This window comes from Colossoma macropomum, unplaced genomic scaffold (assembly GCF_904425465.1).
Source record: "Colossoma macropomum unplaced genomic scaffold, Colossoma_macropomum, whole genome shotgun sequence".
In the NCBI taxonomy this organism is placed as follows: domain Eukaryota; kingdom Metazoa; phylum Chordata; class Actinopteri; order Characiformes; family Serrasalmidae; genus Colossoma; species Colossoma macropomum.
Window position 1 is genome coordinate 75,908 of NW_023495335.1, and position 72,089 is coordinate 147,996.

At 38.2% G+C, this 72,089-nt stretch overlaps 2 protein-coding genes across 2 annotated transcripts; both read right to left on the reverse strand.

Annotated features, from left to right (window-relative positions):
• Positions 1-243: 243 nt before the first annotated feature.
• LOC118801816 (E3 ubiquitin-protein ligase rnf213-alpha-like) lies at positions 244-24,744 on the reverse strand. Its single transcript, XM_036562190.1, has 15 exons — positions 24,552-24,744; positions 23,993-24,097; positions 23,715-23,868; positions 22,672-22,854; positions 22,455-22,577; positions 21,832-22,370; positions 20,530-20,695; positions 14,044-14,261; positions 12,741-12,881; positions 8,270-8,413; positions 6,688-8,176; positions 6,308-6,501; positions 5,925-6,080; positions 706-4,209; positions 244-451 (listed from the first exon to the last, which is right to left on the reverse strand). The coding sequence occupies exons 2-15, from the start codon at positions 24,095-24,097 to the stop codon at positions 311-313; spliced, it is 7,257 nt and encodes a 2,418-aa protein (XP_036418083.1). The 5' UTR covers positions 24,552-24,744; the 3' UTR covers positions 244-310.
• A 1,157-nt stretch (positions 24,745-25,901) lies between these two features.
• LOC118801814 lies at positions 25,902-44,373 on the reverse strand. Its single transcript, XM_036562187.1, has 7 exons — positions 43,702-44,373; positions 41,090-41,307; positions 38,617-38,796; positions 37,101-37,287; positions 36,947-37,017; positions 36,423-36,597; positions 25,902-26,195 (listed from the first exon to the last, which is right to left on the reverse strand). The coding sequence occupies exons 1-7, from the start codon at positions 43,909-43,911 to the stop codon at positions 26,076-26,078; spliced, it is 1,161 nt and encodes a 386-aa protein (XP_036418080.1). The 5' UTR covers positions 43,912-44,373; the 3' UTR covers positions 25,902-26,075.
• Between the last annotated feature and the right edge of the window lie 27,716 nt (positions 44,374-72,089).

Below are 72,089 nucleotides of genomic sequence, written 5' to 3' on the forward strand. Positions count from 1 at the left end.
ACTGCTTTCTGGAGGCCTGTCTGCATAGTTGGTCTACTGAAGCCCCACTGTAGGCACACACTTTCTGAATGCATACAGAAGCAGTGTGGGTCTGCACAGCATGTCTGCTCCTTACACAGAAACCTCACTCTCACCAAACTAATGTGATGCTTCGCTGCATGCATGAGTCACGTTTGTTTGGCTAGAGAGAGTTAAACTATATGACTGAGTGCATCTCATTGCGTACTCATTGTGTCATCCACATTTCAAGCAATCCAGTAAACACCTTCACAAATTATGGATTTCACAAAGGGTAAAATAAAATAAAGCTTTACCTCACTGCTTCACAAAATGCCTGCTCTGTTAGGAATTCTCGAATCTGAAGAAGGTGGGATTGCTCTTTGGAGATGTTTAATTCTTCATTTATGAATTTTAAATTTCTCTGATTCAGAAGCAGAGAATATGTAGACACCTGCAACACATAAAAACAGAAAAGAATCTGATGATTCTGCACTTTGTAATACCATGGTATGCTGTTGATCTAATAGCTCTCAAAATGACTTAGTAGTTAACTTTAAAACGGCTTTAAAAATAGCTTACTATTACTTTACTCTCCACTTTTTTCTGAAAACAATTTTTTTTACCATGCTTTATGTTCCTATACTGTATAACCTAGTTATAGATTTGAACACATGTTGACTGAATTAACTGGCAATATTTAAATACCTCAAGGCACATCCTTTTGTCATTGTTACTCCTGTACTTCTTTATTACATCCATCAGATTGGTGTGAGTCTGTTGGTTGAAATAAATGTTCTGAATCTCTGTATTCCTTCTCACTCGTATTACCGAGTCTAGTGTTGCACATTGCACCAACTTCTCTCTGCACTGGTTGAGAACGTCATCATTCCGGTTTGCATCCCAGTCCTCCAAAAGAATTTCAGGGCAACACTGCAACAACACTGACGCACATGAATCCTGTGTGAATCCAATGAGGGCGTCACACTTCTCTTGTGTGTTGCCTGAAAAAATCTCTTCAGTCTGCTTTTCTAATTCAGTCCGCAGCTGCTCTGCATGTTCTGGAAGAATTGTGTTAAATTCCAAGCAGTGCTTCTCAAGTCTGCTGAGGAGAGGTGCTGGAAACTGCGCATACACAACATTTTTCTCCTCAATGACAATAAGTCGAAAACCCTCATTGACTTTGCACTTCACGCGATGGGCACCAAGCCCCAGGTCCACATAAACACTCCCACCTAATTTGACGTAACACTGATTCAAGGCATCATAGAGGCTCTCATAGAGACTCTGTATGTTTAGCAACACGACTGACCTTCCAGTCTCCATGCAAGTCTTTACTCTGTTCACTGTGCGACAGACCTGAGAATACTCTTGGTCAAGAGGGAATCCTGAGCCAAAGATGACCTCTGTGCTATCATCAGCGATGATTCCCAACCTCAGCAGAATGGAAAGTGCAGCGTTGTTACTCGACAGAAGCAGAAGATAACGTGATTCAAGACCAGTGCTCTTCTCTGTTTCCAAATTCTCCCTCACCAGGTCAATTGTTCTGGCTGGTTTGACCTTAACCTTGAACTCTTTAGAAAATATTTCAAGGCTGTTGACTGAATCCAAGACGCCGAAGTTTCTTTGGACAGCTCTTGCCAGATCATCAGTGGAGGGTTCAGAACGTTGAGCATAGGTAGCAATCACTTTGAATAAATTGTAGTAGTCCCTGAGTCCGTAAAACTCACTGCCCTGGTTCTGTTTGTGAAGTACTTCTGAGTATACCTGGGTGAGTTTGTGAATGTTTTCTTCGATTTTTGTATTGAATGTCTCAGCAACAGAACATATTTCTTTAGCAGTTTTTTCAAGTTCTTTTTCTGCTGGTGAAGCACGAAGCAGAAGAATGCCACGGTTCATTTTAGCAGGATCCAGTGACCAGTTGGACAGTCCAATAAAACCAACTTTCTTAAACTCCTCAGGCTCTTCATCATCAATACAGCCACATTCAAGAAGAGGATGCAGTGTTTTCAGGGGCATCTTGGGTGAGTCTTCTGCTAGCCCTATTTCATCCAGTACTACCACTGAGACATATTCATCCAAATTTTTGTTCAACTGAAGCTGCGCACATTGCTTGAAAGTGGAAATTATACCTTCAGATGTTGAATGAGCACTACACTGAAATGACAGAAGCTGTGCTTGTTTGTAGCTTTTAAAGAGCTCACTACGTGAAGACTTCCCTTGTAGAGCATCTGCAGCCACAGTTTTGGACAATGACTTAGAACTTCCAGGTTTTCCCACAAGAAAGAGAGGCAGTCGTAAATTCATGCAGACAATCATCATGAATACATTCTCCTTTAGGGCATCATTTCTTGCTGTTGCAGGTGGAATGTCCACATTGTCAACAAAGACTTCTTGACAAAAGTCTATTTCATCACATATTTCAACGGCAGACAGGGAAAGAGCTTTAGCAACCTTTTCTATGTATTTCATGCGTTGTTCAAGGGAAGCACTGTAGCAAACTCCAATGGCAAGGATCAGTGATCGAATTAAGTCATCAATGCTTCTTCTCTGAATTGAACCATTAGTCATTTTCTTCTGATCAACAAGAGGAAACAGTGTCTCTTTCTGATGATAAAACCACATGACTGTTTTCAGACATCGTTCAATGTCTCTGAGGCTTACCATTCTGCACTCATTACTCTCAGCTGCCATGTATGTCTGAGATGTACTGATCACGTCTGTAAACAACAACTGGTGTTGTTCATTAAGATTTTGTGTTTTGAAGAATGTTTCAACCATCTTGGTGATGTAAAGGTTTTGAGCACCTTCATTTAGCTTTCCAAAGTCCCATACAAGAGCTGAAAGGCTTGGTGGTAATGGCTGTACTCTGTAGACAAGCTGCCGCATTGGAATCCGTCCAAATTTTTCAGATGCATCTTCAGCACGAACGCTGTATCCTAACCCCGCTTTCTCAAGCTGCTTTATTGCACTCTTTGTGTGCTTCTTGTAGGGATTACAGGCAGCAACAAATTTAAGGTCTGGAGCATCAATTTGTCCTCCATTGACTGCCCTGTCGCACATCACCTCTTTGATAGCATACAAAGCCTCTGTTGTATTTGCCTCATCAAAGAAGAGAACGGTATACATGCCAAGATCACTGTTTATTTTGGATATGTCAATTGCTTGCTTGACCTTCTGGTAGATCATGTGAGATGTTGTGCCCCCATGAACTCTAACCACCATCAGATTTGTTTTGTCATCATCTCTCTTCAGTAGATCACACATAAACTTCACAAGTCGTGTCTTTCCACATCCAGTTTCACCCATTATCACCACAGGTATGTTACACTGAAATCTTAGGTGAATGGCAAGGATTTTCAGCACATTGTCTAAAGTCAGCTCATATGTGCTGTCCGGGTCTTTCTGCTCGACTCCCAGCACTCTGCACAAAATTTCAAGTTGTTCGCAACGATTAAGTGTTTTGAAGTCGACATTCATTGGCACCCTTTGTTCTATTAACTGGCGAAAGAGCAATGAGGTTATAACATCACGCTCAATTATTTTGCCAGTTCTGACATCAATGGCATTCCGATATTTAATGTGGAACCCCAAGAAAGTCATGGACACATTATCAGAATTGAACATGATATAAGGGTGTGCCTCTTGTTCCCAGTGTTTTCTCATCTGAAATTCGCTCAAAACATCATTTGCTTCTTCTTCTCTCTCAATATCATTTTTTCTCTCACAGCTTTCATCAGAAGTCACCAGTGACGGCATGGTAAAGTCTCTGGACATGGTAATCATAAATTTCACAACAAAGTGTCTGAAGCCAGTTAAGTCATTGCGCAAAATATTACTGCAGAACACCGATTCTTCACATCGTTTCAGCTGCATGTTAAGAAAATGTGTGTAGTTGCAAAGTTCTGCCCATGATGGGTTACGGATTTTACAGTAACGGAAAATGCATTCCAACCATTCCTCTGGAGAATCAATGCTTTTTTGTCTGTCAAATGTGAGCTCCTCAAGATTGTTTTCTTGAAAATGTTTGAGGTATTGGTAGGTCCTCTGAAATTCCTCACTTGTGAACTTTGAGTCATCCATTAACTGAAATTCACAAGGTTTATCACTGTTGTTGAGGTCCACTTGTAAATGTTTCAGAGTTTCCTCAGGGGAAAAGCATCTGACAGTTGTGAACATTTGTAACAGACTGTCTTCTAGGTCTGTGGAAATCTAGGAAGAGAAAAAAAATGAAATCAAGATGCTACATGTGGTTTATGTATTTCAGTTTGTCATGTAAAGACTGCTTATGCCTGACTCTTAAGCTTGGTCTTCTGATCTTGTACATCAGCAGTACAAAGATGTAACTGAGGTACAAGGTGATCTACCAATTCACACAATATAAACTAATTAAAATTTTACACCTGGATAAAAAACGACTATACTAATGAAGCAGAGGCACAGTCTAGTTTATGTAAAAGATTTTGCAGAATTCATGGTCATTAACAGTAAACCTTACAAGATTATCCATGCTCAAGAGATTAGGAAAATATTAGACTGCTGAATATATGTATTACAACAACTATAAATTTCTCTTTTTCTTAGAACCAAATCATTGCTTCTTTATATCCATCTATAATTGTTATGCATCTTTTCCTTTCATTTGTTCCTTTGTGTTCTGATTTGACTTGATGTTACCCTAAGTTTATTCAATTAATCATTTAACTATTTATTTATGTTTATTTTCAGTTTATTCTCTCTGTGTGTCTCTCTCTCTTTCTCTCTCTCTCTCTCTCTCTCTCTCTCTCTCTCTTGTTTGTTCTCTCTTGCATCTCAGTTTTCACTGATTACTGAAAAAGCCTACACTACTCATATGTTATAAAAGTCTGTCTCTACCAGCTAAAGGGGAGGTAGGCAGCTGATACAGTTCATATGCCACAAAATACAGCCAAATGTATGTTGATTTCTTTATTACGTTATGGTGATACTATGCCATCAATATGCTAGTTAACAGTACGCTTTCTTGTGCTCCTTGTAGCATGTTATGAGTTGGTAACACAAAACTTTAATTTCTCATCTAATCGATAAAGTAGCCAACTATGGAGCATGCAGTCTAAACTGAGGTGCCCTTGGAACTACACTAAAGCTGAGTAGACTACCACATTGTTGGATCAACGCTACTTCTACATTAAACCTCATAAATGGATAGAGAAAACTACCAAGGTCCAGACCTCATTGTCCTCCTAGATAGTTACGACCATAGGCACATCCAGGGCCTGGCATCGGTCCCAAAGTTTTATTACATACTTCTGCACCCTAAGAATAGCTCAGTATGCATTGAATTCCTTATAGTAACTGAATAAAATGTCTTAGTATGTAATAAATCTGGGATTTTAAGGGTTAATTCAGAATCAATTGCTGGCTTTGGTTTTGTGAAGTCATAAATGGGGATTTTGACTAATTGGTATGTGTGAGATTTTATTTGACTAGGCAGTTTTTCAAGTAAAGCTAATTTCTCTAGATTATATATTTCTCAGTTATTATTACAATTTCTCTTTAGTCAACATCTGGTACATTTTAGTTGCACTGTTCTGTACTTAAAGGCACTGTTACTACCCATATATGTGATTCTGTACTGGGGATTAAACTTTTTGGTTTGCCATCATTTCAGTGTGAATTTAGCATTATGTTTCTGGTGATTGACCAATAGCTTTACAAGTTTAAGTCAAAGTCCATCTTGCATGCGCAGCATGTTTAAAATCAACCCACACATTTTCAATTATGTTCAGAGTCAGAAAACTGTGAGGGTCTTTCCAAAAGCTTCAGCTAATAACAAGCTACAACACCTGCACACTATTATATAACAACACCAGCTACCCCTAATGCACTCTACTACTGCAAAGGCACCTTAACTACCATAGTTGAGAGACTCTTTTCATCTTCCATACCTCAGAATTTTCTCTGTCACACTGTCTGAGTTTTCTCTCTGTGTACTCGACCAAGTAAATATGGGTGTCTTTGCATTTCCAAATGAAACCGTCCAAGCTTTGGAAACATCTTAGCACAAAGAGCTGAACTAGGAATGTGTACAGCCCTTTGCATACCTGCAATAAAAAGGAAAAACATTTGAGATGCTATTTTTTTAAAGTACCACCATTTAATCAAGTCTAAAAGTATGTGGGGTTTTTCATGAATAAACCCAACTGGTTATGAAATGTTGGGTGATGGTTCTGATTATTGCAGGTGTTACATATATATGAGAATCAAATTTAAACAATTTTAGCACATAAAACAAAAAGGCATTCTGAATAAAAGTGAAAGTGACGCTAACCACAGGTGGTACATCAAAATGGAAAATCCTGGGGATGTTGTCATTTGGCTTGTCTTCGTACTCCTTCAGTTTGTCATAAATGAATCCTGGCTTTATCTCACTATCAGTAATGCTGATGGTTTTGTGGGTAAATCCTTGGCTGGTAAGCTTCTCCTTTGATCTTGTGATTAGATTTTTCACAAAAAGTGTTTTTCCTGTTAGTCAGATAAGAATGTTAGTGCCATCGGCCATTTTGATCAAAAGTACAGTTCTGTTAAGACCAGATGATCGGCTAAGAGTTTGTGAGCAAAAATATATTCAAATCAAAATTTAAATATCACATACTGTACACTGTACTGTAATAATTTCAACAAATACATTATGTGAGAATTGTCACTTACCCATGCCTGCTCTAGCAGAAGTGATCATCTTTATACTCTGACGGAATTCTTCTTGGATGATGGTGGCTGGGAATGCAGCTTGAATGGAGAGCTTGTGCTTCATTTTCAAGAGCTGATGAATTTCCTTGTAATCTTTGGCCAGCAGAGTTTTTCTGTATTCATCAAAAGCAGTTAGAACATAGCTGTGATGTGCCTTGGCATTGCAGAATATTACAAAATTGTATTCTTTCGCCTCTGTTACATTCTGACTCTGTGATAGGCGGCAAAAATTGGATTCTAGAACTCTAGTTACTTCAGGCTTCAGGTTTTCAGCATTTAGGAGAGAATATATCTTCTCATGTGTGCTTCCAGGCTGTACAGCTCTTCTAATGACCAGCTCCACCTCTTCTGCTGTTGTTTCAGGAGTGCAAATCAAAATCTCATCATAAGTTGGAAGAGGCTGTTCTTTATTAAGGTACAAAGAGAGACACTGAGGCAGCATTTCAGTGGCATTACAAGAGACAAGGTTGGGTTTCCCTCTCTCCAGGAAGCGTGGCAGTTTCCTCTGTACTGGGACTTCGTTTTTTGCCAACTGATTCAGAGTTTCCCCCAAAAGATCCAGACCCACATATTTGTCTGAAACTAGTCCTGATAATTTCCCACAGTAGGTCTCCCATAGTATTATCATCTTCTCTTGGCAGGAAGTGAGGTTTTCAAACATCTTCTTCATTTCTTCTGCTGACATTGCAAAGGCAGGTTTCATCTGTTCTGGTACATGACCACCGGTAAATTTCATCTGACTCTGAAGAACACTTTCTCGTTCCTCGTCATATTTCACACTCCATTCCTCAACCCATGCATCATCATTGCTGTTTTCATAAACACAGTCCATCACTGCATCTTCGTCTACATCTGAATTTTCTGATCCAGCGCCAGAACTTTTGCAGAACATCACTGCTGCTTTAGCAGATGCCTCTGAGTACCCAGCGTCCACAGCATATTCAATAAGTTCTGGAAAATGAACTAGGTAATCCTTAACCTGAGGTGACTGCAGATCCAAGCTGTCTCTATTCTGAACTGGGCTTTGGAGTGCTGCTTTAAAGGCATTCAGCAAATCAGTCGTGGTTACGTTGTCTTTTATGAAAGACAACATATTGAGTATACTAGAAGAGACCTGTTCACTCTTCTGCATGTCAGCCATACAACAACACAGTCTTGAAAGCTGTTTGGCAGTGAAATAATTCAGATAGTAATATTCATCTCTGTGTTGTGTGGTGTAGTTTACCCACTTCTCCAAACAGTCCTGCATACTTTTACAAATGCCCTTTAACTCTACCAGTAGGCTTTGATTTCCACTGATCATCAATCCAGCGATACCAAAGTCAACATGCACAGACACTCGGCGACTCCCTTCACAAAAGCCAGTAAGAGACCAATTTGCAAACAGAATGTGGCCTGCTTCTCTGAGCTTAATCAGCAACTGTCCAGCATGGAGTACCTGCTCCAAAACCTGAGGTGAGAGGAAATGCATAACAATATTTTTTGTAAATAAGCATGTTCGTTGAACATTGACATGAGCTTAAATGTAAAACTAAGCTCTTACTTCCACAAATTGAGAAACTGTTTTGTTGCGTCCTTTTCGATCAGTTGCAGAGATCAGCATGAGTTTGTTTTGAAGATCTTGAAGTTGAGAGAGTCTGAATGTCTTCTCTTTTATTTCTAGATATATGCAGTCTTCCATTTTCATCTGGAATGCAAGTTTGAAAGTGAAATTAAAAACATGTATATTTAAATCACTCCTTGAATTAACTTTGATAATCCTGAAAAGTACAGTGTCTGTAATCTGTTTTTAGGTGCTATTTTATGTCATAATTAGCACAGGTATTGCTCCCAGACTTTAATGAGCTGTATTGTCAGTAGAATTGGGTGTGTGGTATTTTACCACAAAAAAACATGATTCTGTAAGGTTGAATCAATATTTTTTCCTACCCTCCCTTCACATTGAAAAAAATATCCTGTCCACTGACTTGAAAATGCTTACGAGCATGCCTGCACATAGGGAACCTAAAATATGTTATAAAATATGATGTCAAATGTCTCAAGAAGTGCAAGTGTTGAAGTGTTGTGCAAAATATTCAATAAAGAGCATGAAGAGGGTATGATGACTTGTTGCAAATGCAACAATTATGTCTAAAAGTGTTATTTAAACAAGGAATAAATAGGGAGGACAGCAGAATATCTTCAACCCAGATGTGCATGCAGATGTGGGCTACTCCTGGCAAAGATATGGCACTGCTGGCTCATGGTCGGCACCAGCAAACTGCATGTGAGCCAGAAGTAGCCCACATTAATAAAGCTTATCTGGCCTACATGTGCCAAAACAGATCTGGGCCATTTCGGGCAGAAATATGGCAGTGCTGCCTACTGTTGACACAGGCAAACTGCAGGTGAACCAAATTTGGCCCACATATTTAAAAAAAAGAAGGCTTATAAATAGGAGCACCAGAGTGGTCCAAAACGTTAAGCCTTTTCCCCGTCATCAGGAAATTATGAGACCAAATCTGCTCAACACCATAGCCATCTGCAGCTGGCAGTCAAAGAGGGGGAAGCACATGTTATCTTCCACTCCCTAAGCCTAGTGTCACCGTACAACAATGGAAGTCCCACTTAACAGGGAAGTTGTTGTAATGGCCTGTTTTTCAACTAGTGATTTAGAGAGGGCATATAAAATTTACCTTCAGCAAATTATCTTAAAAACATAAGAAAAGTATGACAAAGTGGTATTTTTTAAGACTAAATGGAAGATCCTCAGTCTTCTGGTTTTTTTTTCTCCCATTATCTGTGTTTGTCTTGTCTTCCAACATTGCATCTCTTCTTGTCATCTTTTCGGTACTCATCCCTGTCACTATTTTTTGTTTCTGTCTCAATTTATACTTTATGTCACAGTTCCAGTTTCTGTCCTGGTCCCAAGCCCTGTCCCTTTGCTTGTCCAGTTCCCTGTCTTGTCTCTGCCCCCTCTCATCTCCTAGCCATGTCTTGTTAATGTTTTTATTGTTATTGTTCCTTTCCAGGTGTTTCTAGTGTAGTTTTGTGAACGAGTAACTCCTGTTTTAGTGTTCTTTGGTCTTTGATTTTGATTTTGATTTTTTTTGCATGGGGGTCCATGCATCCTACCTTCAACAGCTCTTATGCATTTTACATAATATTATACACATACAACTGTCTTCAATTTTTCAAATCTACAAGGAGTCGTTTGCTGGACTTGTAAATTCTAAATTCTCCATAAATTTCCAGTGAGAAGCCTGTCTTTTTGTTCTGTTGAAATGTACATTTTCTCACCTTTCTTGGCTAAAGAAATTAAATTCTCCTTTAATATCTCAGTACATCATTCTAATCATGTTTGATACATCACTCAAATCATGTTTCCCTTAATGATGTGTAATGCCCAATATGCACACCAGTGATGACAAAAGAACACAAAAGAACACAGACAAATATCTAAGGAACTGCAGGCATCGCTCACCTCAGATAAGGTCAGTGCTCATGTTTTCGCCATTAGAAAGAGATGGCAAAAATGTGAGTGTTGCAAGTCAAAAGTCATTGCCAACCAAAAGAAATATAAAGGTTCACTTAAAATCTCCAAGCCCTTGGGAATAATATGTATGTCAAAGAACTGAAACTAAATATGTAATGTATAACCTCTTTGGATTCCAGGTATATTTCATACTAAGGTTATTTTTCAGTAACTACAGGTACTACAGTGCAAAATATGGAGCTATTCTTAGGTTATAGAATTGCATAATAAAACTTTGGGCCTGCTAGCAAGCCCAAGTTAAATCATTACTTTATTCCTTGTGCTGACTCACTGTAAATTAGAATTATGTTCAGGTTTTATTATATTAATTCTAATGGGCATCAGAAATCATTTGGGTCTGAGACAGTTACTTGGGTGGTTGTTCATGCTGAGACAGACTTTAAGTTTAAACCTTTCCTGAGAGACATAATATCAAACTGAGACATAGAAAATATTTACTTGAACTTCTGTTACAAGCTTCAACAGTCCATATTTAAAGACCTGATTTTGCAAAATTACTTAATCATTTAACCGTTTAGATGTAAACAAAATTATTCAGAGTGGTTTGGTGAGAAATGTGCCTTTCTAGAGAAATTGAGTCAAAATAGTTCACAATTATAGTCCTAGGAACCAGACGTCCATATGTCTACACTACAAATATCACTATTTTATCTGCTACCTAAAATGACCAGTGAACCTACGTTTGTCTTAAACGTTTTATATGTCACACTGATAATGGTAAAATAGTGCTAAATTCAAAAAGATACATTTTGGGTACTATTTTTTCCTTACAAGGAAAAATCTGCTGCAGATGTTGTATCTGATTCAGTTCCCCCTCAAATTTACTTTCCCTTTGACAAATCAGGTCCTCAGGCACGTGCATTCACTTTACAGGTAACAACGCCAAGCAACACTGGAACTACGGAAAGCGAAAAGGTTCAAAATAGGTTTGTACAGCAGCTGTATTCACCCAATCTGTGACGAACAGTACAAAAAGTATTTATCAGTATGAGTATTTACTGTTAAATCAAACTGAAAATAATATTTATCACAGGATCTTAATTATGCCATGTTATCTTGGGTGAATTTATATTGAGTGAAAACATGCAGCTGTTCAATCTGTTCAGTGAATGTGCTGCGCCAGAGGACCTAAATTGTCAAAGGTAACGTGAATTTGAAGGGGAACTGATTCAGATACAACACCGGCATTAGCTGTGTTGAACAGCTGTGGCTACAGGTTAGTAACTACAAAAGCACTTTATATTAATAACTTAATGGTATGTAGCTTTTAGAGCCATTAAATGTGTCGGATGTCTGGTTCCTAGTACTATACTGGTGGACAATTCTGACTGTAAATTTCTCTGGAAAGGCACATTTTACACCAAATCACTCTGAATGATTTTGTTTGCATCTAAACCATTCAATGATTAAGTAATTTTGCAAAATTAGTGGAGTTCCCCTTTTAGCTAGTGCATGGTTTAAAAATACCACTGTCACGCCTCCCGTCAGCTCAGCAGAGACTAACGCCCCTCATTCTGTCCAGAACTCCAACTCCCATAATCCTCTGGGGAATTACATGACCACAGAATCTCAGCCATCTACCTATCCACGCTCCAGTTCACCTGATTATTGACTCTTGTCTCCTGTTCATGAGCCCATATCACCTGTTTGTTTTCATAGCCTCCTTGTGAAGTATTGTATCAGTCCCCTGTGCATTACCGAGCCTTTTGTTCCAGTGTTTGACTTCCTGGTTTGTTTTCTTGTTCATTTTTTCCTTTGCGATTTTAGCCTGACTCCTTTTTGACTCTGTTTTTCTCTTTCATGTTGTGACCTTTTGCTTGTGAGTTAACATACATTATTTTATCATCCCTGGGACTACAAGAGAGAATTGTCTGCATTAGTGCCTTGCAAGGTACCTTGGAGAGAGTGTTGGACAAGAAGATGCTTTTTTTAACTTACTAACTTAAGTAGCTACTGTTGCCAAGACAGCTAGCTAACCTGTTAAATGTTAGAGCTAGTTAGATAACTTTGTTAGTTTTAATTTGGTCAGATTATGAGATTTCTGAGACCCCCCAGTGCACCATCACTTCAAAGCCTGTATTTATATTTAAATCATGTTAAATAAAGAGTTTACATCCAACAAAATATCAATACATCTGTGTACCAAACTAGAATGAGAGTAAAAACAGGAAAAAGAGTTTGTGCCTAGCCAAATGAGTGAAGTATCACCAGAATTACACCACTAAACTGCACATGTACTGGCGTAACAATAGCCCCCATGGAGTTTTGAGTTCATAAATTGTGTGTGTGTGTGTGTGTGTGTGTGTGTGTATGAGAGAGAACTCAAATACCAGGTTATGTCATGAAATTTGTCAATATCATTTTGAAAGAACTGAGAACCTGAGGCAGTGAGGAAACTGGCCAAAATACCCTGTTAATTTGGTTCAAGGCAAATAATAAACAATATGTACATGACCTACATAAAAATGTCAGTACTCACAAGGCTTTGTGAGGATGGTTGCCTGATATAATAGACTCCACACTTGTTGATTTCATCAGCCTGTAGGAAAGATGATTTTGCAACTGATCCATGAGCAGTATAAGCTGTCTCCAGCCATTCCTTGTGCGTGCACGAATCTTTCTAGTATTACAAAAGGAAGGACAATGTGTTAAATGGACAAAGCTGACAGATGTGCAAAGTACAACCCCATTTCCAAAAAAGTTGGGACGCTGTGCAAAATGTAAATAAAAACAAAATGCAATGACGTGCTAATCATTAAAACCCTATATTTCATTGAAAATAGTACAAAGACAACAAAGGAAATGTTGAAACTGAGAAATTTTATTGTTTTATGAAAAATACTTGCTTATTTTTTAATTTGGTACTAACAACACGTTCCAAAAAAATTGGGACGGGGGGCAATTTGGGACAAAAGGCTGGTAAAGTTGTGTAATGCTAAAAAAATACCTGGTGGTTAATCGGCAAATGGTCAGTAATATGATTGGGTATACAAAGAGCATCTCAGAAGTAAAGATGAGGAGGGGTTCACCACTCTGTGAAAGACTGCACCATCAAATAGTGAAACAATTCAATAATAATGTTTCTCAATGTAAAATAGCAAAGGACTTTTTTCATCATCTACGGTACATAATAACATTAAAAGATTCAGAGAATCTGGAGAAATCTCTGTATGTAAGGGACATTAAAATCAGACATGATCCTGTAGTCACTGCATGGGCTCAGAAACACTTCTGAAAACCACTGTCTGTGAACACAGTTCATCACTGCATCCACAAATGCAAGTTAAAATTCTAAAATGCAAAGAAGAAACTGTACATAAACAGGATCCAGAAATGCTGCCACCTTCTCTGGGCCCGAGCTCATTTAAAATGGACTAAGGGGAAGGGGAAAAGTGTTCTGTGGTCCGACAAATCAACATTTAAAATTCTTTTTGGAAATCATGGACACTGGGGAAGGCCTTGTTTATTTCAGCAAGACGACATTCTGCATGTGTTACAACAGCATTGCTTTGTATTAAAAGAATCCGGGTGCTAAACTGGCTTGCCAGTTAGGTATTGCCAGTTAGGTATTGCCAGTTAGGTATTGAACAACTTATTTATGATGACATTCATCTGATCAAATACTGTATATTCCTATACATTCAATTTCATAACAAAAGCATTTTCCTCTTTTCAATTCAAAATGCAACGGTACCATTTTATGAACAGTGTTACTTAATGAGGTGAGTAGCTTAAAGCCAAAAAAAGCTTTAATTGCTGCAAAAAGGGGTTAAACAATTTACCAGTTTTTGTTGAAGATCACAGTCATTCTGGACTGGTTCCTTGAGCTTTTGGATTTTATCCATTAGGTTGTCAAAATCAGCTCCTTCTTCAAGCTCAAAAATTAAAGGAGTGCATGCAAAAACAGCATCCCTGAAGTATCTTACTTTGTCAAGGTCCATTGGATTTTCACCAGCAAATGCTGAGGCAAGTTCTACAAAGACATTGAGCTCTCTTTGGTCTAAAGAAGGAATAAGAAATTACTTTAGACAGTGGAATAATGTGCATTAGCTATTTTCAGTTTTTCATACACTGATACATTTTCTCTAATACAACACAAATTACATTGCAGCTACAATGATGCTAATATGATGCCAGTACTGTACAACTTCACATAAAATAAATCACCTGTAGATGATACTAAAATGAATAATCAAGAATGTTGTTATAATAAAATTAATATTCAGAATGAAATTATGATCAAATAAATTGCCAACTTGACAATGCCATAATTCAAAATAAACAATTAATTTTTTTTCAACAGTAATTAGAGCAGGTGTTATTTATTTTAAATTAATTTTATTTATCTTAAATATTTACTTTTTTTATCTGATAAATGTTAAATAAACAATGTTGAATATCCTTTGATGTCTATTTTTTTACATTTAACATCTAAATCTACATTGCATAAGTTATAAGTGAATAAAAGAATTTTAAAAATATTAACACAAATGCTGGCAAACGTTTAAATGGTATTTGCATATAATGATACCAAACCTAACTATGATGCCCATCTATTACGAGAACCATAATCAGCTTAGTCACCTGAAGATAAATGCTCTGATACCTGTAGTTAGAGCTCTTTGATCATTTTAAAAGTTTAATTTTAAAGTTACTGAGGCTGAATTGAAGCCATTACTGTATACGCAGAGAAAAGTTACACATGTTTAAAGACAGTTGGTTCTTTTGGTTCTGTTGGAGTAAAATCAGCTGTAAGGACAAAGTTATGGGAAGCAGCTGCAGGGCTGTTTTTATGAAGAAAGGTTAGTTTCTTCAAATTAGACATTCTCACTTGATAAAAGTGCCATATGATATAAATTAAATTCAGTTTAATTCGCATTTGTGCTGTCCTTTTTTCCCTGTGCACACGCCTGAGTTCACAGACCCATGTGCGACAACTGAGATTAAAAGCAAATAAAAGTAAACCAAAACAAAATGTTACCATTGCCTTAATTACTTAATTTGGCTTGAAAACACTGAACCTGGCAACCCAACCACACTGGACATCGATTATGCATCAGTTAAGCTTTTGTGGATACTCTGGTCTTTGGTTGTGCAAGTTTATTTGATGCAGATGTAAAATTTTGTAGTTAATGATCCTGTACTAAAATCATATTTATAAGACTGCTCTTATTATGTAATGCTGGTGAACCAATTAAAACAGAGTGCACTTTAGGGTTAGTGTAAGTAGCAGCCAGCTAATTTGAGCAAATTCACTGGTTGTTATTACTTTTAACAGGCTAGTGTGGCAGTTGGAGGTGGAGCTGCTGCTTGAGCCCCAGGCCATGTGCACAAGGCTCCTCCCCTGATTACAGACAAGTGGGACTGATTGGTAACACTTTCTTTGAAGGGTGTCTACATAACGCATTCATATCACCTTACATAAACACTTCATAACATGTTCATGAATGCTTAAATCAACATTCGTAAACTATACATGTTTTACATGATATTAATATGGACTACTATGTCATTTTACTGAAAGATGTTTTTCAAAATAAAAGTCCTCATTTTTTATTTTGAATAACTTTATTATTTTCAGTGAAACTCCTCATTTCTGGACTGCCAGCATAAAAATGACCTGGCTTTATCCCTTTGGACAGAAAGTGTTTTGATACTTTTTGCCTAGACTTTCAACTTTTTTTAATTTTTTTTTCTCAAGCATTTGTATTTTGCAATATGCTATTCTTTCTGCTTTTTACTCTATTCATATATAAAATGTACTGTTCATTCAACACTCTATACATAGTTGTGGAAAATGTTATTTAAACTAAGTTTAACTCTCTTGGGGTAAATGCTAACACTGTTATCCCAATTACTTTGGAGGTTTTATTTTTAGTGATGTTCTTCCTCACTTACGGTTTTGGAGAAGGCACAAGTATAACTGTGCATTAGTTATCCTGTGTAACTGAGGTTAAATGTGACAAGCACTGTTATCACAAGGAATGATTCCTTTTTTGGCATTACTTCAAAGTACAATTGAGTGGTGACTCTTTGACTTTCCTCACTCAGGGTGCTGATAATTTTGTAACAAATGTCCTTTATAAATTTGCCCTGCTTTGTCTTCACCATAAAAGTGATGGAAGCCACGTTATCCTCACTAAAGTACATGTTACATGAATGGATGGATCTTGAATGGAATGGATAAGTATTATGGGCCTGTTCCACCACCACACAAAGTTTGAGACTTTAAGATGATTGACTGTTCATAGCATATTTATGAGTAACTCACTGTCCATATAATAAAGTGACACGCAAGACAACATTCATAAGTGATTCATAGCATTTTTAAGAGATGTTTACAGACCATGTGTATAAATAGTGATAGTGATTTACAATTAAATATTTACAGTTATGTTCCCTACCTTTGCAGCAAGACCCAATGACAGTGAAAAGGAGTCAATAAACACCACAAGTAGGAAAGTCCTTTTTTTATTGGCAAGACTACTGTTCAGAACAGGCACTTAAACATGCTGCTCAAACTAAAATCAGGAAACTACAAACTCTTGTACTTGTGTCTTGGAACTGCAAAATAGGCAAAAATAAAATAATCCTCCTTTACGGTAAAATAAAGCTCTGCTGATCGTTCAACACAGTTTCAACAATAAACGGTCTTAAACACTGGAGTTACTATAGCCTATATCTGCTAATTTACCCTTTAACCCTGCAGGCGTGCAGACTGGTCACAGCAGGACAGTCAACAGTCTTGCCCAGCTAGCTAGTAAGTTAGCTAACAAAAAAGTGAAGGGAAAGATCTAAGATGAACATCGATCATTTGGATACGAATGGACTTATTTGAATTCATTATCACTCCAGTTGGTTTCCCGATATATTTAATCTGTAATGAGAAACTATCAAATACTGAAAAGTCGCGAGGCTGAAATCAGCTTCTCGTTCGCCAGCTTGTTTTTCGAATTTACCTGTTCCACCTTAAATGCTGCAGCAGTTACATTCTGGCAGCTCAGGCACCATTTAAGGTGGAACGGGTAAAAAACAAGAAGCTGGCGAACGGGAAGCGACTTCAGCCTCGTAAAGAACTGAGAGACATTTTACAAGAATTATTTTACTTTTTTACAAGATTATTTCACTTTTGGGGAAAGTTTTGTGGTGGAGATGCGAGAAATGCGGCTATAGCTGAGCTAAAGGTTAAAGCAGAGCAAAGTAAGTCTTTCCGTTTATATACTTTTAGCCTATATTAGCACATTAGCGCATACTGAGACACATTACAGCCAGGATAGTAAAATGATTTTTGTTGAGCATAGACCATGTCACTAGCCAAACATTAGCGAGTGTTTTAAGTGGACCTTGCGTTTGGGACTAGCTTGTTTCATGTATCACTCCACATCGCACTGCTGTGCGTCATAAGAAATGCTCATAGAGGCCTACTAACTACTTCAACTTGACTGGCACAGTTACAAAACAGTAAGCTAAGTTAAATCAGTATCAGTTATTTTAAGTTCGACAAAAAAAGAATGTTGTTAACAAGAGCCGCATAAGGTCTATTAATCTTTGGGGCTTAACTGAATGATGAAACTTAGCTAACTAGGTGACGTTAACATTAGCTTGATGCATTTTAATAGCTAATGTAAGGTAGCCTTAGCCTGCTAGCTAGTAAGCAAAGTTTCTTGGCTACAGTTACTGATAATAAGCAAAGTAGCTAATTTAACTGCTGTACGATCATACCTCTGCTTTGACAATCTAGCCCACTAACATAACGTTCATGCACTTTCAGTATAAATAGGCTTATCCTGTACGTGTAGAGTTCCACACATTTAACATTTAAAACAATTTCAGTCTAAGAAGAAAAGGAAAAAAGTGAAGGCAATACCCTTTAAGTAATGGCCACATGAGGTGGTGTTTTTATTTTCGTTTTAGAAAAGAACTTAAGATTTTATTGAACACATCTGTATTTTGCAGTTCCATGTAAAAAAAAGGACCTTCCTACTTGTGGTGTTTATTGACTCCTTTTCACAGTCATTGGGTCTTGCTGCAAATGTAGGGAAAATAATTGTAGATATTTAATTGTAAATCACTATCACTATTTATACACATGGTCTGTAAACATCTCTTAAAAATGCTATGAATCACTTATGAATGTTGTCTTGCGTGTCACTTTATTATATGGACAGTGAGTTACTCATAAATATGCTATGAACAGTCAATCATCTTAAAGTCTCAAACTTTGTGTGGTGGTGGAACAGGCCCATAATACTTATCCATTCCATTCAAGATCCATCCATTCATGTAACATGTACTTTAGTGAGGATAACATGGCTTCCATCACTTTTATGGTGAAGGCAAAGCAGGGCAAATTTATAAAGGACATTTCTTACAAAATTACCAGCACCCTGAGTGAGGAAAGTCAAAGAGCCACCACTCGATTGTACTTTGAAGTAATGCAAAAAAAGGAATCATTCCTTGTGATAACAGTGCTTGTCACATTTAACCTCAGTTACACAGGATAACTAAAGCACAGTTATACTTGTGCCTTCTCCAAAACCGTAAGTGAGGAAGAACATCACTAAAAATAAAACCTCCAAAGTAATTGGGATAACAGTGTTAGCATTTACCCCAAGAGAGTTAAACTTAGTTTAAGTAACATTTTCTACAACTATGTGTAGAGTGTTGATTTAACAGTACATTTTTAAAGAGGAATTAGAGTAAAAAGGAGAAAGAATAGCATATTGCAAAATACAAATGCTTGAGAAAATTTTTTTTTAAAAATTGGTAAATTGATATTGTAGTCCATATTAATATCATGTAAAACATGTATAATTTATGAATGTTGATTTAAGCATACATGAACATGTTATGAAGTGTTTATGTAACGTGATATGAATGCGTTATGTAGACACCCTTCAAATAAAGTTTTACTGACTGATTTAGGGAGGAACCAGGACACTTTAAAAACTGAGGCTGTCCAAGCCAGAAGGAGAGGACTTTGGAGAGAGAATGCTGGGAGGTGAGTACTCTGAGTAAACTCAAGTTGTAGTCTTAGCGGGCTGGATTTTCAGTTTAGGTTTTAGTTTTGTTCCTCATGTTTAAATAAAATCTAAGCTTTGCACCCACATTTGGCCTCTGAGTGTGTTCCTAGGATGTTCCTGTGTTCCCCAAGCTGACACCACAACTGGTGGAGAATGCAGGCACATCTGCTTGTGAGCAGGTCCACTGGCTGGGAGCTGAGGGAGTCCTGGGAGCACACTGGAGTAGCCAGTGTGGGTGCATTGTCTTCCAGTAGACTCCTTGTTTTTTTTTTTTTCATTGAAAAGTCACAAAGAAATGTCTAGAAGGACAAAACAACTGCAGCCCAGCTGGAATTCAAGGGTCTGTGAAAGTTGCAAAATTTAGAAAATATACTATAAAATTAAAAACTGCTGATCGAGCACATCTTACTAATAAAAAAAAGTTACAAACATATTAGAAAAAAAAACAACATAATGGAGCTAATATATTTCTAACTCTCCAGCAAGTTCTTATCCTCTATGCTGCTGTATGCTTAGGCCACAGACTGAAGCTGTTCTTTGCTGTGCATCAGTTTTGTATGATTCAAGAAGCCAGGGCATATCTTTTGGCCAAATCTGAAACTGTAAGTTCATTAATTATGGAAAATGCTGATCACCAATTTTTTAAAAATTAAAAATTTTTGCACAATTAAATCATTAAGATGTAAAGAAAATCATTTAGAGTGGTTTTGATGTGAAATGCCCTATTCTAGAGAAACCAGATGTCTGAACAGTTTAAAGCCTCTAAAAGCTCCCTCACGGAAAGTTACACAAAATGGTTACAAATACGCTGCCTGATACATTTTTTACAAAGTTTTGAGAAAATTTGGCCTGAAAGAAATTTTTAGAATCCATGGTGAAGAGGTACATTTTTCTCAGATTGTTTTGTTCAGATTTGCCACTATTTTAACAATATCATGTATATAAAAAATAAACATGTAGGTTCACTGGTGGTTTTGGAAAGTAAATAAAATGGCTACATTTGTGTTGTAGATTTCATGACTCCTGGTTCCTATCAGTGCCACTGTAAAGAAATCAGAATCAGTAGGTTTCTCAACAATGAACCATTTAACATCAAACCACTCTGAATGACTTTGTTTACATCTCAGAGATTGAATTATGCTGATAATTTGAAAAATTGGTAGAAATTCTCTTTAAGAGCTTGACAGCTTTAAAGTCTATAGTATTAAGGCACTATTGTAAAATATTAGAATAATATTATGTCACCTTTTAAAATAGATTTGATCCACTTGATGAAATTTTTTCTTGCACAATCTTTAAATTCTTCTATCAGGCAAAGAACACGGTCATCGATGTCTCTCAGTGTTTGGCCAATTAGCCCCATCTCTTCAGTGAAATCCTTCAGACATTTGGTTTTCAGAACATCTTTCTGCTGTAAAGGGTGGAACATATTGTGTCATTCACATTATAAGTAATAAATACATGAATATACAAATGTAAAGACAGTGGTAAGAGCATCGAGAGGTGTACAGGATATAGCATCATTCCTTGCTCCGCCCACATTTTCAAATTAAGGTGACACACTATACTGCAGTTCTATGCAAAATTTGGGTACAAATTAAATATTTTATTATATTTGAGGGAAAAGAAATTAATACAACCTCTGCAGCAAACTGTTTTAAAAATTTGTCTACACTGTTATTTCATATTTGATTAACTTATAAAATAGGGGAGAAATAGTAATTGTGGGGGCTCCCGGGTGGCGCAACCATCTAAGCGTTGGCCCTATCATCAGGAGATCGCGAGTTCGATCCCTGGTGATGCTACAGCCATCCGTATCCGGGAGTCCGAGAGCAATGGTAACAGGAGCGACAGGATGCAGGTGGCGGCCAGGGATGGAGCTGGGGTCAGGGCGACAGCCAGGGATGCAGCCAGGGTCAGTCGCAGAGGCCAGGGATGCAGCCTCGGTCAGTTGCAGAGGCCAGGATCACTGGCCCAGCAGTACATGCTAGCTGAGTGGGGCACTGGGAAGCCAGTTTATTAGAGTGTAGCGAACATGTAAAGCAACCTCCTGAGAGAAATGAGGCAACAGTGAGTTCGCTGAGTTTATTATCAGCCACCAGTGATGGCATTAGCCTTTAACAGTAGCATTAGCCACTAGCGTTAGCATCTGCAGCTAACAGTAACTTCAGCTGCTACAGTGAAGGTTTTCAGTAGCATTATCTGCCACAATAGCCTGTATCTGATGAGTTAAAGTACCAGGTTGTATATTCTCCCTGTGTCTGCAAGGGTTTCCTCCCACAGTCAAAATACATGCAGTCAGGCTGTTTGGACATGCTAAATTACCTCTAGGTGTGAGTGTGAGTGTATTTGTCTGTGTGTTTGCTCTGCAATGGACTGGCGACCTGTTCATAATGTTTCCTGCCGCCCGCCTGTTGACCACTAGGATAGGCTCCAGCACCCACCTCGACCCAGAAGGAAAAGCGTCATGGATAGTGTGTGTGTGTGTGTGTGTGTGTGTGTGTTCATCATATTGAGTGATCTTTTAAAATCTTGAAAAACACTTACTTGGATATCACAAAGAACATGAAAATCTCCTTTAAGGCTGAGTTCTTCTTTTAAAGAGTATATTCCCTGTGCCTGTTTTACCACACTACACAGCTCCCTGTAACGTTTAATACAGTCACAGACATCCTTAATCCATTTACTTTCGGTCTTGTCACTCAGATATTCTTGCATCACTCTCAGCTCTTCTTCAATCTGGTTCTCATGGCAGTCGGCAAGAACAGTTTCAAACTCATCCACATGCATAGACAGATCTTTAATCTCCTCACAGGACTTGATGAAATCTGCTAATGCAGGCTTGAATACTCTTTCATGTAGATCACATAAAGACATGGCCACAACATTATGAGACTGCCTGTCTTTTTCACTTGCTGACTTCCAGTGTTTTTTGAAAAATCTACTCTTGGAAGCAGTTTTGATGTTTTCGTACATCATGATATCAATACCCTTCCAGAGTTGGTCAAGTTGATTCAGTGAACGACTCTCATTAGACAAAAAAATTATGTGTGATATGTTCTCTCTTATTTGCTGTGTGATGACTGCTGAAAAGAAAGGAAAAAAGCATATCATGAGAGCAGAAAAAAGCAAGAAGAAGAGCAAAAAAGTCATTATTCAGCACATCTTACCAGATGTCTCTTGAGTAAGTTCAAGCAGTTGGAGCAGTGCTTTACTTTGTTCCTGTATATGTTCAAATTTCTCGACGTCATTTCTTAATTTTTCCAAGAGAGGTCTTAAGACAGTTTTGTCCTCTAATTTGAGAAAACAAGAACAGCAATCATAATGACATCTTACACTGAATTATTTGTTGTAAAATTTGAAATAATAATAGTAATTTGCCTCTACCTAAATGTAATTGGAGGATGTCAGTTAAATGCTCATTTTTCAAAAGATCCAGTGTCAATTTGGATGGTAGTTCATATAGATTCTGATGTAATTTTGACAACAGATTTTGTATATTTGTTAACAACATCTTGGCTTGTGCTGTGAGTTCATCCCTGTAGCTGGGCTTTTCCCTTTGAAGTGTACCTGCAAGATACAGAAGGAACAGTCATAGGTCATATATAACAAAGGTTCCATAATCAAATCTTGTTGGCATTCCACGCAAAATGCACAGGATTGTTTTTCTAAAAAACATGGCCAAAACATCATATTTAAAATACTGAGTAAGCATAGCGCACAAATCACTTTCAGGATTTTCTTACTATTTATTTAAATGAAAGGTTATAATTGCATTATTGCAAATATTGTGCTGACGGGTGTTAGTATCATGACTGATATGTTGAATGTTGCTGGTAATTGCTAAGAAGAGTTTTTTTTGGAGGAAATAAGATCTTCAACAAGGGGACGAGTCACATTATCAAATAGTCTTGATCATCAGCCTTATAAATAAACATTCAGAAAAACTAGACAGCCGAGCATTTTGCCAAAAACCACAAAATAGCTTAGACTAACAGTGTTGCTAGCTGACAACAGCAGAGCTAACAAAGATGGTTTGATTCAAAATCTCAATTTTAAAACATTTTGTGTGAATCTTCATAAGACAGTTCATTCATCTTATGAATATATGACAATTGCAATAAAATGAACAAATCATTATTGTGATGTTCACTCATATAGCAAAAGAGGTTATTGTTTGTTATTTAGACCACACTTTGTTCTATGTAAAGATATACAGGCTAATCGCAAAATAACATGATATCTAACCTTTCTGATGCATAAAAGTAAATATCATTGAATGCACTGACAAAAACTGAGCTAGGCACTACAAATTTTAGCATTAATATTCTGTAAAGCTTGGCCAACTTTATAATGGTAGTCATGTATTCGTCTACACAAAGAATGTATTTGCACCCAGAACTTGGATAGGTCAGATATTTCTAAATTACCAAGAACCCTGAGAAGTTCTAAAGAATGTGGGTTTGTGATAAGGTATTCCAAGTCTTTGGCTTCATCTTTTAAGTCTTTCCAGATGTCCCTGATGAGAGTGGATATGAACTGTGGATACTTCTTGCTTTTCATGATCATGTCAAGATGTCCAACCTTTAAAACAAAAAAGCACAGCATGAGTTCTTTCCGGTAAATGTTATTTATTCAGTAGTTACAGTGTACGCTAGAAAAATGTGTAATTTATTTATGCAAACAGAAAACAAAACAAACAACTCACTTTGTTCTTGACAGTCTCTAGAGCACATTTCATTAGGCATTCTTCAACTGTAAAGTTGGTCTCAGTGTACCTACAGAAGTATTCCATCTTTTGTTTTGGCTCCATCTGTTCAAATCGAAAAATTCATGGCAATGTGCGTGTTGAGCATATGGATAGTAAGAAGTAGAATATTTATAATCTGCTATTCAAAACAAAAAATTATAACCCACAAACTACATTCCAAATGTCATTTTCAGTTTATGTGTTGTCCCACAAAGTTCTTGCATGTTTCTCTTTCCCAACAACCTTTACCTCTAAATATTACATATAAACAATTATTTGCAGGAACTACAAGAATATACAAAGAATATTCAATAGAATGTCTAAAAAATAAGAATCTAATAAAACAATCTAAAAGGGATGTACACAATTTTAATTACAACTATGGACTCCAGAGCCTGAAATTCAAAGACCCTTTCCCTTAAACGTCAGAAACTTAAATGAATCAGATAAACCTCTATGATTGAAAAAAAAGAGCTAAGATAAATACATTTTTTTTTACTTTTCCTTGATTACTTGCCTTCTGTACACACTTAGTGAACAAGTCCTTCAAGGTTTCTTTCCACCTTTCTTGCCAAAGTGATGGTAACTCAATCTGGAAGACTTCAATAAAAAACTGAGGAAAAGATTGAATTGCAACAGTTTCAGCTTAAGCACAATAAGCATAGATATGAAATGACAAATATAAAAATTACACCTTTAATATCTACACTGTACACACAACCATAATACTACACACAAAAACCAATGGATTCACTGATTTCACCACTTAAACTACACTCTACAGATAATTCTAACACTACAAACAACACCAACCTATTGATTCACTAAATCCACCTCTTATAACAACAATCTATAGACATTGTACAGATAATTCCAATAAAATATATTTTAAAATAATCATAATTGTTTTAAATCAACCAATAAGTGTTTGAAAATAGCTCATATCCCATATTAAAGAAATTCATTAGACTTTTCAGTTAGGTATAGTTTTCTAAAAGTAAAAGCACATTAAACACCTCATGAAGGTTAATGGTATCCATTGTAATTACCATTAGCAAGCTACATAACACATAAGAACTCTAAAAAGCTTTTTAACAGTACAGTCTGCAGGACCCCGTAAAAACGTTAAACATCTGTCAAACCAGCACATCTACAAAATTACACATATAAAAGTTAAGCCAATTCTTACCCAGTGTATCATTCCAACACAATTACTGAATACTAGCATAATTAGAAACTCCCAGTCACCTGAGATTGAGCACTTTTTTTATCTGTTGCTGGCAGGAAAACTATAGGCTCATTCTCCAAGCATGTTTAGATTCTTACAATATAGCCAAACATTAGCCTTAAGTGCAGTATTTAAATAGCCCCGTTCTCAAGATTTTAATGACCGGTGGTCTATGATGAACATGAAGGAACATTGAGCACTCAGAATAGCACCTAGGTGGCAGAGATTCAATGAGAAAAAGGGCAACATGAATGTAAAATTAAACTTAAGTTCATTTACAAAATTTTGCAAACAGTTCTGATCAAGAGAGAAAGCATAAACCTGTTTTAGAGGAAAACAAATGTGGTGTTGAGAGTTTTCCCAAGGCAACCAAGACATGAGCTTTATTGCCCAAGCAGAGTTTTAATTATCAGTATTCAAAGTTGTAATGTTACCCACTATGCCTTCTCAACTCTCAGAGACTCAGAGTTGCAACTCTGCCTGGTTTAGCAACTTATTATTTGTATATGTTGCCTCTCACTGCCGTTTGTTTGGTTCTTCAAAAAAACACATTGTGCAGTGTGATGCTGGATTAGTACTTCGTTGGTGTGATTCCAAGCACTGATGTGATACGTTCATCCATGATAGGCTGGAGTTACTATGATGACCTCTCCATAGGTGCTGGTACTACACTAGAGGAGGCGCCCAATAGCAATGAAGCTTATGGAACTGAAGCCGAAAGGGTAGTCTGAGGGTAAAAGAATGGGTGCTCAGCCCCCCTGCGGTCTGTATATGCCTGTTTTACTTAATTATGATCTGCCCACTGTATCCTATTCATGTCACAGAACTTACCTGCAGTTTGTCTTCAGTGATTTTTTCTGAACTGACCATGATGCAGGATTTAAGATGTTTCTCCACTTCTGGGTATGTGCTCATGTTTATGTCCATTATTTCCTAAAATATTGGAAAAATCTGTTCAATATATCATCCCTTACTGATTACTGATTCACTGACTCCACCACTTAAACTACACTCTACAGATAATTCTAACACTACAAAAAACACCAACCTATTGATTCACTAAATCCACCTCTTATAACAACAATCTATAGACATTGTACAGATAATTCTAACACTATGCACAGAACCAGTACATTAAGTCCATTAAAAATATATTTAAAAATAATCATAATTGTTTTAAATCAACCAATAAGTGTTTGAATATAGCTCAAATCCCATATTAAAGAAATTCATTAGACTTTTCTGTTAGGTATAGGCGTTTTCTAAAAGTAAAAGCACATAAAACACCTCATGAAGGTTAATGGTATTCATTGCAACTACCATTAGCAAGCTACATAACACATAAGAACTCTAAAAAGCTTTTTAACAGTACAGTCTGCAGGACCCCGTAAAAATGTTAAATGTCTGTCAAACCAGCACATCTACAAAACGATACATATAAAAGTTAAGCCAATTCTTACCCAGTGTATCATTCCAACACAATTACTGAATACTAGCATAATTAGAAACTCCCAGTCACCTGAGATTGAGCACTTTTTTATCTTTTTGAACTTTTTTATTGGTGGCACTGCCAGCTCTATGTATTATGTATAAGCACCTGCTTAATGCCCCATGGCCACCAGGGGGCCCCCTAACAACTTCTAGGTTATTACTGTACCATGCTACCATGCATGAGTAAGAAGAAAAGAACCAAATGATCAATTCTGCCTTCAACAAAAATAATATATGCATCTGGAATGCATAAATGGAAAAGAAAAAGAGGCACAAATGATCAGGAAGCGGTATAGCCTCTTCTTACTGTCGTTTTCAAATGCTCTCTTTATTAACGTTGATAAGCTCACTGAGTTATACTTTCTCTTTGTGTTTGCACATCTCACTTTTGTGAAATGTTCTTCTCTGGGAAGTTAACTGCCATATTACGTCAGTGTTTTATGGAGAGATGTTGCATCACAGCTTAAGAGAAAAGGCTAAACATAGAACCAAAACAAGAAAATCCACAACACTTAATCAAATCTGGACGCTCGGTATGCGGAGCAAGGTGTGTAAAACTGATTTTATGTACAAGTGTTAAAAGAAAAGTACCAAGTTATGTTTTCTGAGTATGTGTCTTGTTATGGTTAGTTTTACTCATCCCTGCGATGCTCAGTACACCCAGTGTATGTAAACTAAAATTGTTATATGTGCTGATCTAACAGTAGTGCTGTAGTACTTGAGTACAGACTTTAGATGTTTTTATCATCTCTGACTTGTCTTTGATTTGTCTTTGTCTAGTTTGAGTCCAACTAATGTTTAAACAAATTATTTTCTTTCTTTCTTTTCAGTTCTTTCTTTCAACTGATTCCAGCCTGTGCTGACACACTCAGCAGCTCAGGGGTTAAACTAGGCTGGAGTAAACTAAAGCAGAGCTCCAGCATCTTTTGTTCATCTCAAAAGGCAAACAGCTGAGTGGTGCTGTAATTTGATGCATCTTGAGCTCAGGTATGTTGCACACAGGTTAACAGCACGTTTCACAAGTGTTCTGTATAAACTGCATTGTACTCTCTTAAAAACAGGAGGCAGATGGTCCAAGTGGGCAAAAGTACAGGAAAGGTTATTGAGGTCAGATGGGTGGCATTACGGATTAGAGTGGTTCATTTTGCATTTCATTTCTGTTAGAAAAGAATCAGAAATTATCTTGATATACAATTGATGCACAACTGATAAAGAAGGATTACTTCAAATAGCCAAGTAAATTATTTGACTTACTTAAGCCATCAAGATAAAAACAGGAAGGCTGTTATTTTTAATCATATTGTCACGATACAGGCTTTAGATGGATTCAATTAGAATGGCCATTGACCTAGTTACTGACATTCAGGGACAACATTTCTCCTTCAGGTTTTAGAAATCCTCACAACAGGTGCACTTGCTCTGCTCAGCCTAGCGAATTGACAGTGGAGAGGCACATACGCAATCGTGCTTGTAAGGCTAAGACGGCTTGGGTTATGTACACTTTTTATTCGTCTCCAGTCTGCAATCTCCGTGCAACAAATTGGCAGAACTAATTCTTCTAAACAAACCAATAAAGACTTTTCAAATGCACTCAACTTTATGGAGACCCATCTTTCTGATCTGCATGATGCACCTACCAGGCTTACAGCTGCACAGGGCAGACAGAGACAAAGAGCTTGCTGACAAAACCAGAGGAGGAATCTGCTTTTATGTCAACAAATGTAAAGATGGTAAAGAACGGTGTAAAGATGTTACGATACTGTTAAAATCACACACTCCTCGTCTACAGTCACTTTTCATTAACTGCAAACCAATCTACCTTCCCAGAGAGTTTTCTTCTTTCATTTTGGTCACTGGCAGGGTTGGAATAGCTACTGAAAAATTAGTAGTTAGCTACTGTGTAGCTACTTCCCCAAAATTTGTAGCTAGCTACAATTTAGCTACTTTTTCAGAAAAAGTACTACTTTTTAGCTACTTTTTGAAAAGTTGTGACTACTTTTTAGCTACTTTCAATGCGCACTGCATTTAATCATGTGTCATAAAGAAACATACAATTGAAAAGCTGCAAATATACAAAAAGATCACCAAAAATGAAGTTTAAGTGTAACCAACAATCAAACTTACACAACCAAAGGCGTGATATCCAACAAAAATTTAGACTAAAGGCAAAGTCAATCATTCCAGGTTTTTCCTTGCAAAAATCAACAAAAATAACCGTAAACAAACCAAACAACTTTGTGCAAAGCATCATTAACTGTTGAAATAAAACTGCCCCAATATAAACATTTCAGCAAGATATGAACAGACATGACATTCAGTTCTTCGTTAAACTTCAGCAACAGGCCTGAAAAATATATCTCCACTGCTGCAGAGCTGCTGCGGCTCCACAGCAGGACTAGATTTTTAGGTAAGATAACATAATAATCCTCCTTTACTGAAAAATCATTACAACACAGTTCTAACAGAGTTTTTACAATGAATGGTCTTAAACGCTGAAGTTAATGCATAACTGCTAATTCACCAGCCTTTAACGCTGAAGACTGACGCCCAGACTGCTGGACACACAGCCACGCAGATAACGAAACAGCAAAGAGAGAGAAAGAAGACACACATCGATAATTTGGAGATGAATGGACTTATTTGCATTTATAATCACTCCAGCTGGTTTCCTGATACGTTTAATCTGCAACAACTCGCGAAGCTGAAGTCGCTTCTCATTCTCCTGCTTATCGTTCGATTATCCTGTTCCACCTTAAATGGCGCAGCAGTACAATCTGGCGCCTCAGGCACAAGTTAAGGTGGGACGGGACAATTCGAACGAGAAGCAGGAGAATAAGAAGCCTTGCAAAAAGTCGAACATTGAGAGACATTTTACAAGAAACTCGCAAAAAGTTTCCAGCGACACGGGGAAAAGCGGCTACAGCTGAGCTAAAGTTTAAAGCAGAGCAAAGTAAGTCTGCGTTTGTGTTTTTATTATATTTTTAGCCTGAACTATCAGCACATACTGAGATATATTTACAGCCAAGATGGTAAAACGGACATTAAGTGTTGTGGCTCCCAAGGTGCTTTAATTTTTGTTGAAAGGACAAAATGGCTCCTCTTAACGTTTTGGTTGCGACCCCTGAGCTAAGCCTTCTAGTAAGGGGTGATCAGCACGTGCCTGTTTACTCAACACAGTCTCCACCAGCCCAGTTAACGGCTGCGTTCTGTGGTTCAGATTTTTGCAGATTGTCTGAAGCCTGTAGCAAAATTGTAGTAAAAATTTGCTATAGCTACACAAAAATTTGTAGGCACTACAGCCATTAGCTACATTTCATAAAACTGTAGCAGCTACAGCTACTAGCTACAAATATTTGTGGTTAACTACAAAAAGTAGCACACTACTTAGCTACTCCCCCATCCCTGGTCACTGTTTATATTTTGCCGGACATGCACACAAGCAACACCCAGAAACTGCTGGATGATCATATATTGAAAGTAGAAAGAGAGAATCCAGAGTCACTGCTCATCATTATGGGAGACTGTAACAATGCCAACTTAATGAAAGAAATACCCTAGTATAGACTTGTGCACCATACACCAATTTATGTGACGACAGCTGCATGTCAACTACTGCATGTCAACTACTACACTGATGATAAACCATGATTTTCAGCTGAACTCAGACAGCTTTAGAGAGAAAAGGAGGTCAAATACAAGCTGGAAAATTGGGTTAAAGTAGCAAAGAAGAAATACTCAGAAAAGCTGAAAAGCCACAATCCTGCTAATGGCCCAACTTCAGTCTGGAAAGGCCTCCAAGAGATCACCAACTACAAGGTAAGAAAATTTGAATGCACAAAATACTTTTCTCTCGCAGTCCCCTGCTCTCCTCCTCCATCATGGCTCTATCCTATGGCTCAATGACCATGACGTTAACAGGCTTTCAGCAGACAGAACAGGATAAAAGCTCCAGGGCCAGCTTTATGCTCTCCATCCACCCTAAAGCACTGCTCTGATCAAACAGATCAAAGGTTTTTACCATCATCTTCAATAAATCACTGGAACTTTGCTCTGTTCCCACATGCTTCAAAACATCTACCATCATTCCAGTCCCAGAAAGTTAAAACTACTGGACTAAATGACTAAAGGCCAGTAGCTGTGACCACCCCACCTGGTCCTAGCCCTTCTGAAGGCCAATTTAAACCCTCTGCTGGATCCCTTGAAATTTGTGTACAAAGCTAACAGGTCTGTTAGTGATGTGGTCAGCTTGGCCCTGCACTTCATGCTGCTGCATCTTGACAGTCCTGGAACTTACAGAACACACGTCAGACCCCTGGACCCTCAGTAGTGGAGTACCACAAGGGGATGAGTCTGCCTACAGAAAGAAAGTCAGGCAGCTGATCTCCTAATGCAGCAACAACCACACAAAAGACTGTAGAAATGGAAGTGGACTTCTGGCGCAACCCTCATATCCTACCCCACCTCAACATCAACAGCTCTGAAGTTTCCACTGTGGAGTCACTCAAGTTCCTGGGCACCACTATATCCAGAGACCTGGGAGAGGCACACAGTCTCCATCGCCAAGAAAGCACAGCAGAGAATGTTCTTCCTGAGACAGCTAAAGAACCTGCTGCAGATGATCTAGTTCTACACAGCGATCATTGAGTCCATCCTCACATCATCCATAACTATCTGGTTTGGTTCCTTCACCTCACAAGAATGAGCCAAATTCCAGTGCATTATTAGGACAGTGGAGGGGATCGTCTGATTTTATCTGCCAATGCTTCAGGACGTCTACAACAGCAGGGTGATGAAGTGTGCCAGCAAAATAATAGCTGAACGCTCACATCCTGGACATTAAAGCAGTAAAGTAAAAGTATTTCATTAAAAATGAACTCAAATAAGAGTAAAAGTACTATGATTTAATTCTACTCCAAAAAGTACCGTTACGGGGAAAACTGTACTCAATTACAGTAACGAAAGTAAATGTTACTTACACCTCTGTCAGGCAGTTATTAATCCAGGTTTAGATACACAGATTAAAAAGTTTCTACATGTAATCTAAATATGTAGAGCATAAAGCTTTATAACAGTGAAAAAGCAATGCTGTCACAACTGCTAGATCCAGGACTAGATCCAACTAATCTTAAAATTAGCTGTAAGCAAGAAATACTGCATCATGAGACAGAGTCCTTGAGAATGTTGAGATGTAAGAATGCATATGTATTTGCAAATTTATATAAACTAGACTGCTTGTCATTAGTTAGCCTCTAATTCTACCATACATCAGCTAGCAAGATGGGGGCCCCCAAAAACATCCTGCTTAGGGTCACTCAAAAGGCTAGAGCTGGCCCTGGTGGCTTGGCAAATGGTTTATATCAATCTGCAGCAGCTGAGACATTTAGCTTGATTGTCTGATTGTCAGGGATTTTAACTGTAGAATTTTTGAAAGGCCTATGAGTTTGTTTTTCATTAATGTGGATATTGATTGATTTCTTAGAAACTCCGTAACTTGTTTAATAATTGATTTGCAGACCAGTATTCTATGACTTCAAGTCACTTTATTGAACTTTATTACCTATTTGATAAACTTAAATGGCTTGTTACTCTCTAAGGAATGCACTACTAAATTCATTAAATGGCAGCTTCTGCACCAGTACAGTGCATTATATGTCTAATAAAAAGGCATTTATTTTTATCCATTGGCTGCATGACTTAACATTTACTGCACTTTTTGGTTGTAGAAGACATAGTTTTATGATTTACGTAGTGCACTATATAAGAAATGGGGAGCGATTTGAGATTGTTTTCTTATTTTTCATTCTTATACCAACTTATATTGTTATTCCTTTTTTGTGCATAATATCTAAGAACCTCGTTTCCAAAAATGTTGGGACACTGTGAAAAATGTAAATAAAAAAAGAATGCAATATGTGCAAATTAATTAAACCCTGTATTTAATTAATAATAGTACAAAGACAAAATATCAAATGTTGAAACTAACATATGCCCATTTTGAATTTGAAAGCAGCAACACATTTCAAAAATGTTGGGACAGGGGCAGCAAAATTAATATGACTGAGTATATAAAGAGAGTCCCAGAAGAGGATGAATCTTTCAGAACTAGAGAGGGGTAGGTGGTTCACCACTCCATTGAAAGACTGTGTGGGGAAATAGCGCAACAATTCAAGAATATCATTTCTTACTGTAAAATGGCAAAGAACCTGGGGATTTTATCATCTACCATCAAATATCATTAAAAGATTGGCCAGAAACCAGTATAGGCTGGCCCTGATCTTCAGGCCCTCAGGTGGCACAGCATTAAAAACAGACTGTGCTGCATGGGTTCAGGAACATTTCCCAAAAGCTCAAGCCCAAGCTCATTTAAGATGGCAAAGTTGAAAGGTGTCCTGTGGTCCAACGAATGAAAATTTGAAATTCTTTTTGGAAATCATGAACGTTGTATCCTCCAGGCTAAAGAGGAGAAGAACCATCTGGCTTGTTATCAGCAAACAGTTCAAAAGCCAGCATTCGTGATGGTATAGAGGTGCATTAGTGCACATGGCATGGATGACTTACATATCTGTGAAGGCACCATTGATGCTGAACAACGTACAGATTTTGGAGCAACATATGCTGCCATCCAGACAATGGGCCTCATTCGGCAATATCTTCCTAAGTTTTTTCTAAAATTTGTTCTTGAGAAAGATGTCAAGAACAGATTCATGTCAGATTCATTCATAGTTATTAAATTTTATAATTGTAAAAACCTTTGTGCCTTCTAGTGTGTGTAGATTCTGTTCTTACCTTAGAATAAATTCCAAATAAGAAAACATTGGCGAATATCAGAATCTTTGTAGTTAGTAAAACTGAATCAGTGGGTTTTAAGAAGACATTTCTTCTTAAAAACGGTTGGCGAATGAGGCCCAATGTCTTTTTTCAGGGAACAACTTGCTTATTTCATCAAGACAATGCCAAACCACTTTCTGCAAGTATTATAACAGCATATCTCTGTAGTAAAAGAGTGCTAAACTGGCCTGCGTGCGCTCCAGACCTGTCACCCATTTAAAACATTTCACACATTATCAAAAAAAATATGAGAAAAGAAACCCCGAATTGTTGAGCAAGTGAAATCCTATATCAAGCAAAAATGAGAAATTATTTCACTTACAAAATGTTACGTGTAAGCACGTATTCTGTTTTTTTTTGTGTCTGTGTCTCTCTCCCTCTCTCTTGGTCTCTTCCTTCATAGAGGTACCTGCTCTGGAACCAATCAGAGGCCTGACTGGTGCAGTTAGGGGAGGAGCTTATGTTTTAAAAGAGGCCTTCAAGATGGCTGAAGAGAGAGGACTGATTACGTGTGCTGTTTTAGTTTGTGTTTTAATCTCTTGTGTTGGGGGTGTGCTTTGTTTTAGGTATTTTACCAGTGCTTCTTTTAACTTAGTTTGTAAGACGGTCTTTTATGTTAGAGGAAGTACTTCAGCTGTGGTATTTTACCTGCACGCTTTTAACTTTGTTTTACAAGAGATTGTTTGTACCACCTGGGGTTTCAAACAAGTAAGAGGGGCGCGCCTATACATTTGCACCATGTAGATGTCTACTCTGTCTAGCTCCCTAGGTCAGAGGGTGGGCACCGCCACATGTACTTTTGGTTACTGGCAAGGGAAGTTTAGAGTAGTTAGCTTTGGTTTCCTTTTTTTTTTAGATTAGCTAAATACTTTTGGTTTCAGAGTGGGCAAGCGTGGTTCGGTTTTGATATGTTCTTTTCTTTGGTGCCGTCCAGTTTGATTCTTCCAGTGTGGTACTAGGTATCACAGCACTCTGGTTTTCTTGACGTTTGTTTTAATAAAAATGGCTTTAAACGCTCTAGTTTGGTCTGTTCCTCACGCTTCTAATCAATTCTCACCAGTTCAGTATTTTAATGCCACATGTTACCGATCCCACATACCCTAGACAAAATGTGGGGTCGTAACACAAAACTACAGCAACCAGTCTGTTTTAGTTCCCAAATGCTTACGGAGTGTTGTTAAAAGAAGACATGGTGCAACCCAGTGGTGAACCTGCCCTGTCCCAACTTTTTTGCAGTGTGTTGCTGACATCAGATTTAAAAATAGGCACATATTTTTCAAAAAACAATAAAATGTCAACATTTAATATTTTGTATTTGTACTGTTTCAGTTAATTATATGGTTTAAATGATCTGCACATCATTGCATTTTGTTTTTATTAAAATTTTTTACAGCATCCCAACTTTTTTGGAAATAAAACTGTATCTTATCAGAAAGGTGCTTATCAAATAAAATTTAATTATTACTTTATTATATTATGAAAATTGTACCAGCATTAAATTCATAGGTAGGCTAGCATTAATCACCCTATCAGAGGGTAAGTAGTAATATAAGGCTGAGACTGTATAACACACTTGAAGTTAGTGTGAATTAACATCAAAAACAATAAAACAGTAATTCTAAGTTAATATAAGATACTAATGATAATCAAACCTAGGCCTCTACTACTAGAAACCAATGTGCAACAAGAAACACCACCCACAGGGGACAGAAACAATCTCAAGGACAGAGCTGAACTCAAGAAAAGAAATATTTCCACAACATGGAGACTGGCCCAAACTAATGGGACAGGATGGAAGAGAGAACTGAAAACTGAAAACACTCTTTAAAACTTGAAACTTCCAAAGTCAGCCAGAGGCAGATTTGAACTGCATTTGAACTACATTACTTATTCTATGATAGTTTATATACATAATATATGGACAAAGAAATTAATACAATATTACTTAATACAGTTGTTACTTGTTTGCTTAATAGTAGTTACCAATTGTTAATGATGGACCTTATGAGTTGTTCATGTTAATAATTGCATTACTTAGTTGTAGTTAGTAGTAAAGCAGATAAAGTTTATGAAATTCCCACCCTTCTTCCCCAGAACAGGTATCTCTCCAAATAAGATGACCATACAAACTCTGCCAGAAACAGAAACAGTTTAAAATGCTCTGTGGTAGCACAAGAAAAAATCAACACTGTGACCTGTGAACAATGCAACACATAAAAATAAAACTGAGAACGTCCACTGGGCAAGATGAAGAAAGCCTTTTTGCTCACTGTAGGATATGATCTTCAGGTCTCTGACTACAAGGATGATGAGCTGATTTTAGAGAAAATGTCAACATTGAGTGATTACATATTACTTTGAAACAGAGTAGCATTCAGGACATGTGTGGCTTTTGCTATCATCTGTGATGTGGCAGCAATGCTTTCCCATGACTTACTTTCTGTCTAGTGCTGATTATATAGCATTTTTATTTATAATAGTTGTGACACGTTTGAGCAAAAGATCACCAAAGGCTCTGGAAGCCCCCGGACACACACTAATTTATACACAATAGAAGTTTTGGCTCGATGTTATTATTCAGCAAGCAGTTAAATTCAATGTTTAGTTACACAATTTAGTATATAACATAGCAAATAAACTATTTGAAGCAATTTAGAGAAAATATGCATAGCTGCTTAATTTTTTTTTTTTTTTCATGAAAGTCCACAGCTTTAGTTGAGTTAGTAATGAAATAATCCATTGAATTAATATGACACAAGATTAAAATACATAAAGCTTTACATTTCAAGAGGATAACCGTTATTCAGAAATGGGCTCAGAAAAAAAAAAAAAATTACAGACCTTATTTTCTTTCAACGGTTCCAAGACTTTCGAAAAAGAATTCAGAAGTCTCAACGATGAGATCATGTTTTTGGGAAGTTGTCGGCCTTGTTTTTCCAGCTGCATTCCTTTAATGATCTTCAGTGCCATACTGACACAACCTAATACGTGTTCATGTGAGATTTTATCAGGTTGCCTAAAAAAATATGTTGTTTTAGTAATTAATACAGGAATTGGAAGTAAATAGGAAGAGTACACACACATGCACACGCATACACGTTTATATGACAGACTGATACAAACTTTCACTGCAATTGAATGAAGTAGGCATTGGATGGTTAGACAGCAAGAGGTCTGTTTAAATAGTTGCAAAGCATGAAGAAAAATTATAGTTAAAGATAAAATTATATATTGTCATACCTTTAGAGTTTTGTAGAACCAGCTATAAACCAAGTTTATAGAACCAGTGCTTTAGCTGGTGGAACTACTCAAGAGCCCAAATATTTGTTTCATTTTCATATTAATCTCTAACATTAAGCAATTACCTTGACTGAAACCACTTCTTGGTAATGTCTGCAATAGTTCCAATGATGTCAGCCAGCTTCTCTGAGGCCACCTAACAAGTAATGAAGTCAGCACAATATAATCTTAACCATCAAAGCACATTACAGCTTTGCAATATGTAATATCAATACTTACAATGTGGGGATGTTCCTGAAGCCAACAGTGAAGCTCACAAAGGAATTGTAAAGGTTCAAACCCCAAATATTTTAATACATCATGGTGTCCTAGTTCCACAGAAAACATGTCACAGAGCACATATTGAGCAAAGTGACGATGCTGTTGAAGCTGCTGTTCGTGATGCTTTACCATTTCACGAAGTTCCCTATAAAAAGAGTATATGTAACATATTGCATAAGATATTGGCACTACCATATCTGACACTAGTCAAAATCGCAATGTTTGGTCCACCAGCAACTAAACTTTACATACCTTTATATACAGGTGTACCTAACAGTCTTTTATTTATTTCTCTGCTGATCAAATTAATCTAGGAGATTTACCAAATCTAACACATTTACCAAACAGCTATGGCCTAATTCATTCTGAAACTTTTCTGGATAATTTCTGAAACTTCTGGATCACTGCATTCTGGAGATTTACTGGCATGGAAAAAATTTTGACCTGGAAAATTCGAGGTGAGAAGGCAATAGGTCTACAGTGCTACTCCAAAAATATTATTTAGTTAGATTTTCATTATAAACACAAATGTGTGACTGTAGTGGGCTGCCTATCTAGCATTGCTATTAATTTGCTTTGTTTGCTATTCCTTTGTTTAAAATGTTATTGATATTATTAATACCATTCTGCTGCTGCTACTACTACTACTACTACTACTAATAATAATAATAATAATAATTATTATTATTATTATTATTATTATTAATGCTATAAAGTAAATATACATGTTGTGCAGTTAATACAATCACAATAATGTGTTTGGTATAGTGTTGTGGGTAACAGCTCTGCCTTCTGCACTGTAGACTGGGGTTCAATCCCTGCCTGGGCAAGCCCCCTACACTGTACCAATAAGAGTCCTTGGGCAAGACTCCTAACACTATCTTCACCTATCTGTGTGTAATGACCAAATTATTGCTCTGGATAAGAGCATCTGTCAAAATGCTGTAAATATTATTGACAATAACTATGAATTAAATATAAGAATAATTAATTAACAGAATTGATTTTTTTTTCCTTTTTCCATTTACTTGTTTTTGTCAAGTGGAATCTTTAAAACATAAATTGATAGAGGACTCCATTTAATTTTAAAATATAATAATCTTTGTATTAATAATAGATTATTTGAAAAAGAAAGTATGTGACATGTAAATGATACATTCTGTAAAACACACCTGCCAAATTGAAGCAGTATTCAGCACGGGGCTTCGTGTCATGACAGTGTGGTTATATTGCTCTTTTAAAGTTTTATATTTTGTGCTAAGAAAACAAAACTGTCTGTTGTTCCAGTTTATTTCATTTAAATCTATGATGTTTTGGGTTTTTTAATCCTGTTCAAGTTAAACAAACACAAAAATATAACTAAACATAACAGTAAATGAACATTGTTCTTGAGGAAGCGCTTTCCCCCCATTTCCCCCAATATAACACATTTATAAACATTTTAAATGTATGACTTCACTTAGTGTTTATTTACTTTTGACATTGTGCGTCATTTTGCATCCATTTAAAGGCACGTGAGTCTGGAAGCTGAACACCCTCAACAGGGCTGCTGGCAGGAGACAGAACCTTATAAAACAATCCCAAAAGCCATACTGCATCAGACAAATGTCCTGCATATGCTCTAAGAAATTGTCCGAGCTTAATACAGATTTCCCTGAAAAAAATGAACAAACCAAAAAAGTTTTTTACCATCATGCACAATATGCATCGTACAAGAACAGAGTTAAGCTGCAAGTTTTCATTAAGTGAAAATAAACAAAAAAGCTCTTACAGTGCCACAGGGTCTTTCATAAACTACTGCAAGTTACAAACAATAACTGTTCTCAGTGCTCTGCAGCAACTCATAATGTAATAACTGTACATAATGTGATAACTAAGCAACTCATAATGTAATAAACTGTTGATAATGTAATAAAATCCTCATCCAATAATGTAATTACATTTTTCCCCATACTGTAGTAAGGTATTACATTTTTTTATTACATTATAAACAGAGCAGCAATATGTTTTTAATAATTTAATGTCAGCACATGATATAATAACACACTAAATAGCTTGTTATAATAATCAGATTTTGTTTTATCTGATTTAAGTCATGTTTTAATTATGAAGCCAAAGGACATGGGAAAAAAGGTTAAAAAAAGAAACCTCCTGCCTGCAAATTGACCTGAGACTTTTTTCTCAAGTGAAATTATATTGAGATAATCATCTTGGGAAAATTTTCTCGGAATACGTTTCTAGACATCTGCTTTTTTTCTGAACACTTTGCATGCATCACCTGTAGCCATTGAAATAAAACCAAAAATAAATAAATAAATAAATAAATAAATAAATAAAAATAAAAACAATACCTCACATGTATTTGTGTACCCTTCCTCTGCAACACTGTGTTGTGTTTTAAAACACATTTCAAATGGTGCTGTGATATAATATAATCAAACACAGAAACAATGTCTTTGTATGTGAAACCAGGTTCAAAATAAAGTGCTATAAAACATCATATTCATATTTCCATAAGAATACTTTCAGTAATGAATACACAACTTCCAGCACCCCTGAAAAATGGACTATCGCCACAGGGAGTGAAAGGAAAGCTGCCCAAATGGCATATTGGTGCCATCTACAGGGAAGGGTGGGTAAAGTTTTCCCTGTAAATCTATATAGATCTTGAGATCAAATCTATGTATATCTTGAGATAATTATCCAAAGAAAATTATCTTGAGACAATTATCTCAAGATAATCATTTTGTAGGCAGGAGGCAGGAGTATTGTCACTTTTTTCAAACCCATGTCCGTATCATATTTAATTACTTTTTTAAGGTGTACATTATAATTTATAAGATCAATGTAATAACTTGAAAGCATTTAGGAATTTTAATAATCCGACTACATTTCAACTTGTAATTAATGGTTTTAACCCCACCAGGACACAACACACATTATGAACATCCACAGCAATAGTTCTGCAGAGAGGAATTGTGAATAGAAATCTAGGCCCCTAAATGTAGAAAAGCTTGCTTTAGGGCATGCTACAAAATTATTTTATTCTGATTAGTAGTTTATGGTAAAATAAGCTACAGAGTGTTCTGAAAAAGGTGATTTATCATTTTAATTTTAAAAATGTAGTTAAGTGAACTAGAAAACAAATGATTCTTTGTGCTATTAAATTATTTGCTACTTCAATTTATAATGTAATGTGCATGTATTTATTAAGAACACCTCTTTCTACACTCATTGTCCATTTTATCAGCTCCCCTTACTATAGAGGTGCACTTTGTAGTTCTACAGTTACAGACTGTAGTCCATCTGTTTCTCTGCATACTTTGTGAGCCCCCTTTTACCCTGTTCTTCAGTGGTCAGGACCACCACAGGACCACCACAGAACAGGTACTATTTGGGTGGTGGATCATTCTCAGCACTGCAGTAACACTGATGTGGTGGTTGTGTGTTAGTGTGTGTTGCGCTGGCATGAGTGGATCACACATAAACTTCAGCAGCACTAACAAAGTATGCAGAGAAACAGATGGACTACAGTCTGTAATTGTAGAAATACAAAGTGTACTTATCTGGTAAGTGGAGCTGATAAAATGGACAATGAGCGTAGAAACAAGGAGGTGGTCATAATAAAGTGCTTGGTGAGTGTTTAATGTAATCCTTTACTACATTATGCACAGAAATGTTATTGCATTATTGGATGAGAATTTTAATACATTATAGACAGTTTATTACATTGAGTTTTTTTCGCCTTATTACATCATGAATTGTTTTATTATGTGCAGTTATTACATTATTACATTTTGAGTCACTATGTGCTCCAGTTCAAAATGCCCTGTATTCTGTATATTAATTAAATTATATTTTGTTATATTTGGTCCATAACTGTAATATAAATAAATTCATAAGCCACTTGAAGGGAAAGGAAACTTTTTAAATTTATTAATACAAACCTTCTCATGGAGTCTGTAAGGTCTGGTATTGTTGTCTCCAGTTTAGCTTGGTGTTTTGCATACTGCAAGAGCTTTTCAATTGAGCTCTGTTCTAAATCCATGTTTTTGTGTTTCACAAAGAACAGAGTTGCTAGAAGATAGGAAATTGGATGGCTGACTTTGAAAGACTCTATAACATCCTTTAGTGGCTCTGTGAGATGGTGGGAGATCTCTGCCATCTGTAACGGTAACATGAAATTAAACACGAAATTAAAGTTAGTTTTCTGGCACAGGAAATGTCACATATGTGAGGCATCAGAAGAGTTTGTGAGCATGAGACACACATAGTACTATAAAAGTCTACATCAACACACATCTGCGTAATGTAAATACAATGATTTTGTACAATAAATATTTAATGGGGTGAATGGACTGGTGATTGTCACCATTTGTTAAAGAAGGTGTATATACTCTTTGTAAACACCTTCTTTCAGACTGTGTAACATTTGGCTGTCACTAATATCTACTTCCTATCTCAGCAGGGGTGTAAGATCTGTGCAAATGATTGTCTTCATTCACAAAGCAAAGTTACACATAATTACGAACTTTAGCATTGGCAACATAAAATAACATGTTTTGATGTTTTCATTTCTCTCCTACACTACTGCTATATATTACCTGCTATCTAGATAGTATAATATTAGTTTAATCAGTGAAATCTAGAGTAGAGGTCTGCACAGGACAGTCCTGGTCCTGCAAGATTTCATCTTGCACCTGCAGAAAATCTGCACCATTTCTCTACATGTATGTGTTGTCTCGCTCCCACCCACACTGGGCTGGTTAAATGGACGCTCCTACCATGACACTGAAAATTAGCCGTGCACTGCAAGAAACACTATATTGCCAAAAGTATTCACTCACCCATCCAAATCATTGAATTCAGGTGTTCCAATCACTTCCATGGCCACAGGTGTATAAACCCAAGCACTCAGGCATGCAAACTGCTTCTACAAACATTTGTGAAAGAATGGGTCGCTCTCAGGAGCTCAGTGAATTCCAGCGTGGTACCGTGAGTCCAGTCGTGAAATTTTCTCACTACTAAATATTCCACAGTCAACTGGCAGTGATATTATAACAAAGTGGAAGCGACTCAGCCATGAAGTGGTCAGCCACGTAAAATGACAGAGCGGATGCTGAGGCACATAGTGCACAGAGGTCGCCAACTTTCTGCAGAGTGAATAGCTACAGACCTCCAAACTTCATGTGGCCTTCAGATTAGCTCAAGAACAGCACAGAGAGCTTCACGGAATGGGTTTCCATGGCTGAGCAGCTGCATCCAAGCCTTACATCACCAAGCGCAATGCAAAGCGTCGAATGCAGTGGTGTAAAGCGCCGCCACTGGACTCTAGAGCAGTGGAGATGTGTTCCCTGGAGTGACAAATCATGCTTCTCTGTCTAGCAATCTGATGGACGAGTCTGGGTTTGGCGGTTGCCAGGAGAACGGTACTTGTCTGACTGCATTGTGCCAAGTGTAAAGTTTGGTGGAGGGGGGATTATGGTGTGGGGTTGTTTTTCAGGAGTTGGGCTCGTCCCCTTAGTACCAGTGAAAGGAACTCTTAATGCTTCAGCAGAACAAGAGATTTTGGACAATTTCATGCTCCCAACTTTGTGGGAACAGTTTGGGGACGGCCCCTTCCTATTCCAACATGACTGCGCACCAGTGCATAAAGCAAGGTCCATAAAGACATGGATGAGCGAGTTTGGTGTGGAAGAACTTGACTGGCCTGCACAGAGTCCTGACCTCAACACAATAGAACACCTTTGGGATGAATTAGAGCGGAGACAGCGAGCCAGGCCTTCTCGTCCAACATCAGTGTCTGACCTCACAAATGCGCTTCCGGAAGAATGGTCAAAAATTCCCATAAACACACTCCTAAACCTTATGGAAAGCCTTCCCCAAAGTTAAAGCTGTTATAGCTGCAAAGGGTGGGCCGACATCATATTAAACCCTACGGATTAAGAATGGGATGTCACTCAAGTTCATATGCGTGTGAAGGCAGACGAGCGAATACTTGGCAATACAGTGTATCGTGGTGGGTCCTGCAAGAGTCCCACAGAAATGACAAAAAATCTCAACAAATAAAGATGAACGATATGACTCTCGATTAGATGAATATGCAGTTTTTGTTCTCTGCAGTCATGGTCAAATTCAAAGGCAACAACCAAAGCTGAACACTGACCGATGACTGATCAGTGACAATAAATACAGTATATCTCGCAGGAAAACTTCAAGTTGCACACAACTTTATTTCATGTTCAACTTGGAATTACAAAACTTGTGCCTCGTTGGAGAAGAGCCAGAAAATTAAGATTCTGATATGATCATATCTTTTATTTTTCAATTCTTTTTAATTACTGTGAAACTTGAATGACAGGGTTGCTAAATTGGATCCTGCATACACCTGAAAAAAGGGGTAGCCCCTCCGTGGGAGTATACCCACGGAGGGGCTTCTACTTCTCAATTTAAATGCAACCGATAAATAGTTTAATGCATCATTAATAGTTACTGATAAAATGTGATTACTTGCATGAGTATTAGAGCTTTAATGAAGATACAAAATCTAACTACTTACGTTCAGTTCTTTGGGTTGATCTGATTCGGAATCCAGAAGGTGTCTTCTCTGGATACTTTGTAAGATGTAACTGAATTTGTTCTCCAAGTGCTGTAGCTGATTGTCATTGCACATCAAAGCAAAATTCAGCACAGTTTGTAGAAACTTTGGTCGTAGGTCTGTAATCTCAGTTTTTTTTAATCCCATATGGTGAATTTTCTCAGATTTCATGCAAATGTCATCATATTGCTCTACAACTGAAAAATGAAAAAATAAAAGTCCAACACTAGAAAGAAAGAAATTGCACTGACAGGCTTAGAACTATTAAAGTGAAATGCATAAACATTGTGGGGTTTTTCACAAAAGATTATGCATTAATCTCTTTGCTAATAATCTCAGGTCTCAAACTTTAAGTTTGATTTAGTTTTACTATTTCAAAACTATGAAGTAAGCAGGATATTTTACTATAACATTTTAGCAAGTGTTCCAAATACTAAACTGTCACTGTTCATTACCTGTTGGATAGCAGCTGGATTTATGAGAGGCAGATTAGGCCAAAATTCTAACTAACCTCTTACAAAAACTATCAAACCCTCTCACACTCACCATCAAACCCTCTCGCACTCATCATAAAACTCTCTCACACTCAACATCAAACTCTCACACTCACCATCAAACTCTCTTACACTCACCATCAAACTTTCTCATATTCGCCATCAAACTCTTTCACACTCACCATCAAACCCACTCACATTCATTATCAAACTCTCACACTCACCATCACACTCATTATCAAACCTCACACACTTGCCATCAAACTCTCTCACACTCACCATCAAACCCTCTCACACTCACAATCACAACCCCTCACACTCACTATCAAACCCTCTCACACTCACTATCAAACTCTCTCAGACTCACCATCAAACTCTCTCACACTCACCATCAAACCCTCTCACACTCATTGTCAAACTCTCTCACACTCACTATCAAACCCTCTCACACTCAACATCAAACCCTCTAACACTCACTATCAAACCCCCACACACTCACTATCAAACTCTCTCACACTCACTATCAAACCTCTCACACTCAACATCAAACTTTCACACTCACCATCAAACTCTCTCATACTCACCATCAAACTTTCTCATATTTGCTATCAAACTCTTTCACACTCACCATCAAACCCTCTCACACTCACTATCAAACTCTCTCACACTCACCATCAAAATCTCTCACACTCACTATAAAACCCTCTCACACTATCACACCCACTCACATTCATTATCAAACTCTCACACTCACCATCACACTCATTATCAAACCTCTGACACTTGCTATCAAACTCGCTCACACTCATCTCACATTCAATATCAAACTCTCTCACACTCACCATCAAAATCTCTCACATTCACTATCAAGCTGTTTCACACTCACCATCAAACCCTCTCACACTCATTGTCAAACTCTCTCACACTCACCATCAAACCCTCTCACACTCACCATCAAACCCTCTCACACTCACACCCCCTCACACTCACTATCAAACTCTCTCACACTCAACATCAAACTTTCTCACGCTCACTATCAAACTCACACTCACCATAAAACTCTCTCACACTCACCATCAAACTTTCTCATATTCACTATCAAACTCTGTCACACTCACCATCAAACCCTCTCACATTCACTATCAAACTCTCACACTCACCATCAAACTCTCTCACACTCATTATCAAACCCTTTCACTCACTATCAAACTCTCTCACACTTATCTCACATTCAATATCAAACTCTCTCATACTCACCATCAAACTCTCACACTCACCATCAAACCCTCTCACACTCATCATCAAACTCTCACACTCACTATCAAACTCTCTCACACTCACCATCAAACTCTCATACTCACCATCAAACTCTCTCATACTCACCATCAAACCCTCTCACACTCACCATCAAACTCTCACACTCACTATCAAACTCTCTCACACTCACCATCAAACTCTCATACTCACCATCAAACTCTCTCATACTCACCATCAAACTCTCACACTCACCATCAAACCCTCTCACACTCACCATCAAACTCTCACACTCACCATCAAACTCTCTCACACTCAACATCAAACTCTCTCACACTCACCATCAAACCCTCTCACACTCACTATCAACCCCTCTCACACTCACCATCAACCCCTCTCACACTCACCATCAAACCTTCTCACACTCACTCTCACGCCCTCTCACACTCACCATCAAACTCTCTCACACTTACCATCAAACCCTCTCACACTCATTATCAAACCTCTCACACTTGCTATCAAACTCTAACACTCTCACCATCAAACTCTCTCACACTCACCATCAAACCCTCTCACACTCACTATCAAACCCTCTCACACTCATTATCAAACCCCCTGACACTCACAATCAAACTCTCTTACATTCACTATCAAACTCTCTCACACTCACCATCAAACCCTCTCACACTCACTATCAAACATCTCACTCGCTATTAAACTCTCACACTCACTATCAAACTCTCTCACACTCACCATCAAACTCTCACATTCGCTATCAAACCCTCTCACACTCACCATCAAACTCTCTCACACTCACCATCAAACCCTCTCACACTCACTATCAAAGCCTCTTACACTCCCCATCAAAGTCTCACACTCACCATAAAACTCTCTCACATTCAGCATCAAACCCACTCACACTCACTATCAAACCCTCTCACACTCCCCATCAAAGTCTCTCACAGTCACCCTCAAAGTCTCTCAGTCACCATCAAAGTCTCTCACAGTCACCATCAAACTCTGTCACTCACCGTCAAACTCTCTTACTCACTATCAAACCCTCTCACACTCAATCAAACCTTGTCACTCACTATCAAACTTTCTCATATTCACAATCAAACTCTTTCACACTGACCATCAAACCCTCTCACAATCACCATCAAACGTTCAAATATTCACTATCAAACTCTCACACTCACCATCAAACCCTCTCACATTCAATATCAAACCTCCTCACACTCACCATCAAACCTCCTCACACTCACTATCAAACTCACACTCACCATCAAACCCTCTCACATTCAATATCAAACTCTCTCACACTTACCATCAAACCCTCTCACATTCACTATCAAACTCAGTCACCATCAAACTCTTTCACACTCACCATCAAACCCTCTCACACTCACTATCAAACCCTCTTACACTCCCCATCAAAGTCTCTCACAGTCACCCTCAAAGTCTCTCACAGTCACCATCAAACTGTCTCACACTCAACATCAAACTTTCTCATATTCACAATCAAACTCTTTCACACTGACCATCAAACCCTCTCACACTCACCATCAAACTTTCTCATATTCACTATCAAACTCTCACACTCACCATCAAACCCTCTCACATTCAATATCAAACTCTCTCACACTCACTATCAAACCTTCTCACATTCACTATCAAACTCGGTCACCATCAAACTCTCTCACATTCAATATCAAACCCTTTCACACTCACTATCAAACCCTCTCACACTCCCCATCAAAGTCTCTCACAGTCACCCTCAAAGTCTCTCAGTCACCATCAAAGTCTCTCACAGTCACCATCAAACTCTCACACTCACTATCAAACTTTCAAATATTCACTATCAAACTCTCACACTCACCATCAAACCCTCTCACATTCAATATCAAACTCTCTCACACTCACCATCAAACCCTCTCACATTCACTATCAGACTCACACTCACCATCAAACCCTCTCACATTCAATATCAAACTCTCTTACACTCACCATCAAACCCTCTCACATTCACTATCAAACTCACAGTCACCATCAAACTCTCTCACACTCACCATCAAACCCTCTCACACTCACTATCAAACCCTCTCACACTCAACATCAAACTCTCACACTCACTATCAAACTCTCTCACACTCACTATCAAACTCTCACACTCACCATCAAACTCTCACACTCACTATCAAACTATCACACTCACCATCAAACTCTCTCACACTCACCGTCAAACTCTTACTCACTATCAAACCCTCTCACACTCACTATCAAACCCTCTCACTCACCATCAAACTCTCTCACACTCACCATCAAACTCTCTCACATTTGCTATGAAACTCTTTCACACTCACCATCAAACCCTCTCACACTCACTGTCAACGTCTCTCACACTCACTATCAAACCCTCTCACACTCACCATCAAACTCTCTCACACTCACCATCAAATTTTCTCATATTCACTATCAAACTCTTGCACACTCACCATCAAACCCTCTCACATTCACTATCAACCTCTCTCACACTCACTATCAAACCCTCTCACATTCACTATCAGACTCTCACAGTCACCATCAAACTCTCTCACACTCATTATCAAACCCTTTCACACTCACTATCAAACTCTCACACTTATCTCACATTCAATACCAAACTCTCACACTCACCATCAAACTCTCACTCACCATCAAACCCTCTCACACTCACTATCAAACCCTCTCACACTCACCATCAAACTTTCTCATATTAACTATCAAACTCTTTCACACTCACCATCAAACCCTCTCACATTCACTATCAAACTCTCACAATCACCATCAAACTCTCTCACACTGATTATCAAACCCTCTCACACTCACTATCAAACTCTCACACTTATCTCACATTCAATATCAAACTCTCTCACACTCACAATCACAACCCTCTCTCACATTTGCTATGAAACTCTTTCACACTCACCATCAAACTTCCGGTGCCGCGCGAGTGGCAGCCTGTTACAGCAGCTCTTGCTCACCGTGAGCTTTTTTCTCTTATTTTCCTTTCTTTTATAGTACTTTGTAAACCTGAGTACTTTTCACACTGTCTGTACACCATGGACATTAAACTTGTGAAGTTTGCGCTTCTTTTTATGTTGTTTTTCTCGCACATTTCACACGCGAGAGCGGATCCAGCGTGCTCCCGGCGGGATCTCTTTGTTTACACCAGGGATCAGCTGATAGCGCTGAGTGGCACAGCGGCGCTCCCGGGGGAGCGACCCCAGATCCCAGACTCAGCGCCGTGCGAGGAGAAGACGCTACAAACCGGTCCTTCCCTCTGTAATCATGGGGAACGTGAGATCTCTTCCAAATAAGATGGATGAGTTAGCGGCGCTGACCCGGCACGAGAGGGAATTCCGTGAGTGTAGCGTCATGCTGTTTACGGAGACCTGGCTAACTACGCTAACTCCGGATACACTCGTCTCTCTGGATGGCTTTCACCTCGTACGGGCGGACAGGACAGCGGAGAGCGGTAAGAGGAAAGGAGGAGGACTGGCAGTATTTGTGAATGATAGATGGTGTAATTCTGGACACATCTCTATTAAAGAGCAAATCTGCTGTAAGGACATTGAACTGTTAGCCATTAGCATGAGGCCATACTATTTGCCACGTGAATTCTCGCATGCTATCGCGATAGCTGCGTACGTTCCTCCGTCTGCTAACGCTGATGCTGCCTGTGACGTCCTGCACTCAGCTGTGAGCAGGATTCTGACCCAGCACCCACAGGCCCTCCTCCTGATCTCTGGGGACTTTAACCATTCTTCTCCATCCTCAACACTGTCTACCTTCACCCAGTATGTCACCTGCCACACCAGAGACAATAAAATACTGGACTTGTTTTATGCCAATACAAAGGAGGCATATAACTCCCTACCCCTCCCTCCCCTCGGAAGATCAGATCACAACCTGGTTCATCTTCTGCCTGTGTACAAACCACTTGTACACAGAGAACCAACCATCACCTGCACAGTGAAGAAATGGACTGCAGAGTCTGAAGAGGCTTTGAAAGACTGTTTCAGCACAACACTGTGGGAGGAGATGTGTGATCCTTATGCGGAAGATATTGATGGCCTCACACACTTCATAACAGACTATGTCAACTTCTGTGTGGAGAATACCGTACCCACCAAGACCATTCGGTGTTTCTCCAACAACAAACCCTGGATTAATCCTGATATAAAGGCCCTCCTGAAAGAGAAGAAGAGGGCTTTTAAATCAGGTGACAAGGAGGAGATGAGATCTGTGCAGAGGGAGCTGAGAAGGAAGATCCGGGAGGGGAAAGCCAGCTACAGGAGAAAGATGGAGGCCCAGCTGCAGCAGAATAATGTCAGTGGAGTCTGGAATAGCCTCAAAACTATTTCTGGACTCAAGAAGCCCAACTCCCGGGCTGTGGGGGACCACAAGTGGGTGAATGAACTCAATCTATTCTTTAATAGGTTTGATCACTCGCCTGCTCCCCCCACCACAGGCACATCACTGCTGAATTCTCCCTGTCTGGCACTACCAGCATTTGGCCCTCCCCCCTCTCCTGCACCCACCCCCCTTCATCTCAACACACAGCCACCATCAGACGGCTCTCCTGCTGACATACATCCCAGCACTGTTCTCCCTTACTCCAGCCTCACATTCACATCATCCCAGGTGAGAAGTGAGCTCAGGAGGATGAAGATCAGGAAGGCTGCAGGTCCAGATGCCATCAGCTCAAGGCTTCTCAAGACCTGTGCGAACGAGCTGTGTGACGTGGTCGGGTACATCTTTAACCTCAGCTTGAGGTTAGGGAAAGTCCCACAGCTGTGGAAAACATCCTGTGTGGTGCCAGTGCCAAAGACCCCACACCCCAAAGACCTCAACAGCTATAGGCCGGTGGCGCTGACATCTCACCTGATGAAGACCCTGGAGAGACTGCTTCTTGTCCACCTGCGCCCCCTGGTGAGCTCTTCAATGGACCCACTGCAGTTTGCCTACCAACCTGGCATTGGAGTGGAGGATGCCATCATCCACCTCCTACACAGCTCTCTCTCTCACCTGGAGAATGCTGGGAGCACTGTGAGAATCATGTTTTTTGATTTCTCCAGTGCTTTCAATACCATCAAACCCACACTGCTGAGGGACAAGCTGGAGTGCACGGGCCTGGACCATCACCTCACCACCTGGATCCTGGACTACCTCACTAACCGACCGCAATATGTGAGGACCCAGGGCTGTCAGTCGGACACGGTGGTCTGCAGCACGGGGGCTCCACAGGGAACTGTCCTCGCTCCCTTTCTCTTCACCCTCTACACTGCGGACTCCAAGTACAGCTCTGCCAGTTGTCACCTGCAAAAGTTCTCTGACGACTCTGCTATCGTCGGCCTCATCACAGACGGAGATGACAGGGAGTACAGAGAACTGACGCAGGACTTTGTGGAATGGTGCCAGAGGAACTGCCTGCAGATCAATGCAGGAAAAACCAAGGAGCTGGTGGTGGACTTCCGCAAGTCCAAACATTCTCCTCCAGTGCCTGTGAACATCCAGGGAATGGACATTGAGATTGTGAAGTCCTATAAGTACCTGGGTGTTCACCTCAACAACAAGCTGGACTGGACTGACAACACAGCTGCCCTCTACAGGAAAGGCCAGAGCAGGCTACATCTCCTGAGGAGACTCAGGTCCTTTGGCGTGCAGGGGGCACTTCTCAGGACCTTCTTCGACGCTGTGGTGGCATCAGCCATTTTTTATGGAGTGGTGTACTGGGGTAGCAGCATCTCCATTGCTGACAGGAAGAGACTGAATAAGATCATCAGGAAGTCCAGCTCTGTCCTGGGATGAGGACTAAACTAACAAACATGCTGAAGAACCTGTCCCACCCCATGCACCGCTCTCTGACAGCACTGAGCAGCTCCTTCAGTGCCCGGCTGCGGCACCCGCGGTGCGTGAAGGAGAGATACCGCAGGTCCTTCCTCCCAGCCGCTGTCAGACTCTATAACAGTCATGGCACTCAGTAGACAGTAGTTTACAATTACTTTCCATGTGCAAGAACTCTCAACATCACTGCCACAGCACTTTACTGTGTGCAATCTCTCAATCCACCATGCGTAGTATATTCACTGCGGATCACTGTCAATATGTTTACCACCATTATGTGCAATTATGTCAAGTGCAATATTTCTCCATTTATTACTGTTTATTTATTTGCTATTTTATTCACTGTGCAATACTCACTACAATACATACATTTCTACATTTCTAAATTTAAATTTAATACTTTGTATATTTTTCTTATAATTTTTGTACATATACATATATCTTTATATTTTTATTGTTTATTCTATTTTATATATTGTTTGTATATTTCCTGCTGCTCTGTCTTCTGTGCTGCTGTAACACCGCACATTTCCCCGTTGTGGGATTAATAAAGGATTATCTTATCTTATCTTAACCCCTCACACTCACTATCAAACCCTCTCACACTCACCATAAAACTCTCTCACACTCACTATCAAACTCTCACACTCACCATCAAACCCTCTCACACTCACCATCTCACTATCTCACACTCACTTTCAAACTCTCTCACACTCACTATCAAACTCTCTCACACTCATCTCACATTCAATATCAAACTCTCTCACACTCAACATCAAACTCTCGCACTCACCATCAAAGTCTCTTACACTCACCATCAAACTCTCACACTCACTATCAAACCTCTCAGACTTGCTATCAAACTCTTACACTCACCATCTCACTGTCTCCTGCTCACCATCAAACTCTCTCACACTCACCATCTCACTATCTCACACTCACTATCAAACTCTCACACTCACTATGAAACTCTCTCACACTCATCTCACATTCAATATCAAACTCTCCCACACTCAACATCAAACTCTCGCACTCACCATCAAAGTCTCTCACACTCACCATCACTCTCTCTCACACTCATTATCAAACCTCTCACACTTGCTATCAAACTCTCTCACACTCATCTCACATTCAATATCAAACTCTCTCACACTCACCATCAAACCCTCTCACGCTCACAATCACACCCCCTTACACTCACTATCAAACCCTCTCACACTCACCCTCAAACTCTCTTACACTCACTATCAAACCTCTCACACTCACCATCAAACTCTCTTACACTCACTATCAAACCTCTCACACTCACCATCAAACTCTCTCACACTCATTATCAAACCTCTCACACTTGCTATCAAACTCTCTCACTCTCACCATCAAACTCTCTCACACTCACCATCAAACCCTCTCACACTCATCATCAAACCCTTTCACCCTCACCATCAAACCTCCTCACACTCACCATCAAACCTCCTCACACTCACTATCAAACCCTCTCACACTCACCATCAAACTCTCTCACACTCACTATCAACTCCTCTCACACTCACTATCAAACTCTCACACTCATTATCAAACTCTAAGGCGTTCTTGATAGTGAGTGTGAGAGAACTTGATAGATTGTGTGAGAGGACTTCATGGTCAAGTTTTCTGATTGGCCTAGAGATTTATCATTTCAATTAGCGGTTTCTGATTCGCTCATAGTCAAATATGCCCGTCCCCCACGTGCGGTAGTTCACTCTTAAAAACAGAGAGTTCTTCAAAAGGTCCTTTAGTAAAGACGGTGGTTCTATATAGAACTAGGAACACAAAAACAACCATTTGCCTGATTAAAGAGCTCTTTGCCTGTTCTAAACGGATTTCTGTGAAGCTGCTTTGTGACATCAGTTGTAAAAAGCGCTATACAAATAAATTTGATTTGATTTGATTTGATTTGCCTGGTGAAATGGGTCTTCAGATTGATAGACAATGTGCTGTAGATGGTGTGAAAGTTTTGGTGCTGTAGTGGTCCGTGTGTTTTTGTCTTTTATTCTGTTATTGTCAGTGGAAAAATCACGAAACAGCTTGTTTCCAGTTTCACAAACTAAAATTTAAAAAGCAGAAGTAGAATAAAGGGACAGAAAAGATCGGGCATGAGTGTTGAGAGAATAGGCCGAGTCCGGCATTTGGGGAGGCAACATTACGTTTTATAGGTGTTTGTATATTTCATGCAGCTATTCTATCAGCAAAAACTGAAGCGAAATGGGGAGGAGACTCTACAGGACTCCCGTCATTTAACAGTGAAATCAAAGAGGAATGAAAGTCGCGCTGCCCAGTAATGATGAGAAAAATTCACTGTAATGTCGCGTCGTCAGATGTGAACTTCGTTACAGTGATGCAGCTCCAGACTTAAGAATTAAAGCTGTGAGCTCCGCTGTCCATAAAATACAGCTGTTCATAATAAAATACTGCCGCTCCGGTTTTGGGAGGGAGCTTTAGAGGCGCGGTATGCAGAACTGAGCTGTGGCTCCGCCCCTATAAAAAGGGACGTTGTCGTGGTTTAATGGTGTTAATGTTGTTCTGTTAGTCTAAAATATGTGTGTGTGTTATGTCCGATTTCAGTTATTTCTGAGTTTCTGCGACCAGGCGTGCCCTCTGGTCAGATTTTTTGTTTGGATATGTAAGGATATGTAATTTACGACCCTTTATTCCATTATTGTTTGTTTGTTATTTAATTTTATGCTCAGTTTGTGAAACAAGCTGTTTCGTGATTTTTCCACTGACAATAACAGAATAAAAAGACAAGAATACACGGACCGCTATAGCACCAAAACGACTTCAGTCACACCATCTACAGCACATTGTCTATCAATCTGAAGACCCATTTCACCAGGCAAAGAGCTCTTTAATCAGGCAAATGGTTGTTTTTGTGATCCTAGTTCTATATAGAACCACTGTCTTTACTAAAGGACCTTTGAAGAACTCTCTGAGGGGGACGGGCATATTTGACTATGAGCGAATCAGAAACCGCGGTAACACTTTCTTTGAAGGGTGTCTACATAACACATTCATATCACCTTACATAAACACTTAATAACATGTTCATGAATGCTTAAATCAACATTCGTAAACTATACATGTTTTACATGATATTAATATGGACTACTATGTCATTTTACCGAAAGATGTTTTTCGAAATAAAAGTCTTCTTTTTTAATTTTGAATAACTTTATTATTTTCTATGAAACTCCTCATTTCTGGACTGCCAGCATAAAAATGACCTGGCTTTATCCCTTTGGACTGAAAGTGCTTTGACACTTTTTGCCTAGACTTTCAACTTTTTTTAATTATTTGTTTTTTTCTCAAGCATTTGTATTTTGCAATATGCTATTCGTTCTCCTTTTTACTCTAATTCCTCTTTTAAAATGTACTGTTAAATCAACACTCTACACATAGTTGTGGAAAATGTTACTTAAACTAAGTTTAACTCTCTTGGGGTAAATGCTAACACTGTTATCCCAATTACTTTGGACGTTTTATTTTTAGTGATGTTCTTCCTCACTTACGGTTTTGGAGAAGGCACAAGTATAACTGTGCATTGGTTATCCTGTGTAACTGAGGTTAAATGTGACAAGCACAGTTATCACAAGGAATGATTCCTTTTTTGGCATTACTTCAAAGTACAATCGAGTGGTGACTCTTTGACTTTCCTCACTCAGGGTGCTGATAATTTTGTAAGAAATGTCCTTTATAAATTTGCCCTGCTTTGTCTTCACCATAAAAGTGATGGAAGCCACGTTATCCTCACTAAAGTGCATGTTACATGAATGGATGGATCTTGAATGGAATGGATAAGTATTATGGACCTGTTCCACCACCACACAAAGTTTGAGACTTTAAGATGATTGACTGTTCATAGCATATTTATGAGTAATTCACTGTCCATATAGTAAAGTGACATGCAAGACAACATTCATAAGTGATTCATAGCATTTTAAGAAGCTGTTAATATACCATATAGTAAAGTGACACGCAAGACAGCATTCATAAGTGATTTATAGCATTTTTAAGAGGTGTTTACACACCGTGTGTATAAATAGTGATAGTGATTTACAATTAAATAATCTTCTGATATTTCTTTAGAGCATTCTTATACATCTGCAGGACAAGCAGAAACAAAAACAAAACCAAGTATTAATCGACGATTACTACAAAACTTAACTGCTGTAAGTCCTTAACCATTAACCAATATTTTTCACAGTTAAGTGATGACACTACCTCAGAGATTGGCAACACGTGGCACTGAACCCGCTTGCAGCTCTTTTACTGCTGGCTCCACAGCAGAATTAGATTTGTTGGTAAAAAAAAAAATCCTCCTTTACCATTAAAATAAAACTGCTGATCGTTCAACACAGTTTCAACAATAAACGGTCTTAAACACTAGAGTTAATATAGCCTATATCTACTAATTCACCCTTTAACCCTGCAGGCGTGCAGACTGCTGGTCACACCAGAACAGTCAACAGTCTTGCCCAGCTAGTAAGTTAGCTAACAAAAAAGCGAAGGGAAAGATTTAAAATGAACATGGATCATTTCGAGACAAATGGACTTATTTGCATTCATTATTACTCCAGCCGGTTTCTCAATATATTTTTTGAATTTACCCGTTCCACCTTAAATGCCGCAGTAGTTACATATTGGCACCTCAGGCGCCATTTAAGGTGGAACAGATAAATTCGAACAAGAAGCTGGCAAACAAGAAGTGACTTTAGCCTTGTTAAAATCAAATGTCTCAAGAAATTTCACTTTTGGGGAGTTTCGTGATGGAGAAAAGCGGCTACAGCTGAGCTAAGGCTTAAAGCAGAGCAAAGTAAGTCTTTCGTTTGTATACTTTTAGCCTATTCTAGCACATTAGTGCATACTGAGACATATTTAAAGCCAAGATGATAAAATTATTTTTGTTGAAAGGACAAAATGCCTCTTCCTGACACTTGGGTTGCCAACCCCTGGTATAGACCATGTCACTAGCCAAATGCTAGCAAGTGTTTTAAGTGGACCTTGCATTTGGGACTAGCTTGTTTAATGTATCGAAAAATAATGTTGTTAACAAGAGCTGCATAAGGTCTATTAATCTTTGGGCTTTAACTGAATCATGTAGCTAACTAGGTGACGTTAACATTAGCTTGATGCATTTTAATAGCTAATGTAAGCTAGCTAGCAAGGTTTCTTGGCTACAGTTACTGTTAAGCAAAGTAGCTAATTTAACTGCTGTACGATCATACCTCTACTATGACAGTCTATCTAGCCCACTAACATAACGTTCATGCACTTTCAGTATAAATAGGCTTATCCTGTATGTGTAGAGTTCCACACATTTGACTGCTCTTGTTTGATCTTTTTATAGCCAGAAGAGGACAGACAACCAGCAGCAGTGCCAGTATCATGATATCTTCAGACTCATATTGATACTGTTATGCTCTTCAAGAAGTTGCAGTGACTTCAGTCAGACAGTTTTGTTTATTTTTGGCTACAATGCATTAATTGACTAAAAAAAGAAAACTTTAGGCGTACCCAAACACTAAAGTAATCTAAAGTTATTAAAAATATTATTAACATTCAACAATTTTATGAAACTAGAAACATTTTTTTTAGCAAAGTAGGAGGAACTTCCCAGCATGCCTAAGCAGTTCAGTTGGTTTCTGGTAGTTATTATTTTTCTTTTTTTAATAGTTATCTTCAGATAAAGTTAAATCATGGATTGTTACATGTTATCTTTATGATAAAGGTGAGGTGTGGTTGCATTTTACATTTACAGTCTCCTCAGAAAGCACTGGAATGTGTTTGAGATCAAAAAATGAATATGAAATGATAGAAATAGAAATTCCTTGTGTTTACATCTATATGTGTTAAACAACTTAGAAACAGTCTTAAAGTAAATTAAAGTAAGCAACTTTCCACTTTTCCCCCGATTAAGTCCTTTGTTGTGCTGGCCATGTGTTTTGGGTCATTGTCTTGCTGTACGATGAAGTTCTTCCCATTAGATCTGATGCATTAAATGCATTTTTTTGAACGCATGTAAATTGCCTGACAAATGTCCCTGTAGACTTCTGAATTAATTTTATATAACTTTGGTAAAGGTTAATCTTGGTCAAACCAGTCCAGAAATCCCTGCTCCAGGATGTTTTGGCTCATCCCTGTATTTCTTTGCAAATTTCAATGTGGCCTTCCGATTCTTACTACTTATAAGAGGCTTACATCTTGTGGTATGGCCTCTATATTTCTGCTCTTGAAGTCTTTGAACCGTGTATTGTGATACCTTCACCCCTGCCCTGTAAGATTGTTGGGGATGACTGACTGTTTTGGGATTTTCTTCACAAATCTCACAATGTTTCTGTTTTCAACTGCTATTAATTGTTTAAACAATCAATCTAATAGGACACACCTCAGCAAAAAGAATCACCTGTCAGCTGTACACTACTTATTGAGTGCACTGGGTCTTCTGCACTGTGTTTTCAGACACCAGTACAAAATGGCACAACTGAAACTGGTGATCTATATAGTGAATAGTGCACAATTTCAGAAAAAGCTTTAAATGTAAATATCAGGAAATAAAAGCTGAAATTCAGAAATAAAAGGAAATTTAACTGGTGAAATATCTTTAGAGTATAGCAAATACAAAACATCTGGCATTGCCACCAAGGTGTTTTATGTTTACCAGCTCAGCCTGTGCTGCTAGCAAAAAGGTGAACAACTGGTGGTAGCCAGCCTTGAAATACCCACTGATTAAGCTGGCAGAAGTACAAACAATCAATAGAATCCCCCCAAATGATTATTGTGAATATTCATTAATTATGGAGTAGTTGATTAAGCAGTCTTCTTTGATACTGATGTTTATGCAGTGCTCAGCAGTGCAAAACACAGAAGTTAACTTAGCTTAAATGTTTTAAGTAAGCAGTGTTTCTATTTATGACACAATTACAATTACACTGAGTGCTATAAACATTTTCCATCAACTGAAAATAAATGCACTGCCTTCCTCAATAACTAAGTTGTTCTAACATTTTAGGGCTATTTTTATTAAGATAATCTTATTTAAAATAATGCAATTGTTCAGTGAGTGTTCATCTGCTCAGAAAAATACTTATACTAGAATGCATAAAAATAATGTTAATCCAATGTGTAGTGATTTTATGTACGTTGATGTGTTTTCTTAACCATTTCCAAACATCACCTTGTTGCAGCCCAATCTTATCTGTAGTTATTATCCAATATCAGGTTTGTCTAATCAATACATATATGTCAAAATACCAAGAAAACTGATTCTCATCATTTTGAATTCTGTAATGAGCTAAATATATACAAAATCATATAGGGTAGTTTCTATTGGTGGGTGTCTGTCCAAAACCATAACCCATATATTTCAACATGTCAAAATAATACTTATACTTGCTTTTTTCACATATTGGAAAAAAAAACATAACATGCAGCATGTGCATAGGTTTGGCCACCCTTTCAGTGAGTACTTAGTAAGACTCCTTTTGGCTAAAATCACAGCAGCCAACAGTTTTTTTTTTTAGGATTTCCTGTTCCATTGGCTGTCACACAACTCTAAAGCCTAACAGTTCCATCCCCATGCTTGACAGTTGGCAAAGTGTTGTTCTTTTATTTCTCCAAACATGCCTTTGGTGATCGAAAAATGATGTGCACCCTACTGATTTCCTCTGTTTTTGCTTTTTGATTGTGTGGCCTCTACTACCAAGTAAAATGGTAGCCCTAATTATGAAGGTGGGAGAACCCTGTTTATATATATATATATATATATACATACATACATACATACATACATACACACACTTTAAGATTCCTGCCTCCTATTATGCTATTAAAATATATCAAAAGCTAAAAAATTTAAATTCCACATAAAAATAAATTCCATCTGTCAATTAGAACTTCACATTAAAGAAGGTACTGCACTGTGCCCACTTGGCTAAAATATAAACTCTAATGAACCCAGGATATTGCACATTCCTCCATTAACAATACAAATGACTAATAGCAGTAGGAAATATTGGAAACCAACCCTCCACTTGAAATAAAACGAAAACCAAAAGGGAAAATAAAACCCATAAAATAGATTTGTCTCCAAACTGATACCAACTTAAGCAAGTAAAACTTTAGGTCATTATTGTATTAAGAAAAACACTAAAAAGACATGGAAAACAAAATAAAAAGGTGGGGAAAACAGTGGCTACACCAATGTCTGTACTCTTGTTTTCAGCCACTCTTTGTAGGTTATTTCAGGAAAAAGCTCTCCTTCGGTCACCAGCCTCCACAGTTAGCTGTATCTAATCTTTCTGACGGTTTAAGCAGGGCAAACCACCAAGACTTCATTCAGCATTTCCAGTGCGTACACATGGATAAAAGTCGGAAACTCCAGATTACAGTGGTCTAGAGAGAGCTCAAGATATTTGCGTTTGCTCTCAAATCTGAAAACTTGCCTTCCTGCTGGGTCCTAGTGCCCCTTCTGTCACACAGGCTACAATTGTTTCACATTGTAGTAGGGTTGCTGGAAAATAAAGCCTTATTGCTGTCATCTGGTGGAACTGAGAGGTTGGTGCAAGCCATACACTAACTCTACAAAGAAAGTCTTTTTTCCCCATTTAATTTTTATGCTTCTTTCTTGGTATAAACAGGGACTGATTAGTTCTCATTCCAATCTATCCACTCACAGTAGTTTTAGTTTTGCATGCAAATAGGGTGGTATACCAGGTGGGGATGATAAAAGTTCCGGTGTTGGAATGTACCTCACTTCCACTTTTGGGCAGACAAAGGGGAGCTTGAATTGTTTGGTGCAAGCTGCTGTCTTTGGAAGAACGAGTCGTGGTAGGCTTGTAAGATCCATTTGCTCCTTCATGTGTGAAATATAGGGGTTATATTTAAGTATTTGCGATTTACTTTAATTTTAGGTCATTGCGGTTTGGTAAACAGACCAAATAGAAGTCCATTCGAAATTAGAAGCAGGTCTCCAGCCTGAGTATCGGTGGGTAGCATTTCCATTCATTGTTTAATTAAAGTAAACAGTGGCGTGGTGCTAGTGCTAGTGGGGGGGATTCGCAGATTGTTCCAGTGGCATTAAGTAATGTTGGGATGCATTAACTTGAAGGGAATGTGCCAGTATTAAGTATATTTCCCCTCAATTTTATTTTTTTCCCTTCCTTCCTACAGTGGTTGGGTCTGTATGGTGCTTAAGCTTCATTCCTCTTATTTCACACTTGTGTTGCTCTTAATGGTTATATTGAGAATATCGTGGACAGCTCTTCTTAACTTTTTTTATTGAAACTTCATAAATAAATTGTAAATATTGCGGAACAGCCCTATCTAACTCATTTATTTGAGTATTCCATTGTGGGGCCCCCTACCCAGTAAATTGGGGTGGCATAGTCAGGGTATGCTGGGTGGGGTGTTGCCTAGGAATTCTTTCTTTTGACACCCGCACCGGTCACATCTTCCAACAAAATTTCACATAAGACAATGACAACGTAGTATTTGCTTAAGTAATTGCCTCTTTAGTTATTCAGTCAAGTAATTAACATAAAAACTATGATAATTGAGATTAATTAAAATAGACACATCCAGGCTTGATTGCTGCCAGCACTGATGTATCTAAACATCATTTAAATAGAACCTTTCCAGCAATGTGAATTAGGCTAAAAATCTGAGCAAGCAGTTTCTGTTTGATATGATGAAAAGATACGATGAAAAGAAATTCCAGAAGGATAAAAAAAAAAATATATATTGAAATATATCAGTCTGGAAAATAATTAATTTTTTGTGACTTCTGAATGCTCTACAAAGCCATTCCGAAGGATCTGGGACCAGAGCAAACCACAGTGAGAGCCATTAAATCTTCAAATGGAGAAAACTTGGAAAGTGGTTGATCTTCCCAGAAGTGGCCTCTCAAAATTCCTCCAGGAGCACAGCATCAATTTATTGAGGAAGTCACAAAAGATCCCCGATAACCCTCTAAGGAAATGCAGGCCTCGATCGCCTCATATACGGTCAGAATTTATGATTCCACCATTAAAAAGAGACTGGGCAAATATGGTATCCATGGGAGAGTTGGCCTGGGCTTAAAACAACTGCTAAGTGAAACATGAAGGCTTGTCTCATATTTGCCTTGATGACCCCCAATTCTTTTGGAATAATAATGTGTGGACTGATGAGTCAGAAGTGGAACTTTTTGTAAGACGGGGGTCCCGTTACATCTGGTGTAGAGTTAACAGCATTTCACAATACAAATATATCAGCAGTCAAAGATTCTGGTGGTAGTGTGATGGTGAAGGGATGCTTTGCTGCTTCCTGGCTGAGGCTACTTGCCATAATCACTGGACCGGCAGAAATCTGGTCATAAAGCAACACAATAATCCAAAGCACAAGAGCACCACTTTGGATAGCTCAAAAGAAACAAAATTAAGGTCATGGAGTGGCCTGGTCAAAGTCCTGACAACCCCATTGACATACGGTAAAAAGACCAGGTTTATGTTCGAAAGCTCCCAGTGTGGCTGAATTAAAGCAATTCTGCAAAAAAGAGTGGCCAAAATTCAGCACAATAGTATATTTTGCATGAGGATCTAAAACTATTTAGTATGACAAATATGCAAAATAGAGGAAATCAAAAACTGATACTTCTTCACGGCTCTGTATGAAAGTTAATAAAATCAAAAATAGATAACCTGCTGTGTTGTTGATAAGGACTTTAATTGTAGAAATGTAATACACAAGTATGAGTGAGTTCATAATGTTTTGAGGCTGTGAATATAAGGTTTACTGTCCCTAGAGGATGACAATTATAAGATCTTGACTTCAAGTTCTCCTTAATTTCTCTTTCTCAATGACATTTTAGACGGTGGAAATCTTAAGCAGGAAATGTTTAGATGTTTTTTATAATCTTCTCTTGCTTTCTAGGATTCAGTTTTCTTTAGTGACTGATCTTCGGTCAACGGCTTAGATGAGCCCATGGCTGTTGAGTGTAGGCACAGCACCCTGTGTTGTCTGGAGGGACATGTGTTTTTACGCTCTGGAAGTCTCTACTTGACTTAGTTTAAAGTCTAACTTAGAGATTTTAGAAAATAAATATCACTAAGAAGTCACCTTAAAAAAAAAGTATAATTCTACTCATTTAAGATTGTTTCTTTCATTTTCACTTTGGGCTGAGATTTATCTCATCCCATGTTGAAATGATGCAGTGTATTTGTAAAATGCATTTTATATGTATGTATATACACACACAATTATTTTAATCCTCTAAATAACACAAAGCATTTAATGCACCAATCACACAAAAAACGTAACTCAATATAGCTTTGCCTGACTAAACATATGGTTGTGTCAGTGTCACGTAGCAGGGTTCAAGTGTAACCAGACAACACTGTGAACACTATCTTTACAAAACTGCAAAAAAATAAATAAATCTTAAAATTGTGGCCTGAGCAACACCACCACAAATAAAACCAACAAAATGCTGGCCTGGTCCTTTCTGCGAGGTTAATAAACCTATTGTCCACTGCATGACTTCAACGACTCTACTCAACTCTACTTGCTTTGGGTACCAGCTACTTTGCTATCCACTGCAGATATAGTACTCCATTAATGGAGCTGATTTACCAATCAGTAGTCTGCAGTGTTTTTACTCCACCTTGTGGTATCAGCTCAACTCACTTGGAACTTTGACGGAGGTGACACCAAAAATAGTACCCAGTAACAGGTACTAGATTCGCCTAATTGAAAACTGAAAAAGGCGAGTAAAGTCTAGTCAGTACCATGCAATGAAAACATGGCTATAGTGTCTTTTAATTGTGACCATATACACAATTCACAATAGTTACAAAACAAACAGTTTCACTTGCTTGTTCCTTAAATATAAATTATATTCAATTGATTATAGTTATGCGAACATAGTTGAACACATTAAAAAGCCCACATAGTAGTTTTTAGTTTAAATTGTACCATACCTTTGCAGCCTGGCTGGAGCAACTCTTTCACATTCAGTTTCCTGTAAAATGTGCTCTTTCCATCTGCAGTGAGCTGTTCAGGTATTTCCTTGCCATTCTTTAAATAACAATACTTGTACACAAGCTTATCAGATGTATCGATGAGGATGGAAGCTTCAAACAATGTTCCACCTGGTCCATCACTGAAATTATATTGGAAAATGCAAATAAACAGAGCAATACATCGCGATTCTGGGACATTTAAAAAAAACCCAGCTTGTGAAACGCTACAATTATATACTAACTTATAGTGAAAGGAATTCAGCATTTCAGGCTATTGGATATGTTATAACAATGTTTAAAATGAAGGAAAAACGGCTTCTTTTCAACAACAACAACAACAACAACAAAAAGTAAAAAAAAGTAAAAAAAAAAACACAGTGAAAACACTACCTTAAATGTGACATTGAGGTGATCAGCCCATCTTTTCCCAAGATCCTCATAGAGTCTTTAGGTTGAAAATTGGCACTTTTTCGCAAAACCGCATAGAACTTCACAGTCACCAAGTCTTTATAATCCCGTTCCCTAATCAACATAAAAGTAACAGCAAGAATGTTTTTTTGTCAACTTCACTGGAAGGCAAACAAAAATGGCCAAACAGTTCTACCTGACAAAACCAGAGAACATAACTAATATTAGGAATGACAAGAAGAAAAGTGTTCTTTTGAATAAAAATGCTTTGCATTTATAGCCATAGACAACATGCCCCAAATAATACATACATGACAGGGTGAGGAGGTATGCCACCAAAAGAAAAGAAAAAAAAACCCACATGAAACACTTTATTTTAAAGAGGATCTTTTTTGCTATTCGCATTACAACTTCTAGTAAAAAAGTGAAAAAAGGAAATGTGGAAAGGAGTGATGTGTAGACCACACAATCTGGACAAAGATCCTCACACTATCCCAATTTGACCTCTGTTTATATACATTACATGGTCAAAGGAATACTTTCCAAGTAGTGGATTCAATTATTTCATTCACATCCATTGCTAACAGTGGATAAATCCAAGCATACAGCCATGCAACATTCATAGACAAATACTGGCAGTAGAATGAGTTGTACTGAGGCCCGAGGCCTGCACTTTGCGGGCAAAATGTGTAGTTGACCCTAAGTCTTCATAACTTCAGAACGGTTTAAGCTACAGACATGATCCACATATCAGGACATTCAGCAGACCTGGTCCAAACTAGATGGCATGTCATCAAGCTGTGGCCAGAATCAGTGAGTAATTCAGTTCAGAAAATCACCCAAAATCTTGATATTTTTGCTCTGCTTTTTGGCCTTTTTATTCCAACAAAGGGTTAAAACAGTGACATTCACAAATTCACAATCAGATCACTCAGACTCTGCCCTCACCATCCAGAGTGATTTCATCCACCTATGACCATCCATCAGCCAACAATCCAGCTCCAAAATCACCCAAACCCCATTCACTACTGTCATATTACATCTCTGCTTTTAGCCTTCATATTATAAACAATTTTGCATGTGCTAGGTAAGTTTTTGATCAAAAAATTTTCTGTTAGCATTTACATCTCAAATAATAGCACATCTGTGTAGCCCAGGGTCTTCTAAAGAAAAATAACATGTGTAACTGTCTCATGTAAATGCTTTATAATTGCAATTGTAATAGACCCAAAATGCAAAAAATCCGCCCACAATTTTAAGGTTCTGAGGGTTAGTCCCTGCAAATCGCTTGTTACACACTATGGCTTATTATTCAGTAACTACATGCACTTCAGTGCAAGCTTGTTGAAATATTCTTAAAGAAATGTGTAATAAAACACGCCAATTAATATGGAACAATCTACTTTACTGGAATAAAGGTACTTACTCGATCTTTCTATACCTCTGTCACATATGCTGAATGTTTACTAAAATGCTGAAAAATTAAAAGCTGAAATATACCTGGTATTTCTCACATTAGTTGCACTACTATTACAACATATTTACCATTCAATTCTGGCTAAGTAGTGCTGAACAAACCTGGCACTGTTCAAATAATTACTATGTATGTTCAAAGTTTGTAGGTACTACATATTTACTTATTAATTTATGAGTAAGTAAATGCATAATACATAATTTGTCATTTTCATAAAAGATACTCTGAACATGCACAACATTTGTAGAAAATATCTTGCCATTATGACATAAATATAAGTCAATTCTAAGTACTTTTACGTATCTGGTAGTTTTATGTAAGTTACAATTTATATGCAAAGTATGTACCAGAAAATTACTAATACATATTTACTTATTAAATAGTAGTTACTTGCTGTACCATAAAGTAAAGTGCTACTAAAAAATCTTATTTATACACAACACCTCTTTAACAGACCCTATAACAGAAACTGTTTTAAAACTTCAAGTTCAGAGAACATGTAATGCTGGGCTAACAGAGTAATATGTACTACATTTGATGAAATCGTCATGTGAAGTACAATAAAATAAATTTTTAGTCAGCCAAGTGGCTTATAAGTTTAATCTTATAAGTTTAAACTCCAAATTAGTATTTACAGTGTACATAAAATATCACTCTTTTAAAATCCAGCCTGACTCGAGTCTGATGCTGTATGTGAAATGTTTACCTGATATTTTATTGGGATGCAGACATTTAACAACTTATCAGGACCAGGGTTGGAGTGGTACAGCGGTTTCATGGTATGCCATGGTATGAAAATTGATGGTTATCTTACCATGTGCATTTGCTTATGATCAGTACTAAAAAAAATGCGACTGTCTGTCAGACTCAGCAACTGGTGCCACAAACACACAAAGTGAGACTGATATCACCTGCCTTCATCCCCTAAACAGAAATTCAGTTATCCGCGTGGGATTATTCTGCATAACTCAAACAAATGTGAGTTTGTGCTAAGGACAGATTGGATATAAAGTGGCTGCCAAAGGGGAAACACATCAAACATGCATGCCCATCTTCGAGAACACCTGTATATGCATTGTCTGTTTGGTAACCTCTGACTTACAAGCTTTGTGAAATAACGGATACCATGAAAATCTCATACCGTTGCAACCCTAATCAGGACACACTATTACCCACCTGTAGGTTTGCAATGGTATGAGGTTTTCATGGTGTGATAACATTCTCAGAAAACATCACAGTTTCCCGGTATCATGGTATACGGCATATGTGATCTTTTACATTTAGAATGTAGTTTTTTCGGTGTTTGGCGAGAACAGTTGACTGTTCAGCTGTTGGCTCCAATGTCAATTTCCAATTTCGCCATTATCTCCAAAAACAAACCACTCAGAATCAAATTGACCACACTATAAAAACCTTAAACTCACGGAGGCCTTGAAGCTCCTAATTTCCAGCAATATTGTATATAATCAAAGGTAGAAAGCCCAATTACACAGTCAAACAATAGACAGAAGCAGATCAAACCCTAAGCAATGGAATTTGAATCTCTGACATATTGTTTGTTGCTCCAGACCATGCTCTCTTGTTTTGCATCCTAGCTGCAGAATGAGGGCGGGATGAAGGTGCACTCAAACATTTATCGACAAAGCTGAGCTGGCATGCAAAGACAACCAGTTGTCATTTCCTGAGTTCATCTGTTTATCTATCAAAATCAGTGATGTAATATGGTCAGAGTTTCTGCTCTGATCAGTTCCAGAGCCACAGGGTATTTCATAGACAGAAAGCTTTCTTCAAACCTAGAAAATTCTTCCAATCTTCCAGAGTCCCTCTTAATGAAAGGTCTACAAGGCAAACCTATTGGCTTTGGCAAAATCACCTGATCCACTTCACTATTACCATGTCTATGTATCTTTTACACTCAGAAACTATTTCCTTTTTTGTTAAGGATACCTCCAACTGTCCATTAGTGCTACGCTGCCCCTAGCTGTCATGGCAAACTCTGTCCCCTGTTGGACTACATGAGACCTACAACAGTGGAGCTCTTACTGCTACAGCCTTATTTGCTAAGATCAAAATGCACATTGCCAAGCGTCAGATGGAGTGGTGTAAAGCGCCGCCGCTGGACTCTGGAGCTGTGGAAATGTATTATGTGGAGTGATGAATCACGCTTCTCTATCTGGCAGTCTGATGGACAAGTCTGGGTTTGATGAAGGTGTGGAAGAACACCTTTGGGATGTTCTAGAACAGAGGTTGCGAGCCAGATCCTTTTGTGCAACATCAGTGTCACAAATGCTGTTCTGATGATGAATGAGATGAATGGGCAAAAATTCCACAGACACACTCCAAAATCTTGTAGAAGCTTCCCAGAAGAGAAAAGGCTGTTTTAGCTGCAAACAGGGGACCATCTCAATAATAATGTCCATGGATTTAAAATGGGATGTCATATATGGTGTCCCAATACTTTTGTCCATATAGTGTATATATCATATGCTTTGGTAAATGTTCCTTCTGTTTTCCAGGATGTGAATGAGGTCCTTCGTGACACGTTAAATCAGTGGGTAATCATCCACGTTGACGACATCCTAATTTATTCCATTTCCCTTGAAGAACATCTCTCACATTAGACACATGCTAAAACATCTCACAACCATTTGTACATGGAATTAGAGAATTTTGAAATCAATAAGGAAACCTTATCTTTTTTTGGGATACATACTCAGTCAGAGAGGGGCACAAGTGGAAAACAAGAAGGCCCAGGCAACTGCTAAATGGCCCAGACCCAAAAGAGTGAAAATGTTAGAGAGATTTTTGGGATTCTCTAACTTTTAAAGATGTTTCATTTGTGGATTCAGCAATGTTTAGGAAAACCTAAAGTGCTCCACTGGAATTCTATTGCCACTGATGCCTTTGAGGCACAGAAGAAAAAGATCCACTACTACCCTCCTTCTGTATCATCCTAATCCTACATTCCCTTTTGTGGTAGAAATAGATGCCTCTGAATCTGTTATTGGGGCCATTTACTCCCAGCCCCAGCCCTTGGCATGACACCACCACCACCCCACTGCACCCCTGTGCTGTCTTTTCTTTTCTCACCCCAGCAAAAAGCAACTATGATGTTAGCAACTGTGAATTCTTAGCCAAGAAAGCAGCTTTAGAGAAATGGAGACATCGGCTGGAGGGGGCACCCCATACAGAGCTTCAAAACCTCAAGTAAACTTCTTTTACTTGAAATGCCTCAGTCAGCAATTTCATAAGGCTTCATAAGGCTTTATTGCAGACATTTGGCAACTTTGCCCAATATCATAATACTTTCTCTGAAAATAAATAAATTTTGGTGTCCTTCTCTAGAACAAGATGTTTCTGATTATGTCAAAGTTTGTAATATATGTGCACTAAGTAAAACTTCATGACAGTTACCAGCAGGTCTCCCAGAACCTCTGCCCATTCCACACTGTGCCTGGTCACGATTTTACAATTAATCTACCCAGCTCACAAGGCTTCAAAACTGACTTTGTCATCACCAACAGGTTTTTGAAGGCTTGCAACTCGTGCTACTAATTAATAATAACTACCCACTGAAATGGAAAGAGCAGAAACCATATTCTGTGAGTTTTTTATTTTTTTGAGCTTCCAGAGGACACAGTCTCTGATAGAGCTACACAGCACACCTCACAAGTCTGTCAGGTGTTTTATAAATTATTGAATACTAATATGAGTCTCACATCTGAACTCTGCCCGCATTTTTTTTCCATGGGCAGAATATGCCCAAAACTTGCAGGTCTCTTAGTAATGCTTCTACTGGCCTTATGCCCTTTCATTGTGTGCTTGGTTACCAACCACTTCTCTTTCACTGGTCAGGTGAGCCTTTGGAACTGTCAGCCATCAATGAATGGATGCACAGGAGTAAACAAACCTGGGAAGCAGCCCATGTTCATCTACAAAGGGCCAATAGGCATCAGAAAATTCAAACTGACAAATGTTGTTATTGTCAGGCCCCCCTTTCCAACTTGGACACATGGTATGGCTCTCTACCAGGAACCTGTGTCTGCGACTCCCCTTTGAAAAGTTTCCCCACTTCATAGGTCCTTTTAAAATCCCCAGGCAGACTGTCTCCAACACATTACAATTCCTTCCTTCCTACCATATTTCTCTCACTTTTCATGTGTCTTTGCTAAAGTCTGTACTTCCCATAGGAAGCATACCAGTGCCGGCACCAGAGCCCTCTCTTCCATTGGAGATTAAAGGGTGTCCTGGTTATTTAGTGCACACTCTTGGACTCGTGGACTAGAAATAGAGAAAAAATTAGGATTTTTTCTGATGTATATTCCAGTTAACCAGGAATCTCTAATATGTCAGTCAATCTAAACTGTTTCAGTTTTACTTTATCACTCCATCATCATGAACAACAGTGAAAAACAAAGGCTGCTGTATATTATCAGAACAAAAAAAAAAAAAACCAAGCACTGCTACGATTACATTTTCCTGTAAATGGAACACATGTTTAATAGGTACCAATGGGATCCACAGGATCACTGCCCACATGTTTTTGCTTCTAGATGCTTAAACTTTACAGTAATAGCACTTACTGTTGATTGTGGCAGATGTTGCAGGGCAGAAATTTTATGAACTGACTTTTGGCAAAGGTAGCATCCTATGACAGCGCCAACTTTAAGGTCACTGAATTTTTCAGTACATTCTACTGCCAATGTTTATCTATTTCATACACCTGTTAGCAATGGGTCAAGTCAAATTTATTTGTATAGCGCTTTTTACAACTGATGTTGTCACAAAGCAGCTTCACAGAAATCCATTAAAGACAAAGTTTTAACTTGAAATATAAATCCTCCAAGTGAGCAAGCCAGGGGCGACAGTGGCAAGGAAAAACTCCCTCAGAGCTGAGGAAGAAACCTTGGGAGGAACCAAGGCACCTTGGGAGGCACCATGGGTGTGGCTGGAACACCTGAACTCAATAATGAGAAGGGGTGATCACATACTTTTGACTATATAGTGTGCATATATACAATGCCCTCTTTAAATAGGGGCACCCCTGGTAAACATGGAAAAAACAGGCTGTAAACAACATTCTTTATTGCTTATCCTTTTGATCTTTCATTCAGAATATTTACAAAAAGCTAACCTTTATTTGAAAAACAATGATTGAAAGAAAAATAGAAATCGTATTATGAAATAAAATTTTTTCTCAAATCTATGTGTACCACAATCGTTGGCACCCTTAGAAATTCTTAAGAGTGAAATTTAACCAAAGTATACTGAAATATCCAGTTCCACTGTCAAGACAATAATTAAGAAGTTTACGGCAACTGGAGATGTTGAAGGACGTATGTCTATGCTGACCCCACACACAGTGAGGAGGATGGTTTGAGTGGCAAAAGAATCTCCAAGGATCTTGGGGCCAGAACGTCTCCCAAACTACAATCAGATGCCAAATTGTTTGGGGGGGGGTATCAAGAGCCAACAAACTCAAGCGCCTACAGTTTGACAAACATCACTGGAACTTTCAGTGGGACAATGTTCTATGATCAGATGAGACCAAAATAGAGCCTATGGTCAACACACAGGAGGTGTGTTTGGCAGATTTGAAAACAGCCATACAGAAAAGTTTCGGTGTTTGGACACATCATAGATTCCATCAGGTATCAGCAGATATTAAAGCAAAACTTGACTGTTGAATCTTCCAGCAGGACAATGACCCAAAGCATACCTCAAAATCAACAACTATGGTTTACCGACCACAGAATCAAGGTTTTCCCTTCTCAGTCCCTTGACCTAAACCCACAGAAAACAAGTCAACTAGCATTGACTCCATAATCTGAAGGATCTGGAGAGGTTCTGTATGGAGGAACGAGCACAGATCATTTACCATGTGTTCTCCAGTCTCATTAAGCATTAAGAGAAGAGTCAGAGCTGTAACTGGCACAGATATATCTGAGAAAAATATTTATTTCATGATTATATTTACATACAGTCTTTCAGTCGTTGTAGTTAGATTTTGGTTAATGTTTTGTATGAAAGTTCAAAATTGTATTAAACATTAAAGAAAGTTTTTCACAGCCCGTTTTACTCCTGTTTACCAAGGATGCCAATATTTGTTGAGTGCGTTGTATGTGTTTAGTGGTATCAGCAAAGAAGACGACACAGGAAACATTGTGTTTTAAGCTAATGCTTTTTTGACACAGCAGCAAAGTAGAACCACTGCTCATCACTGCTGAAATGGCCAAGACAGCAGGCAGGTCACTCCTAGCCATGTACATTCACCTGATGGCACTAATATTCTAATAAATAAATAGTATGATGTGATGTGTGTACAACTGTTCTAACCTGTGTGTGTTAGTCATGTACTGGCTAGGAATTTTAAAGTCAATCTGAAATCATAATGGACTTTTTTGCTTTATTAGTTCATGACCCTGGTTATATTAAGTGTGTTTCATCATAGTATGCTATTTAAAAGACAAAAGACATTCCTGTTTTCCTGTAATCTCTATCATATTTTAATGACTTTCGCTCCGCCTCAAAAACAATGCGTTTCCATGCACCAGCAGAAGTGAAAAACAATATTAATCAATAAAATCATGCTTCACTTCCTACTCCCACCATCTCCTATCATAGAGTGAAAATGTGACCATCCCTAATATTGTGTTTCCCTCAGAAATTAATTGAAACAAGCAGAAATTATTAGGTAACAATTCTTACCTGAAAGGCTGCTTTCCAGATTCTGGGTCTATAAACAAAAGAAAATCAATTTTCAGGCTTACTCAGGAATAAATAAAAATATTTATGGTA

Coding starts and splice junctions, on each gene's coding strand:
- LOC118801816 (XM_036562190.1), bottom strand. CDS start 24,097: ATGGAGCCAAAACAAAAGATGGAATACTTCTGTAGGTACACTGAGACC. Junction 14,262..20,529: donor GATCAAATCTATTTTAAAAG/GTGACATAATAT, acceptor TTCCTTCTTTAG/ACCAAAGAGAGCTCAATGTC. Junction 12,882..14,043: donor GTGATCTTCAACAAAAACTG/GTAAATTGTTTA, acceptor TTGTAATACTAG/AAAGATTCGTGCACGCACAA.
- LOC118801814 (XM_036562187.1), bottom strand. CDS start 43,911: ATGAAATCTGAGAAAATTCACCATATGGGATTAAAAAAAACTGAGATT. Junction 37,018..37,100: donor TTCAGGAACATCCCCACATT/GTAAGTATTGAT, acceptor ATTACTTGTTAG/GTGGCCTCAGAGAAGCTGGC. Junction 36,598..36,946: donor AAGAAGTGGTTTCAGTCAAG/GTAATTGCTTAA, acceptor ATATTTTTTTAG/GCAACCTGATAAAATCTCAC.